We start from the raw sequence: 71475 nt of genomic DNA on the forward strand, positions 1-71475 counted from the left end.
AGTGTTTTCAACCCGCCGTTCACCCGAACAGTTCTGATTACGGGTCTGGTTTTCCTCAAACCCGGATTTTGACCAAAAACTGTTGATTTAGTCAAAAACCACCCAACCCAGGTGGTTCAACCGTTGAACCATTCAACCCAGTGACTGGGTCACAGGTTACACACTAGAACTTCCAGAGGCCATAACTTTGTTTTCAACTAGAGTAGGGGAAGACAAAAAGAAAATGGTTATTTGAAAAATCAGGATCTTTCTCTGTTAAATCATTTTACAGCATCTTGTTAGGTGAGGAATCTTCATCCTTTCCAAGTGACAGGGTTTGGGTAAGGTCTGTGCCTTCCAAACTGGCTTTTTTGTTTCGTCTGTGCCTCTGCGGTGCTGGACAAGATCCTATCTAAGGACAATTTAGTTAGGAGAGAAATGGAGGTGACAGATATGGCATGCACTCTGTGCAATGGGTGTGAAGAAACTTCTAGCCATCTGCTAATTCACTGCAAATTCACTCATTGGATTTGGACAAGTTTGATGAGCTTGTTTGGGATTCATACGTGCTTCCCAGCTGATGTGAAGAGATTCATGGGAGCTTGGTATTTAAGTGGTTTAAGCAGGGCTGGAAAATTAGCTTGGAACTTACTCCCTTCAGCAGTATTTTGGGCAGTGTGGTGTGAAAGAAACAGCAGAACTTTTGAAGATGGACAAAGTTCAAAAGAAGAGGTCTTTAAAAGGATTTCAGGAATTATACATTCATGGCTGGCAAACCACTCATTATTTAAAAATAAACAATCATGTTCTTTTTTTGAGCAAGATTTCCTTTTTGTTAGGAGTTCATAATTTTTGGGTGGGGCTGATTGTTGGGTATACTGGTTTTCTTTTTTCCCTCTTGTACGGATTCTCTTTGTACAGGAGTTTACATAGTTACATGGTTTTAAAGGTTATTAATGAAATACTTTTTTTATAGATATTATTAATGAAATACTTTACCTTACAGTTTTCAAAAAAATATTGATTTTGGGTAACTTTTTGAGATCTATGTGTCCTAGGGCACCTTGCCCCACCATTTTTCCAAAAAAGACCCCTTTGGCTTCAAATCCCAATTTTTAACATTTTTTACAAATAAAAAAATTAAAAACTGGAATAGAAACATAAAATAATACATACGTTACATGTAGTTATAATTATAAATTATTTATTGATAAATTACATATTTATACATATATAGTTAAATGTGTATATGCTGAGAATGTCATGGTGTGACCCATTTGACCTGGACAACTGAACCAGCGACCCACAACCCAAAGGCAAAAGTGGTCCATCCTCCAAGTTGGGTTTTAAAACATTGATCTAAAACTAAAAGTTCTATAAGGATTTAGTACAGTTTGGAAAGTAGTGAACTTATAATACCCATCAAAGAATATCAAAACCAATTGATCATGGCTTAGTTGATAGGGCCTCTAGATCGTTGTAGCGGATATTTGGGATTAATTCCCACTACCAAACAGGGTTGTGGGGGTTATGGGCTACCTCCACCTCCCCATCGATTGTGTAGCCCATGAGCCTCCACCTCTCAAGGGGAAACCTCCACAGCCAATTGCCTAGTAGAGCTGTATTTTTTTCAATCAAATTTCTGATATCCAAGCCTCCCTGAACCTTAGATCTACACACCTACTCCCACTTCACACAAATGGTCCTTCCTCTCATCCACCAGTTCCCAAAAGAAATCCCTCATATATTTTTCTAACTGCTTAGCCACTCTAATCGATAGATGAAAGATGGACAAGTAATAGATGGGTAAGTTGGCCAGTGTAGATTTAATTAGGATCATTCTCCCACCCATTGAAATGTAGTTCCTTTTCCAAAGAGCCAGCTTCTTAGCAAACCTCTCCACTACCAATTTCCAAAAGTTCTCTCCTCTTGGACTGAAACCCAAAGGTAGTCCAAGGTATTCTAAAGGCCAGTACTGAGCTTGTACCCTAGGATTCCCACCAACACATGAGCCTCATCCTCTCTCACATTAGCCCCCTCTGCCATTTTTCCACCAATTCACCTTCAAATTAGAAACCCTCTCAAAGTACTAACTTCTTTAGGTTCCTCAATCTACCTCAGTATTTTAAAGTGCAAGGGGCAATTTGCACCTAAGGCACAAGGTGAGGCACATGCCTTTTCGAAGCAAGGTGCAAAAATTCAAAAAAAAAAAAAGCCAAAAGTTCAGAAAATGCAAAAAATAAAAAAAGAAGTGCAAAAAAAAGTAAAAATAAAAACATTAAACATAATATTAATAAAAAATATAAACTAAAATTTTAAAATAAATGATTTAAAAAACATATTATCTAAGATTAAAACTCAAAAACATAACATGTAAAGCGTATTCAAATGAAAATTTAAAAATAAAATCAAACATATAAAACATATTCAAGCAAGTAAAACTCCCAGTTTCTTTTTCCCTCAATTGCATAATTTCAAAAATAGCTAATGTTATGCAAAACATCTTGCTTTCCTAATTTTATGAGCCACCTTTGTACCAAGCCCCTCAAGGCAAGCCCAAACAAGTCCATGTTAGGGTCTTCAATTCTTAATCCCTACACAAAAAAAAAATGATATTATAATTTTAATTGCCTTTTAAGAAAATATTTTATTAGGATGAATGAATGAATAACATTAGAAAATAGGGGGTTCTCGCTCACCGAAGCTCTAAGAACCCCCTATTTGCTAATATTGTTCATTCATTCATCCTAATAAAACATCTTCTAAAAAGTCAGTTCAAATTATAAAATCATTTTTAGTGTAGGGATTAAGAACTTAAGACCCTAACATGGACTTGTTTGGACTAGCCTCAAGGGGCTTGGCTGGGGGTCCGGGGGCGAAGGCCCCATCCCAGCCACTAGGTTAAAGAACAAAAGGTGCAAAAAATAAATAAAGGCACATGCCTCAGCTGAAGCAAAAGGTGCACGCCTAGGCACACCAGGTGTGTGCCCCTCGAAAATGTTGCACCTCGACCTAGGTGAGGCACATAACTTAAAAGGCACCTCAATTAAGCACCTAGGCTTGCCTGAGGCGCTCCTTTTTAAATCACTGATCTACCTTTTTTTTTTTTTTGATGAATGATCTACCTTCATCATACCTATCATAGAAAACAATTATATCATCTGCAAATTGAAGGTGGCTAACAACTAAATCATTCCTTCCGACCCTCCAACCCCTAAAGGAGTAATCCAAATCAGCCTTTATGATCAATCATCAATCTACTTAAAACTTCAGCAATCGGACAGAAGAGAAAGGGGGGAAATAGCAGTTCGGTAAAGTTTATCCACAGTATAACTTATTCTAGTAACAAATAGAGTTGGATTTTTTAGTAGTAGTGAATCAAATTTCAGTGGATAAAGTAGAGTAAAATGGTTTTATTATCTAAAACTAAGTAGAAAATCAATTTCATATTTCTATATTAAATTCACCCTAGCACAGTTTCTTATAATAGCCAAATAGGGTTGATTCAGTTGGCAGTATTGGACTGGACCAAATTCCTACTGATAAAGTGGAATCAGCTAGGCATAGAGCATCTGATTATTGAAGGGGATTCCCAGGTGATAGTGGGTTGGCTGAAGGATCTGGACACTGATTTGGGGTTTTAGAGATCTTCTCAAAAAGGTTAAATGGTTAACAAGGAACATGACAATCAGAGTTCAGTGGGTAGGCAGATCAGCAAAGTCAATGGCTGATCCACTTGCAAAACAAGGGGTTCTTCGGGATACTTTATTTTGGGCTTCTGTGTAATTTCTTTTGTACTTATAGTTCTGTAACTAGTTTTAAAGGAAATGTTGCATCTTGTGCCTTTCCATGGGTTGCATGTAACTCTTATTTCCTGGTTTAATGAAATCTTCTCATTTATCAAAAAAAAAAAAAAAAAAGTGGAATGAGAATGGCTTTATTATCTAAAACTAAAAGTAAAATATCTCCTGTCTCTTTTCAAAGGAAGAGCGATAATAATAATAGTAATCTTAAAGAGAGATTCTCGCCTCTTCCAGCTCCTATGTCTCTTCCTCTTTCTTTTCTGTATTCTCCTCCTGCTGCTCCTTGTTAATGTTACCTCCCCATTTTCTGTAATTAACTTTCACAAGTATTATTCATTAATGAAGATTTCTGTTATTGATCAAAAAAAAATGTTTTTGTGTCTTTGGGACTGAAAGGGGCAAAGAGTTTGAGGGTGAGGAAGGGGTGGAAGAAAATGAAATGGTAGGTAAATCTATAAATGTTCAATTCTAAAAGCGTGCAGCTACTGGTTTTTGCTTCACTTCATTCCTGGCAGGCCACATTTGCAGGAAGTTGTTTATTGGTTCTGTTTTGATTGTTTTAGAAGTTATCGATTGTGTTTCTTGGGGTTGGGCCTTTTGTAGTGTCTAAGGGGATTGTATAGCTTCCTTGCTGGTGGTTGTTTCCTTTTATTTTGTAATGATCTTTTTTTTGTTTTTTTTTTTTATAATAGCACACTACTTGGATACCTTTCTGTTGGCTAGGCAACTAGGCGTCCTTGGTTGAACACATCCCCCAAACGCCCTGGCTTATAGCAACTAGGGGTCCACCTAGGTGACTAGGCACCTACCTAGGTGACTAGGCACCTGCCTAGGCAACAAAAATGAGAAGATGGGCACCTTATTATAATATCATTTATATTGTTGTATCTTATTAATATGTGTGCTAATAATAGATACCATATATCATTTATACTTTGTTTTAATGTTTTACTATTGAAATTTAAAAGATCAACAGGTTTTGAGAAAAGAAAAAGAATGGATGAATGAAAACAAGTATAGAGAGAGAGATTTCTTTTCTATTTTGTCACCCTCTCACCAATTAAATAAAATAGCAACTCCGTCCTTGTTTTTGTCTATTTTACTTTCAATCTTGAATTTTTATTTATAAAGTTAATAACCTTATTTGGTTGCTAATTGATATGAAATTGCTCTATTAAATACTTATTATAGTAGTATTGTTTTTGAAAATAATGAAATTAATATATTTAATATAGATATGATGATTTTTTTATCAGCAACATGGAATTTTATTAAAAGGAGAAAACAGTACAAATCATAGGTAGCCTTAGCTACACCAAACAACTTAACAGAAAACAGCAAAAAGAAATAAAAAGAACATAAAAAATTCTCTTAGATATGATGGTTTGCCACATTTTTAGAGGAAATTTAATGTTTTTAATAAAGAAAATTGCTGTTTTTTTCAATTAAGATGCATGCTAAATGGTATATAAAACTAGGGACTTAACCAAAAGTTAGTTCTTTATATTATGAAATTTTTATCACCTAGGCGACTAGGCACCCCAATGTCACCCAGAATCGCCTAGACACCTTGACAACTATGCTTGTTCTAGTAGTCAAAATGAACTCAACTAGAGTTTTGCTCTCCCTTGTAACCACTTATTCCTAGCCTTTGTACCAATTGATGTTAAAATGCCTTCTTGAATTATGGCTTGAATGAAGTATATGTCTCTCCCACCTAAATTTTATGGCAATTCTAGTGTAGGGAAGGTGTGCTAGCTTAGGAAGTCATTATGTGGGTTGAAGCCATAAAGTGTGCTTTGGTCGGTTTAGAAGAGCTTTTTTTATCAATAACAGGACTTTTCCAATTAAGAAATAAGCTTTAGATACAAAGGAGAGGAGCTAAATTAACTATCTTAACTCCCCAAGGAAGCCAAAAGCCACCTAAAAGGAAAGTAAAAAACAGTTACAAATGATCCCAGAAAACAGAATCCCTGTTCACCCCTTGTCTAGCTAATCCATAGGCAAAGGAATTTGCACTTCTCTTCACCCAAGTACATTTTACATCAATGTCCTTTGTCAGCCACTTAAACTTTCTCTTTTCATTGCTGTAATTCCAAAGTCCACTCTTGTCTTCCTTTAACCAGCCCACTACTAGCTCAAAATCTCCTTCTATGATCAGCTTACTAATAATCAGGTCTTTAGCTCGTCAGTTTAGAACAGCATTATTGAAGGCAGATTACTATCAAGCATAGTCAGATCACACATTGTTTATGAAAAGAGAAAGTACATTCCTTACAGCTCTCATTTAGTATGTCGATGACACAATAGTGATTGGGAATAATATTCCAAAGATGGATGGAAAGGCTTAAACAGTTTCTAAATTGTGAATTTGACATTAAAGATTTGGAACTGCCTTAATACTTTCTTGCCATAAAGGTGACTAGATTGATGGTATATTTATCTTAGAAAGAAAATATGTCTTGGACTTGCTAAAAGAAACAAGGAAATTTGGAGTTAAGCCAACAAGCACACCAATTGATCCTAATCACAAGTTATCCTCTTCAATTAAGAAACCACTCAAAGAAAAAAGAAATGTTTCAGCATTTGGTTGGTAGCTCTTGTATCTATGCATGGCTCACAGCCTGATTCTTTTTTTGTTTTTTCGATGGGTTCAGTCACCATTGGAATGAGTTGGGATCAAGTAATCAAGTATGATAGTCTTATGATGCTTTATCATAATAATCAGGAGGCAATTAACATAGCACAAAAACAAATTCAGCATGACCAAGAGGGAGCATATTGAGGTGAATAGGCATACCTTCAGGGAGGAAGTGCTGTCTGCAAAAATGTGTCTTATGTAGCATCTAAAAATCAAATGGGAGGTATTATTTACAAAGTAGTCAAATCTAAGCTGAACCATAATGTAAGCAAAAATGGGTACGATTGATATCTATACTCAGCTTGGCAAGGAGTGTTGAAAGACTAGGAGACGAAATAGGTGGACCCACAGTTACGAAGTAATTAATTAGTTTTCTATGCCTGTTCCGTAGACAGGGGTATTTATGTCATTTGCATGTAATTTGTTGTATCAATTGGAGAGTCGTACAAGCATCAATGAAAGAAAAGCCAGGTAGACAAACAGTCTTCTCTTCTTTCTCCTTTCTCCAAATCAATCTTCTCCCTCTCTTCTGGCTTTATTCATAGAGTCACCTCACAAAAATATGCCATCAAATTATTGAATAGATAATGAAATAATTCGCAGCAAAACCAAGATAGAGAAATTCAACCAGTCAAATTAAGAACAAAATAAATCATCTAGGCATGTCTTTTTTCTGTGTATCAATGACAGAAAACATATCTTACTTTTCCAAAATGGAATTCAGCTAATGGAGTTCTTTTATGTTACCTGACTTTCTTGCTAAGAATGGCATAGAGTTTGCAAGAAAGCTCTTCAGAACGGATCTTTCGCTCCAGCAAGTTCTTCTGGGCAAAGATGCGTTCCTCAGAATTCTTGATGTGGTATCTTGACTGACGTTTTATCAGGTATTCCATCCCACTTGCCCTCATCCTACGTTGCATCACTGTCATTGCCTGCTCCAGATTCCCATTCCGTACCTGCACTCGAATCCCTCTCCACTGCTAAAGCTGCTGATGCACTGAACTTAATGGATTGTTGGAAAACTTGTCCCTCTCAAAAGGGTCAATGTCTGCTTCAATATGGAGTTCATCTTTCCAAGGTTTTTGATTAAGTTTTGTTTGGATTACAGGAGAATGTTTAAGAGAGTCTTGTCCAATCTGTAGAAAAAGAGTTTATCAGACAAAATTACAGAGAGAAAGAGACATGATCAAACAAAACTAGACCTACTAATGAAACTAAAATTACAGCCTAGAAAATTATTGAAATAATGACAATTGTTCAGCCTTTCCTATATAGATAACAGAAATCACTAATAAAAGATTAAAAAAAAAAACTTCAGTTGCAAAGAAGGCTGTAATAATTATCTACCTCAAAGAGACTAACAGAGGAAACTTCTCATTTCCAATACTATAAATGCTTATCAGGAAAACCAGAGTAGGCATGTTCATCATGCCTACTCTAAATCAGATGATCAAAAATCATTGAATCATGCCTACTCTTTGATTTGATAGGTGTTCCTTTGCTCTCTCTTCATACATCAGTTTTCATTTTATAGAATTTTCAATTTGTGTGAGGTGTTCTATGTGTTTGCAGATACGCACATCATCAGCCCAGGGATCAGTGCCACTTCTTTAGCCTTAGTATTCGCCCCAAGGATTTTGACGTATCAGTCTAGTGACTAGCATTTATAAAATCTTATCCAAGATTTTGCCTTTAAGGATTAAGGCAGTTCTCCCTTCTATTAATAGCCAATCTCAAGGGGATTTCATTAAGGAAGACAAATAGTAGATCAAATTCTCATTGCCAATGAGTATGTGAAGGAAATGATAAGGACAAAGAGCAAAGGTTTTGTGTGTAAGCTGGATCTGGACAAAGCTTATGATATAGTGGATTGGACCTTCCTAATAGAGGTCATACAAAATTGCAGGTTTGGGGAGAGATGGTGTAATTGGGAAAATGTGTGTTTACATCTTGCCATTATTTTGTCCTGGTGCATGGGGCGGTTAAAGACCTTTTCCCAACCTCTAAGGGTTAAGACAAGGAAACCCTCTATCACTCTTTCTTTTCACCCTTGTAGTTGATGTGTTCAGAAGATTAATATCAAAATTGATAGGGAAGAAGAATTTAGGGGTTGGAGAATAAGGAGGAGCAACATTGTAGTTACACAACTCCAGTTTGTAGATGACAATTATTTCCTATGAAGTCAATGATTTGAAGAAGATGAATAATTTGAAAGCTCTATGCTGATCAAAAAAACAATTTGAAAGCTCTGATTAAGAGGTTTGAAGTGGCTTCAAATTTAAAATTCAATTTGGAAAAGAATTGTATTGCAGGAATTAATTTGGAGAAAGGGGATTTGGCTTCTATAGTAAACTGCTTAAATTGCCCTACCACTAGTTGGCTTTTACCTACTTAGGTCTCCCTCTAGGTGCAAACCCTAAGGGAAGTAGCTTATATAGTAAACTGCTTAAATTGTCAAACAATTAGTAGGGTGGAAAATAACTTATATCTCAATGGGAGCAAGGCTACTCTAATAAAATCAACTCTAGCTAACCTATCAATTTTTAGAATACTGCAAATGGAAGCAAAGAAATTAGAGAAACTTATGAAAGACATCCTATGGGAGTTAAGAGAATAAAAGAAGGATCATCTAGTTAATTGGAAGACAGTATGTAGAAGTAAGAAAGAAGTAGTGATTAGTGGGAATGTGGTTAAAAAGAACATTGCTTTGTTAGGAAAATGGTTATGGAGGTGGCCTTCGGAGCAGGAGAGGTTATGGTATAAGGTAATTTCTAGTATTCAAGAATCTGGAGAGAGAATGGTAATTCCTGTTGGGAACATTTTCCAGGATTTGGAGGTAGTATACAAGAATCTGGACGGTTCCATTAGCATACATAGTGAAACTTCTGTCCGTTATGTTCCACTGACAAGTCAGGATTCCCAGTTACGAGGTTATTGAGAAGATTTCAAGTCCAAGTGCCCAACAACCAACAAAATGAAATCTAATGCATACGTTGGTTCATTTTCAATCAAATACAATACTTATCATCAATGTTAAAATCAAATCTCAAGGATTTTTCATCAACTTAGGATAAAAGAATCATAGCAGCAATAAAAATAAGAAATACCCTTGCCAAACGAAAACCGAGGAAAACTTACCTCACTGTGGTTTGATCTGGTCTGCAACAGAAAGACAGGAGAGGAATGAAAAGGAGTGTGAAAGAGAAAAGGAGAGGAATAAGAAGAAGAAGAATAGGAAAGGAGAGAGAACAATCGACTTTGACTTACCTCGCCGTCGCCGGAGTTACAGTCCAGAACCGTTCTTCAAATTTTAACAGCAATGGAGAGAGTGACGAGAAAGGAGGGAGAGAAGGTTAGAAAGTTGGAATCGTGTAGAGGGAAGGGCTTTTGAGGGGGTTTGTGTGCTTTTCTTTTTTTGGAAAATTTCTTTTTCCCTTTTTATTATTTTAAGAAGTAGGAATGGAATTCTAATTCATGGAGGTAGGCGGGGAATGGCAATTCCCTCGTATGGAGGATTGCAATTTGCCATTCCAATCAGATTTCAATTCCGACCAACCAAACGCTTGGACTGTTCTAATTCTGATTCCATACCCTATTTCTGCGAACCAAATGAGGCGGCTATTTGAGAGAATGATCCCGTACAAAGTACGGTCAAATTCTTTTTTATCTATATTTAATATATATATATATATTAATATATTTGTTTAGAATCCATGTTATATTGTTTTATTTGTTTTTATATATAAATTTGTTATTTAATTTATGATATTAAATTAAATTTTGTTCTTTTCTTCTTTTTAGTAGAGTTAATTATTCCTAACTTTTTTTATAGTGGAGATAACTACCATCTGAGAGGGTAGAAACACGTCTAAGGAAGTAAGCTTTTCTTTGAGAGTGAGAATAACGAGTAACTTCTAATTCTATCCTAAGGGCTCTGTTTTAGTGAACCCGATATCATGACAAAAGGGTTAAAGGAAAATTAAAACTTTATATCATTTGTCGTAGAGAAAAACTCAAAACAGATAAAATGTTCTCCATTAGAGCATATGTAATGGATAAGTGATTCAGTTAATTATTATTCTAGATTAAGTTAATTAATTAATTTATTAAATTAATAAGTGATTAAGTTAATAGAGTATTTATCTATTAAGTTAACTAATTTTAAATAACTTAATTAAAATAAGCGAAATAAGTTATATTAATTACTTTGTTTCAGTTTATTAGTTAAGTTAATTTATTCAATGAACATTCTTAATCATAGAACTCCTCAATAACCCACGTTTAGAGGTGTAAAGTGGGTCATGTCGGCTAGGGTTGATCGGTTTATATTGTAATTTTTAAAGAATTAATAATAATCTATATTTTATATAGCAATTTTAATATTTTTTTGCAATATAAAATTAATAATAATTAATTTCAGCTAGGGTTGTTCATCAAACCAGTGAAAAATGACGAACCCGATCCAACTCAACTCAAGCTGGTCAGTTTTCTAATACTCCCGGTTGGCTTTGGTTTAGTAATTTTCCAATTCGATTAGGTTGGATCAATTTTGGTTTGGCCATTTATAAACTGACCAATTATGTATACATATACATATATATACATACATATACATATATATATGCATATATATAATATTAATATGTTATATTTTAAATATAATTTTTCCAATATGGGAAAGTGGGAAATTCACATATTTTTTAGTCTAAAATATTTTATATCATAAATTTAAAATTTTTACTTATTTTCTTAATAGCACCACTATAATTATTTAAATTTAAATTTTTAAGCTTAAATCTTTTGAACCAACCAACCAAACCGAAAACCAACTCCTCAATCTGACCAAGTCAATTTGGTTGACCAAACAATATGTAACCGAACTGACATATGAACATTCATAATTTCAACTAAATTAATAGTTAAATCTCTAATAAATAACAATGCTTTAATCTCTGTTAATTATTGATAATTTATAGCAAAAATACGTAATTATTGAAAATAAATTCATAATAAAAATATTATAAATAAATAATAATACAAAAAATACAATAATTACAAAATAAATACAATAAAATATTTAAATTTTTTCATTGTTTAAATTTTATTTATTTGAAAGTTATTGCATAATATTAAATATTCTTATATAATTATTTAGCTATTTTAATATTTTTATTTAAAACATTTAGTTATTGAAATATTTTAATATTTTAATTTTTTATTATTCAAAGTGAAATTAAAATAATTTTGTTATTGATTTTTTTAAATATTATTTAATTATTACATAATATTAAATATTTTTTATATAATGATTTTCTATTCTTAATATTTTTATTTAAATATTTTAAATTTTTATTACTTGAAAAGATTTTAAATGATTTTGTTACTGAATTTTTTAATTCATAAAATTATAATTTATCTTGTTATTACATAATTTTTAATTCGTAAAATTACAATTTATATTGCTAATAATCTAAAAATGATTAAATCTATTATAATTATTTTTAATAAATATTTTAAAGTTATTACATAATTTTGTTATAATATTTAAATAATTACTAAACATTTTAATTCAAACTTTCTTTAAATAGACATAGATGAAAAGTGGGGGGGATAAATAGGAATTAGAGATAATAAGAGATAATTTAGGAGAAAATAGGGGATAGTAGTGCCACGTGAGTAGATTAGGTATGTAGGATAGGTTAAGAAGTATTTTAGGAGGAATTTTAGGTGGGAGAGATAGCTTAGGAGAAATTTTAGGAGGGATTTGCTAAGTGTTTAGGAACATGAGAGAGATGGAGTTGGAGTGGGACTCTAGTAAAGAAGAGAGGGTTGCCGCGTGGCTACATGGAAGGGTTGGGAAAGGGTAAGGGAGAAAGTAGAGAGGTTTTAGGAGAGAAGAGATGAGGGGGAATGGGAAAAGGAGAGGGATGCTGATGTGGGACTTAATCGCTTTATAATATAGTATAGATTATATTATATACTAGCGAGGACCCGTGCAATGCATAGATTTTGTTAAGTTAAAGATAAATAATAAAAACACATAAGATTAGACAATTGTTTTATATTTCAACTTTTTAAATAAGTAATAATTATTTATATTTTATATATTATTCCTAATATTTTTTTTTGTAATACAAAAATAACAATAATTAATTTCAGCTAGGTTTGTTCATCAAACTGATGAAATCGACCAACCTAACCCAACTTGATCCAAGTTGGTCTGCTTCAATTCAACAACTTTCCAACCCGATCAGGTTGGGTTAGTTTTTTATTAGTCATTTGTAAACTAACAAAAATTGAATCACGAGGCTATATATATATGCATACATACATGCATACAAAAAAGTGAAAAATTCTCATATTTCTTAGTCTAAAATATTTTATATTATAAATTTAAAATAATATTGATGTAATTTTTTAAAGTTTAAATTTAAATTTAAATTTTAAGTCTAAATATTTTAACCGACCAAAATGAGCCAAACCAATATCAGTGTTTTCAACCCTCATCGACTCAACCAGTTGAACCATTCAAACCGTCACCTAACCTTGATTCTGGGTTTGGTTCTATTGAAACCTGTCCTTCGATAAAAAATCGTTCAACCCAAATAGTCCAACCGTTAACTCATTTGACACGGTCATTGGTTTGCGGTTGCACACTTAATGCATGTGCAAACTTTCGGAGGCCATGACTTTGCACTCCAATGTCCGATTGAAGTGATCTTTTTTTTTTGGGTAACCTTCAAGATCTATGCATTCCAAGGTGCTATGGGCGCCTTGCCTCACTATTTTCATGAAAATCCCTGTTTTGGCCTTGAATCACAAGTTTTAATATTTTTTGCAAATAAAAAATTAAAAACTAAATTAAAAAGTTCAACCTAGATGGTCGAACTAGTGACCCACGACTTGGAGGCAAAAGTGGTCAACCATATATAATATGTGTCTGAATTAGAATTAGGGAAGTGAAGGTTAGTTAAGAATCTAACAAAAAAAACCTTAATTATTAGGAATATTTTAGGAATAAAGAGAGGTTTTAGGAATTAAGAGAGACATTTGTTAAGTAATTTTTAAAAGTTAAGTATAAAAGGAGGAGAGAGAAATAAGAGTGGGAAAATGAGAGTTTAAGAGGTTTAGGAATTTTGGGAGGTTTAGGGAGAGGATACTTAGACAGCCATGAGAACCTAATTGACAAAAAAAATCTAACGAATGTTTTTTAAGTGTAAATTACTAAAACCTCCACCAAAGTTTCTTATTGTTGTTGAAGCCTCCCCTAAACTTTGGTAATTGCATTCACCTCCCCTAAACTTTCTTACATAGTTGCAAGTAGACATCTTCTAGTAAAATCTTCTGAAAAGAGGCACAAAAATGCCCACAATACCCATGGAATTACTATTAAGGTTGGTTTCTATAGAAAAACAATACAAACTTTATAAATAAAAGGAAAATTTCCATATTAGTACCTTGTACTTTTGGTCTAGTGCCACTTTACTCCCCGAACTTTAAAACGCAACAATTTAGTACCCGAACTTTCAAAACGTGCCAATCAAGTACCTACCATTAACCATCCTATTAACCAATCGTTAAGTGCAATTTGAAAAGACACAAATACCCTTCGAGTGTCATCTAATTCTCTTTACCAACCATCCAAACATTGACAAAAAATGAACAATCCCAAATCCATGCCTCTTCTATTTAAGAAAGTTTGGGTCACCTGAATGCCCACTAAGACGTAACCCCAACTTTCTTGAATAGAAGAGGCATGGATTTGAGACTGTTCATTTTTTATCAACATGTGGATAGTTGATAAAGAAAATTAGATTACAGTCAAAGGGCATTTGTGACTTTTCAAATGTCACTTAACAGTTGGTTAACGACAGGTACTGGATTGACACATTTTGAAAGTTCAAATACTAAATTATCATGTTTTAAAGTTTGGGGACCAAAGTGGCACTAGGCTCAAAGTACAGGGTACTAATCAAGAATTTTCCCTAATAGAGAATTTAAAGTTGCAGCTTTACATTTGAGCAATTGATATGAAGGGAAAGTTTGGAAAATAAATCAATTTTCAAAAACAATAGATTAGAAGAGTTTGGGCTAGTGATTCATATGAAGAGAAAATTGGAAAATAAATATTTTGGTAAAAATTAGCTACATGGGTATTTTGGACATTTTCATGCCTCGTTTTAGAAGATTCTAACAAAAGGGGCCTACTTGCAACTATATCAAAAACTTTAGGGGAGGTGATTGCAATTACCAAACTTCAGCAGAGGTTTCAGCAACAACCAATTAGAGGAGGTTTTAGCAATTTACCTTTTTTTTAATAATTAAAAAACAACAATTAAATATATAAGAGAAAAAAGAAGCAATAAATGGGGGAGAGATTGCAAGGAATGCCAGGGTGAAATATATATATATATATATATATATAGAGAGAGAGAGAGAGAGAGAGAGAGAGAGAGAGAGAGAGAGAGAGAGATGTGGGGGTTATGAGAGCAATAGTTAAGGAGTGGGAGATATTTTAGGATGACTTTTAGGCTGTGTTTGGAAACGATGCAAATAAGTGTGAATGCAAATATGTAGTGTAAAATGGTCCATATAAATTTCAAAGTTGGGTTAGTTTTGCACTGACAAATTTACCCTCTTACCAAACAGACTTTTAGCTATAGTGGATGCAAACATGAATTCCAATAAAGCATATGCCTTTTTTTTATCAAAAGCACACGAATGCAAATTTACCTCTTTTTTATTGATGTACTTTTACATCTCATTATCAATGTAAATATGCATTGGAAAATGTATTTTCTATCATTTGTCAATGCATAAATGTAATGCTGCCAAACACAAGCAAAAGTGAAGTAGAGTGCAAATTTACCACGAACTGGGATTTACACCCATTTGCATCATTCCCAAACACAGCCTTAGGTAAAGAAAGAATAAAAATAGGAAAGAACAGAATTTTCTTTGATAAAAATGTAAAGGGGGTAGAGATAGAGGAAATAGGGGTGCTGATGTGGCATTATGGAGAGGGTGGGGAGGGGTGAGGGAGAAAGGAGAGAGATTTAAGGAGAAAAGAGAGAAGGGAGAATGAGAGAAGGAGAGGGCAAGTGGGACTTCGCTTTATAATATAGTATAGATGTATATTAATATATATATATATATATATATATATATATATATATATATATTGTACTTTTATTAATTTATTATATATAAAAATTCAAAATTAATTAATTTTTATTTCTTTTGTATTTAAAAAATTATAACGGAATTTGATTAAATCCAAATCCGCCTTCAAATCCTAACTCGATGCTGCAGATACAACACCGTTTTCTAAGAAAACAGTGCAGCTGATGGTGGGTTGGAAGCACAAACGGTGCCTTTTTTTGTTTGGAAACGTTGTTGCTAGGTAAGACATTTCCTGGAACAACATCAACATTTTTTGTTTGGTATCTATAGACACCCCATTTTTGTGCTCTTTAGTCTTTCTGTAGCATTTTGAGCTTTAAGCATGCTTCAGCTAACCTCCCGATCGACCTGGGGGTATTTTTGAAATTTCACAAAAGTTGGGGCCTCAAGGATCCAAGACCATAAGTACGTAGAGCCTAGAAATCGAAACCCAATGACACCAAGATCACCCAAATACAACATCGTTTACCCCTTCATCCTGAGAATCTGAAACCAATTCTTATCGTCCCATCAAAGTCATTTTAATCTTAATCCTCATTTCACATCAAATCCAAAATCCGAGACCATAGGTACGTAGAACCCAAAAATCCAAATCCAACGACACCAAGATCATGCAAGTCTGACACCGTTTACCCCTTCATCCAAAGACCTGAAGCCAGAACTGATTTTGCTTGTCCAATCGGAGTCATTTTGTCCCTGAACCTCATTTCACATCAAATCCAAAATCTGAGACCATAGATATATAGAGCTCAAAAATCCAAATCCAATGACACCAAGATCACCCAAATCTGACACCACTTACCCCTTCATCTTAAGACCCAAAGCCAGAACCAATTCCGATCGTCCGATCGGGATCATCTCTGACCCTTAATCGTAACCCCCAAAAAATCTGAAATCCAACCCTGTAGATGGATAGATCTTGAAATTCCATGTCCAATGGTACCAAGATCGTCCAATCCCGACACCGTTAGCCCCTCCATCTTGAGACCTGAAGCTAGACTTGATCTGGGCCCTTCGTTTAGAATCCTCTTCACAATAACTTCGAGCATAGGGCATTGCACGACCAAAACTTCCTCTCAGCCTCTAAAAACATCTTAAAAATCTAAGATTTGACCAGCTATTGCTTTCAATCAATCAAGTTAATCACTTAAACTTGGAATGTCCAATTTAGGTAAATTAGTGAAATCTTTCATTCTTTGTCTTGATTGACTGAGATAGTCTCTCACAAAGCTGTATTGACAGCCCATTCTCTCAATCAATCTCCCTCAAAAACCATTTAAACATCAGCCATTGATCTCCCTTGTCTCCTATCTCAGCCCATTCCCCTCTCAAAAAATCTATAAATACCACTCCTTTCTCACTCCATTCCCCATTCACATTTCCCACGTTCTTGTGTCCCTCCATATCAATTTAACTCCAAGTACCCCTAGGTCAAACCATACTGAAGAAGAAAGCTGAAACATTATTGAATTCTAAAATTATTGCAGAAATGTTGAAGACGTCCAACAACATTTATTATTCCTTGGGCCAAACATATCTGTTGCTAAATGCATTTCTCTTGCCTTTGGATCGATCGTATTCAAAGTGAGTTCACGATCTTGGGTTCATTTGTTTGATTTGCTCATTGTTGCTAGTAATTGTTAAGGATTTATTTTATCGGCTTGATCAAAGTTTTCTGCATGTTATTGGTTTCATCGATGATGGATTGTTTTCACTAGTAGCTATTTATTTTTTTAGTGATAATCAAATTTCTCAATAATCATTAGTTTACGCAACCAAGATTGCTTAGATTTCATCAATAATTGGTTAGCCTACGGTTGATTTTCAAGTCTCTAGCATAAGTTTTATCATTGTGATTATTATTATTCTCAAGTGTTAAAAATGGCTTAAGTTGCTTATGATACGGGCATGCATGCATTATGTTCAATTATTATAGTCCTCATAAGGTTAATCGATAGTTGGTTTTTATCTTTTCAGTCATTCCCATCATATGCATTAATTAGCCCTGGCCTCATTTAACATTGACTCCCTTTATTTATTTTTATTGCCATCAGCATTTTTAGTTTAATACACTTGTTAGTTTCTTCTATTTTAGGAAATCTCTTTAGGAATTTTCCATTAAGATTTGATCGATCACGTTCTTAAAAGGTTGTATTTAGAAATTTTTTATAAATAGGATATTTAGTAGCTAGGTTTGTGGTTCTAGTTTGCTTTTGATTCATGGATTGACTACATCTTTCACAATATCGTCAATCTTTTTGGTACTTCATTTTCCTATTTTGTTTACTAATAAATTCCTTTTCTTATAATACTAGATCTTTTTCTCTTGTTTGTGTTATGTTTGTTATTTTGAATTAGTCCTCTTTAGAAACTTTCTTTTTTTAATGCCCAAAAATTATAAAATTATCCTTGGAACATGGGTGAAGTAGAGGCCGGTCCAACCGGGCGTGTGTAGGGTGCTTAACACCTTCCCACACCGTACCTTGGTCCTTGTACCCTAAGAATCTCATCCCCATTGGGTAACGAGTCACCAAGAAAACAAAATATTTTTCTTGAAAAATATCAAATTTTCCTAAATTCCCAATTCCAAAAATTTAGGTAGTGATTCCAAACTCCATATCCAAATCCATCCCCCTCTTCGGGTCGGGTAACCAAAGTACTAATGTTCCAGGAAACATTTTTAGCAATGATACCTATTATCTAGTGCCACATAATGTCCCTGTTGGCAACAACAAGCTGTAGCTCCAGGAAACGCCAAATTGGGCGTTGCTCCAAGACACACCTTCCTGATTTCCAAGGTGTGGCTTGGAGCATCGTTTTTTTTTTTTTTTTGTGGACAAAGTAGTTACAAACAAACAGGTGTTTCCTAGAGCACCATTTTTTTTGACGTGGCACTGATATGTTGCCGTTTTCTGGAGCAACGACACCGATGCCAAACAGACAATTAGTAGCCATGTTACACATTTGTTGATTACAATATGTCGATTTGATTGTTAAGACGTATTTTGAAAAGGGAGAAATGACTGTTCAACACACCTTAAGAATTCTTAACCCCACCTTGTACTTAGAGTAGGTGCCATCTCGGAATTGATGCAAATAAATAAGAGACCAAATCAGCCCCCAACAAGACTGCCCCCACAACATTCCATAGCACATCCCCGCCATGTACTAAGAACATCCCGATGATGACATTCCTATTATTAGCATTAGGAAATGTTTCCAATATACGACGGGATGTGTTGGGCTGATTTGAACTCAATAAATAACTCCACTCCCAGGCCCTGCAAGTCGCGAAACCATTCCCTCTTTGCAAGTCGTGACGTCGTTCCCTATCTCTCTTTTGGGGTGGCTCTCTTGAGTTTCTCTTTTTGTTGTTTCTTTTTTTCCCTCCTCCCCTTCTTTCATTCTTCATTTTTCCTCCCATCCAATTCTCTCCATTCTTCCTACTATTCTTCCTCCCATCTATTTCCCTCACCTTTCCCATATAGTTCTCTCCATTATTTGCCTATTTTTGTGTTTTTTTCTTCTTTTTGCAGGCATTTTAACAAGGGGGTTACTTTCTCTTGGATCTTGCATTGGGCTTTCAATACTAGTGGATGTTTCTTGACGTTTTGTCGTCCATGGTTAAGTCCGTTCGTGGTTCTCCGGCAGATGCAATTCATGGTCAGTTCCATTTGCAGTTCTCTGGCGGATGCAGTTCTGAAATGCAATTACAATCTCTGGTAGTGGTAGTAATGTTTGGGCCTTTGCCGTTTTTTGAGGATCTACCCCAACCGGCTCTTTACAGTCTTTTGGGAACATCTCCTATCATTTCTTTCGCCGTTTGTGGTGGATTGGAGTCGTGCTTATCTACTTCTGTTGGTGATTTTAAATTCACCTTTGTTTGATTGCAAAAGTTCATTATGTTCTCCTTCATCCATTTATATATTTTGTTCTTCTTGAGAAATTGTATATGGGTTATGATTGGCCTTGTTGGCAATTCTCTGTAATTGTATCAATTCTTAAATGAATGAAATATACTTTAAGCCTAAAAAAAAACTCAATAAATAAGCGGGTATTAATATTTTAAGGTGAAAGGTATTTGCCATTTTGAATTGTATACATTGAGTCGAATTGAGCTTGAACTTCTGACCTCAAGCTCAACTTTCTAATTTGAATCGAGCTCGAGCTAGATGACACCTTGACCACTGAGGGAGGCCTCGGCTTGGCACCTCGATCAATGAGGGAGATCTCGGCTCAGCACCTCGACAATTAAGGGAGACCTCAGCTCGGCACCTATTCAACTAAGAAAGACCTTAACTCGACTCGGAATTTCAACTACTTGAGAGACCTACAATAAAAAATAACCGAACTTTAACTTCCAAACTTTTGACTCGAGGTGAGATCAAACTGAAGCTCGAACTCTAAATCTCTAATTCGAATCGAGTTAGAATATGATAATTTATAATTTATGAGCGAATCCATTGGAGTTGAAGGGCCCCTCCGCTATTTTGAATTGTATACGTTAAGTGGAATTCAGAATTCTGGTGCAGTGTACAATCGTAGAAGTGCCTTTTCGGCCATTTAACGGTACGTAACTACGTATGAAGTTTATGAAATGTATATATTCGAAAAACCTAAGGGGCACCTCAAATAATTTTAAAACTACAAGGTACACTATGTATCAAAAAGCCCGGGGGTCCCCGGGTCAGTTTAAGTAATTTTCCCGTATAGGCGTATAGAAAGACTGAAACCCTCGTCCAGTCAGTCGTCCTTGGTTCCCGGCCCCCTCCTCTCTCACTCTTTCTCTATAAGCCAGTAGCCAGGTACTACCGCCACTCTGCTAATAAAACTGAACTCATTTTCATAGCTCACGTTCTGACGTTCACGAGCGGGAAGGGAAAGAGAGGAGAATCCAAGCAATGGCGTCTAGGGTTTTCAGAGGTTGCAGAGTTCTCATGGCGGCGGCGAACAAGTCCTCTACTGGGGCTAAAGCATCAGCTGCGAGCACTTCTTCCTCCCGTACTACTGCTTCTGCTAAAGCTCAGACGGGCATTTTTAAGGTTGTGCCCGTATCCCCTGCCTTGCGCAAGTTCATCGGTGCCCCCGAAGTCTCCCGTGGCGATGCTGTCAAGAAGGTCTGGGAATATATCAAGGAAAACAACCTTCAGGTCTTCTTTCTTCTCTCTTTTCTCATTTCTTAAACCCTAGAGTTTTTTATTTTTTCGATTTTTTTTCTGTTTGTTGCTTCGAGAGATTTCACTATTCTCCTCTTCCATTGTTTATTAAAATACTGCGTTTCTTTTTGGGGCTACTGTTGTCTTCTTTCTCCTACGTATATCATCCAATGCAGCTGTATATTTCTTTCTTCCTTCGCTTGTTCTAATCCATTTGCGAATGGAACCAGAAACTCTATCATTTTCCATGAGTTATTTTTTCACTGTGGTGTTTGTTGCAACAACAATGCAGCACAAGTGCGTAACTGCAGAAGAAGATGAAATTTTCTTTGAGGGGTTGTACTTTACTTTGTCAATATTCATCTTCCACCTGCCTTGTCTTGTAAAGCATTCTCTCAAAACTAAGTGTTACACTTTTTTTGTGCTTGTATGCAGTTTCTGATTTTGGGGTAACATGACTGGAAGCCATCTTTTGCAGGACCTTCTGGTTACGCCTTTTTTGGGCGTTAATCATTTTTTTGTCACTCCATTGTTCCTCTCTGAATATGATAAATTGATAACCCGGTACAATATGATACTAGTATCACAGGATTTCAAAATATACTTTTTCTGCTCTTTTATGATTCTTCCATCATTGTGATTATATGATTAAGGAAACAAGTGGAGAAGCGTACACGTTTAGCCTTATATCTATTTTGTCTTGTTCTTCCTAGTTGAGCCACAACTGCTATTAGCTTGCAGAAAAGATGATCTGATCATGTAGTTAATTATTTTTTTGCTAAAGAAGGATGTGGACATTTTGCTTTATCTCTTCCCTGTTTTCCACATCTAAGGCGTCTGTTTTCTTCTGTGTAGTAGCATGGAACAGGTAAAGAGAAATCATTTAGGCATTTCTAATTTAGATATTTTTTGTTGGTCAAGACAGATCCCTGAACATAGTTGACAGGTGGTAAATTTAGCAAATATTGAGACTGGATGGTTGTTGGACAACCCACTTTTTTTGCACATTAGCAACTTCATCTAAATAACATTTTTTATGGTTCTCATCTAAGCAACATTAGATGATTAGAACCTAAAAAAATTCCTATGTATCTTTCTATTTATGTGCATGAAACTCTCTTTAGCCCTTTATTCAATGTGTAGTTTATGAACAACTCTAGTAAGACTGCCTCTCCCTGTATTTGCACCTTTGTCCATGCCTCTATTTGGAATCAGTGGCAATAGGGCAAACCTGTATATAATCCCTCTTTTAAAGCTTTCCTCAATTCCTCTGTTTTGAAGGGATATATGTTATGAACCATTTGTCCCATGTTGGTAGTATGGGATGCTAATGTGAGGTATCCCACATCGGTAGTATGGGATGCTGTTGTGGGGCATGTATGTGCTTGTTCCCTCCCTCTAACAGCTAGCTTTTAGGGGGGGTGAGTTCCCCCAAGGCACATAACAATATATGGATTGTCATGACCACAGGAGGCGAGGTCTTCATTTCATTTTCTTTTGTTTATGGGCAGAAGATAAAAGTTCTTTTTCTTGTAGTTCTCTTTTGTTCATCAATGCCATAAATAAAGTATAAATTCATTACTGATTAGAAGACATCATTTGTTTCTATCATATGATGATGATTTTATAGTTTGAGCCACATTCGTATTGTTATTGACTTATGGTCAATTTACACTGGTAAAAATTTGTACTGCTGATACTTGGTGCACGCTTGATTATTATAACCAAAGAACATGTAGCCGACCCCATATAGTGGGGATAAGGCTTGATGTTGATGATTGAAGAACATGGATCAATATATGTATGGTTAATGTGTTGGTTTATCTTTTAAAATTTGAATTGGATAATATGTACAAGCTTTGTGCTGATGCAGCCTTAGTAGGCCTGATTTTGATTTCATGATTTTCTGGTGTTGTGCCATGTGGATGTTTTGCAGAACCCAGCAAATAAGAAGGAAATCCGCTGTGATGATAAACTGAAGTCCATATTTGAAGGGAAAGACACTGTTGGGTTCCTGGAGATTGCAACTCTGCTTTCCCGTCATTTTGTGAAGACTAACTGACTGACATGGTGTTTTTGGATGTTGCCATCTCTTTTGAGCTTCTTTGATTCTTCTTAGCTGCTTTGGTCCTGTGGAGTGTCAGAAATCTGTGTATGAAAATAGACATCTGGTTTGGTGCATTTGGAACTTGTTGTTACTGCTCAGACCATACAAAATAGGTGAGAAAGACAGGCAAAAAGCATTTTGCAATTGTTCACTGTTTAGCTCAAAATAGATACCCATTTGTGGAATGTATTTCGGAATTACTTTCAGCAGGATACCCAAAGAGTTCTCGTTCAGAATCTTTGACTGGTGGTCATCTATATCTTTGATATTTCTTGTTGAGAGGGAAACATGGAATTTATTCCCCATAAACATGTTGCTATTGGCTGGCATGTAAAAGAGCAGAAAACTGCACAGGGAAGATCAGATCATGGTTATTTTCCAGAATCTGGGAAAGGGTTTTCCATGAGTTTGTGGCTTTCCCTTCAAAGATGGTCTCTGAAACATCTGATCTGACTTGTTAAGTTTTTGCTTTTCTATTTCAAGAATAGCAGAGCCTTGTGGGGCCATTTGATGATATGAGCTGAAATTGTTGAACTGAATGACTCGTTGGTTTGTCAGGTTGGGGAGCTTATCACTGTCTGAAACTGAATTTGGGTTGAATGTTATATTCTCAAATATTTTACAAAGCAACAAGTCATTCCTTTCAACAACTTCAGTCATATCAAACTACCAGTGGTATGTCTTGAATGATACCGTCTGTCCGATATACTGATGTCCGGGCTTTACTTGTTTGATTGTTTCCGACTTGGCTGTATGATTGTATCTTTATTTCTTTGGGGCAATCTAGTCATCTGGTCCATGGCGTTATTGGTAAAATTTTCACAAATCACCGACTCCAATGGATTATTGGATTGAATGGATTCTCAATTCATGCTCCATAGTTGTATTTTGCTCGAGATGGAGAATTTTTGCCATGCATGTGAAACACTAGTTTCAGAAATTTGTTTCCTGTCAAGAAACATAATGGCCTGGATTCTGCCTTAATTGTGGATGGAAAATATGAGTGAAATCATTTCATTGCAGGTGGAGGTGGTTTGCTTTTACAAACATTAATACATACAAATGCAATTAATGGGGGTGTCCATGTATCACCGTTTACTCAATAAACGTAAATAGAACCAAACAAATATTATGTTTGGCTCTAGGTATGGTGATTCCTCCAGCATCTGGATGGGGATGATATCATGGTGGTGCCATTGTTTTCTACTCAGTTGAATTCAGTTGGTTGAACGGGTAATCTGGATTCTAGTGTTTCAGCCACCTTCCAGCCACAATCCTAGTTTGGGCCAAACTGTAACCCACTATTTTACGAATATTCATTGACCCATTTCAAGGACCCTTCGTTCTGGTTGGTACGATAGATCTGTCTAACCCGTTTAGTAGATTATTGGGTTTACCCGTTTAATAGATTATTGGGTTTTCATATTTTCGTTTTAAATTTTTTGGATTTTTACAGTTCAGTCCACCGTCAGAATTGGTCAATTTTTTCCAATGTATTTATGCCTAGCTCCCCCTATGAACAGTTAAACACCATCCCCCATCAATTTGGCATTTTTTCCCCCATGACCCAAACCTTACAATTGTATTGTGAATTCTGAGGTGGAATAAACGATTCTAAATTTTTTATAGGTACCTTGTCTTTCCGGCATCATAGATTTTCCCCTCATCAAATGGATATTAACTCACCTTTTTTTTTTTATTATTTTTATTTATGCTTTTAACCCAAATCCATTTAAATGTGGGTTGGTAATGAGTAATATTAGCTTTATGGCCATAAGGTTACAATAATCTTTAATTTGGTTTCAGAAACAATATAATTTTTCTAAATCAAATTAAATGTTATCACTTTCTTTTAACAAAACACACTAAAAGAACATATTTTTTGTTTTTTTTTTGTTTTTGATGATGTGACATACTTTAAAAACAAGGAAAAGAAAAAAGACTCGGGTTGGAGAAAACCCCTATTCTAAGATAGCAACATCTGAAAACAGATGACAGACGGCAAGAACATGAATTATCTAAAAATGAAAGTTGAACCAGTGTCAATGAATTGATTGAAAAGTTCACTTAATTAACAGTAATTAGGAAAAAAGGTGGGATGGCAAGTAGATTATATAAAAGTGCAAGTCTTTCATGTTTTCCCTTTCTCAAGTCTTCCCCACCACCGACCTGACCCCCTCACCCAACCAAAAATAAAATAAAGTTATAAGACCAAGAAAGATGGAGATTGCCCTCAGCTCAATGTTTCTATAATATACAGTGAAAATAAAGGAGCACAAAAATATAGATAAATAAATAAATATAACATGATAACATGGTAACATTGAATTTCTGCTTTCCCCTTCAAGTAATAATGGTTAGCTGAGAAGGTGATGTATCCATGTCTCCACAATAGCAGGTGAGCCATACCAGGGTCTCAGTGTGTCATCTGAACCAACTGGTGAGTGGTAAATTCCATCCAAGGTAATATTCAATGCACCCTCTAGATGAGCTGATGACTCAGGAACCACCCCATCACCCCAAACATCTGCCTGACCACAAACCTGGCATAAAGTATTGCTTGTTGGTAAGTAAATGCTTTAAGAATTTCTTGGTGTCTTGACAATAGGCACCATTGATCGTTAGAAAGTATAGTGTCTTGAAGAGACATCATAGGGGCTAATAAATTTTGTAGCAATCATCTGCTCGTCTGTGTTGGCAGCATATGAATCATGATTAATGTGTCCAGGATTGGATAATAATTATAAGGAACCTTATTTGAGAAAGTAAGACTCTATGCATCTTATCTATCCAAGTGAATGGATTTGAATTTTTCAACTATCAGATACATAGCAAATGAGATGACTTTATCAATTAAAAAACATAGCGAGTAAAAAGAAAAAAGAAAGAAAGAAAGAAAAAATAATGAAAGAAAGAGGAAAATCCACATTGATTACAATTGATAACATGGATTTCTCGTATGACCAACTATTTTAATTTTTTATTATTTTCATTTTTTTGCAGGACTGGTCCTCTTTACAATGGGTTTTATAAGTCAAAGCAGATGAACTAGTAAGTGTATTTTAGTTGACAAAGATTTTGTGATTTACCTGCTTGTATCCCTGACCAATGAAGCGGGCACGCAAGGTCGGAGCAGTTGATGTTGACTCATTCGTGTTACTAACAACAGTCAATTCTGTCATGGATTCACTGTTGTCTAAGAGGACCATGGAATTAGAATCCAGATTGGAATCGGAAAATAAGCGAGCCCCTTGAATATACCTACATTATTTACCTTGATGACTTAGATTTTGAAGTTTGTGGGTTGTTGGAGCAAGAAGTGAAACTTAAGAACCTAACAAAATGGATGATAAGAATAAATCTTTATACTGCAGACCTGTTTCATTCCACAAAGACTTATCCACTTAAAAAAATGTATGTTAAGTAAATGTAATTATGCTTATTTCCCACTTTCTCAAAATGATTTTCCAAGTTTTTCTTCATCTACAAGTTTTCACATTTAATGCTTAGATTTTCCACTAACACAAAATTAGTGCGGAAATGGGTAAAATGCAAAAAAAAAAAAAACTCATGCATTAAATTATTAAAATGGAGCTAAAATAATTTGCTTAGGTAACTGCTAAATCCAAATAACTACACCTGTTAATTACCAAATCATGATACTAATAAAAAATTGCATTTTTTTGTTTTTAAGAAATCCAAAAAAATTTTATTGTTCTGAGAAAAATAGCAATAAATAATTCTGATTGCAGCGATTTCAAACTGAAACTTGCACAATTCTCTCTTTGACTCTTGCAGGATTCATCATGGGAAGTTCTGTTCTTTGTAAAAGACCTAGATGCAGTTGAAAGCTGCTTCTAATGATGTATTCCATGGCTATAGGAATCAAATGTTCATAATCCTACATCACATGGTCCTTATATGAGCATTTATGTGAACTTTTTTTTTGATGAATGAGCATTTATGTGAACTTAAATGGGATGCTCTTGACCGAGCAGCATCTTTGCACTGTACAGTACATGGCAAAATATTTTCTCCCTCTTATTTTTTCTGGTGGTACTGATACCCATATCTATTATTATAACTTGTATATATACGAAATGAATTGGTCCCATGATAATGTTTTCTTTCCATGTGATACCAGTGTCCCAGGAAAAGCCCTTCAGAGAGGTGTGAGATTCAGAAAAAAAAAAAGAAGAAAACCTTAGGTAACGGGGAGTCTTCTGAAGTTGGTTTTGTTTGTATGGGATGGAAATACAGTTTGGCCTATAGTAGTCCTATTGATGAGGGGCAAATACAGCCTTCTGGAAAGGAACTTGAAGAATCTAAAAATAGAACCATCTTTGTAAACTAGAAACCACCTCCTTCCAATCAAGTTAAGATCAATTTTGATGCCTGTCTTGAACAACGGAAAACAAGCATAGCTTGGGTGGCCTGGGATAATTTTGGAAATATTTTATTTCCAATTATCATCCTATTATAGGCTGCACCACAATCACGGTAACAGAAGCTTGGGCAGCGCGGGAGGCAGTTCAAGGCATGATGGAGATACAAAACAAGGAAATCGTCATCAAAGGGGACTCAGCTCTAATGATTTTCAGCAGCAATAATAAGTGCAAGCCAACATGGTCTTCAGCTAACATCATCTGAGACATACAGCTCCTTAAGGAAAGCTGTCAAAGAAGGATCAGGTTCAAGCACGTTCTCAGGGAGGCAAACATGTTCACTGATCTCTTGGCAAAGTTAGGTTACGAGGACAATTTCGGCTGTGTGATGGATCAAGCTCAAATTGATCTTTGGGGTTGCATTATCCCCCACTATTTTTGTAGTGCAAGTCCTTTCTGTACAAGAGAGAGAGAGAGAGAGAGAGAGAGAGATGAGGTGGATTCCACCAAGGCTGAGGTGATGGCTCTTCTTGAGCCTCAGGGGTGCTATCTTGCAAAGGCTCTCATCCTTGATGGTTGAAGGTGATTCTTTAAATGCAACCAGATGGGAAAAGGTTTTGGAAGATGATCATGGAGATTATCCTAGAAACTGAATCAAATTAGAGACAATGAGCTACTGTTGAACTCTTGGTATTACTAGCTTGAATTGGACTATTTAGGGAGATGAATGCCATTTCTGATGAATAAGTGAGTTTGGGAAGTTAATTGATGAGGAATGTATGCTGAATCTTCGATGGAAATGTCAGTCATCCAAATATAAGAAACATGTTGGAAATATTGTAAAAATTATAGATATGGTGGAAACATTATGAAATATGCAAAATGTAGAATGGTATTTTATGAGGCATAGACACACCTTTTTAAATTATTATCTTATTCCAAATCATTAAACAAAGCTAAGAAACTAAGGTTATAGACAAAAGAATACGTTCTGAAGTTGCCCTGTAAACCTTAAGATTCAGAGCTTCATGACAAAATGAGTTAAAGCAAAATTTAAATTCATAGAAAATGTAAATGGTTGTAATAAATCAACCAAATAATCTATTACACAAATAAAAACTAATATTTAACTTCACATTTGAAATGAATATTGAGTTAGCTCAAAGTGATAACCATATAAGTGAGGTGGACAATAACTTGTTACTTCACATACCTACAATATTGTCACCAGCTTATGTTATAATACTATCTCTTGTACTCCACATAGTATTAGTAGTATTCATTGGATAATATGTCAATTCTAGTAAAATTTCATGTTGGTACCCTTTGAAGTGGAAGTGGAAATATGTTGTGGAAACTATCTCTTGTACTCCACATAGTGTTGGTAGTGTTCATTGGGGAAATGTCAATTCCGGTAGAATTTCGTGTCTTTACCCATGGAAATGGAAATATGTCATGGAAATATTAGGGAAATCAAGGACATTTTAAACTATACTCTGTCTGCCTGTGTCCATCCTATACATTATCTTTCTGTAGTTTCTCCATACTATTAATTAAATCCTTTTAACAATTACTATTCCAATAAATGTCCAAAAGCATATATTCATTCAAAAAAGAGTTAATTGAACTTCTTTTTTGATAGAAAACAAGAGATCAATAAAAAGCTACACACAACGGGGGGTAGCACATCCCCAAATGTCAGCACAAGAAAGACACTTTAAAGAGAAAGGCAACGAAGAAACAGAAACAAGGTTTGAATGAGCACAATTAGCAAGCCAATCGGCAACCCCTTCCCGGAAAGTGTGACTGTACTCCACAGCGCTGTCCATCCTCTCGACCAAAGACTTGCAACCTTCAATGATCCTTCTCAGATCATTGATTCACTATCATAATTTGAAGTAGATTCCATAAATGAGTTTTTAGCTCTATCAATGATTATGGAAGGAGGAATTGCCTTGTTATCAAAGGTTTTGTTATTTTGATTCTTCCAAATTTGCCACAATAAAACAGCATTTTTTTTTCTTTTACAAATAGAACTTTAGGATAATGAGAATTATCATCCAGAGAAGCCCACCACTCAAGAAACTTTATTGTTGTTCCCCGGAGGAGCCAGAATAGTATCTCTCGTGATGAGCCATATTTGTTTAGTGAAATGGCATTTAAAAAAATATGAACAGAATCCTCCTCTTCACCACAAAAATCACAACAGCTGTCAATATCAAAACCTCTTCTCCTAAGGGCTATCTTGGAAGGGAGTTTATTGTTAAGCAAGAGAAATAAAAAGACCTTGATTTTGGGAGCAATTTTCAGATTCCAAATTTTACTGATTTCCTTTGTCACTCTAGTAGGGTTACCATGCATCCAGCAAGCCTCATTATAGGCCAATGTGATTGAGAAGTCTCCTTTTGGGTTAGGTCTCCAAATCTTACTATCCTCATGATCACCCGACGGAATGAAAATATTTCTAATTTTTTCCCACGCACTTAAAGGCACTAGGTCCTTAATCAAGTCCTTCCAAGTTTTGGTCTCGTGATTAATGACGTCACTAACCCGGAGGTCAGTATTATTAATTTCTGCTTTGTTAACCAAATTGATCAGGGGAACCTCATCTGACCACTTATCCAACCAAAATTTTGTCTCATTACCTTTGCTAATAATCATTCCTAGCCCTCTCTTAATCAAATCACGGGAATCAAGGATGCCTTTTCAAGCCTATAAGTGATTCTTTTTTGGCTTAGTCTCCCAAAAGTCTTCTCTCCGAACATATTTGTTACTTACAACTTGAACCCATAAGTTATCATTTCCATTTAGCACTTTCCATCCTAATTTTGCAAGGCAGGCTTCATTCATCCAGCCTGGATTCTTCAGGCCCAGACGACCCCAAATCTTAGAAGTGCATACTTGGTTCCAATTGATGAGGTGGAGGGATTTCCTATCTTTACTGTTAGTCCATAAGAAATCCCTTTGCTTCTTATCAAGGTCCTGAATAACACCTTTAGGGACTTTAAATGATCTCATAATATATTGAGGAATCATGTTACTAGAAGCCTTTATGAGAGTAATTTTACCAGCAAGGGAGAGGCAGTTTCTTTTCCATCCTTCCAGTTTACTCTCCATCTTTTCACCCAAAAATTTGAAGGTGTCCTTGTTATATTTGTTGCTAAATACAGGAGCACCCAAGTAGTTTTCATTTTTCGCCTGTAAAGGGATTATGAGAATTTTTGCCATGATTTTCTTAAGTTTTGGGTGAATATTCTTAGAAAAAAGTAAAGTTGACTTGGTGAAAACAATACAATCATTATCAAATTGAAGGATAGGAATGGATGGCCCTTGTCTGGACACCCAACAACCAATAGGACTCCTGGGGGCAGAAGCCTCCCTCAAAAGGTTAAGAGAGAGAGCCTACACACAGAGGACAAAGAGTTAATTGAACTTTGATTTATTGTTAGTTCTCTTGAATACAATCCAAAATATGGAAGTATAAGGTAGAGGTGTCTAGTAATGGCACATTATATTGCTTTTCAAGACCATGCATCCTAATTCATACTCTCCAATGAACAGATAACGAAAATGCTCAAGGAAATGTACTTATTTTAATAACTCATGCTCATAAAGCATAATATAATGTTGGACATTCTTCCAAGACAATATATAGCTCAAAACCCCTGACAGTCTACATGACATAACCAAGTATTATGCAAGGATCAGAATATTGCATGAATCAAAATGAAATATGCAAGCTACAGATAAAAGCTAGAAGAACTGTGTGGTGAAAGTGGCATGAATCATCCACTGCTGGATTTAAGGCAAAAACAAGTATGGGATATCAAGAAACAGAAGAATGTGATTCTTGAATTTACTGATAAAAAATGTGATTCTTGAATTTACCTCCCCGCAATACATACATATTTCAAGTCTGGTGTATATATAGCTTTTGCACAATATCTGTCAACATAATCCAAGAGGCCCCTTGTTTGATCAATTACTCCTGGCAATCCCTTTGGAGGTGGTCTGAAAGAAAACATACTTTCTGGTCAAGCTGTAATGATGAAATGCAAATAAGACCTCTTGAGGATAGAAAGTGAATTCACCATAAAAATCTCTTCAAACCACGTTCCCAAATACAACCAGTATAATGCCACAAGAATTTATTACGAAGAAAGTAACAGATTTCCATAAGTTATGAAAAGAAAACAGGGTACATGAGAAGATGTACCCTGTTTCATCAATTATGCCATAAGAACCTGTCATATGGGTACTCTATATTTGGAAAAATCCTGAAACAATATGCTTTTATGAGTTGAAGAATTCTGAAAAAGGAGACATTAAAGTAAAAACAGAACCAACATGTGAAGAGGGAATAACAGATTAGAAAATGGAAAACTAGTGAAAAACTCAACAGTAATATGAAAAAAAAGCCTAATTCGTTATCATTAATGCTTATTAAAGACTGCTAGATTTTTTTATCTTGCACGTTCTTCTTTAGATGAGAATGCATTTAAGAATATTTTGGGAAGCTGAAAAAGAGATGTTCTCCAAGTACTGAAAACTTGATAAGAAACATACAAATGAGGGGTTCCCAGAGTCAATAACAAGGAAATGTTTGACAGGCCAAATTCTTCCATGTAAAGACGTGCAAGCCATCCTCCAGCTGAGTGCCCAATTAAGGATAAACTCTGACCTGCAATGCAGCAGTTTCTTTTGTGGATTCAGATATCCAGGTAAGGGTTGTAGAGAGACTAAATGCTTAAAAAAGATAAGTAATAAGAATAGTTCAGAAAAGACAAAAACTGACTGTTGACATAATTATGCAATATCATATCAATCAATCAATCACTTAAAATGTCACAATGAAAAAAATAGAATGGCTTTTTGTTTGAGAGAGACCCTAGAAATTTAACTTTCATATAACTAAGTATTTTAGATGTTATGCATCAATAGCTACCCTCTGAGGAATAGATGAAAATCACAGAATACAGAGAAGATACACAAAGATGTTTAAAGAAAATGAATAATGAAAGAAGTTTGGCTCTACTTGGGATTCACATGAACTATTGTAACATGCAAGTCACCTAAGAATCAAAACAAGAATTTAACCCCTCTCTATTTGTCCCATATTAACAGTCATATTGCTTTCTCTTGTTTTCATATGTTTATACTCAACACATTTACAATAGGTGATAAAATGAGCAAAGTTAAACTAAGATGGTTTGGTCAGGTGCATAGAAGGCCATCAACAGCACTTGTAAGAAGAATTGATTTGTTACAAGTTGAAGGGGCTAGAAGGGCAAAGGGTAAAAGGACATGGGTAGAAGTAGTAAGAAATGATTTAAGCAACAATGATTTAACTATGGATATGGCATTAAACAGAATGGTTTGGTGAAACAGGATTCATGTAGCTGACCCTATATATTTGGGATAAGACTTGGATGATGATGATGATACTCAACACCTTTACAAGGATATAACTGACATAATGTAGGTTGTAGAGAAAAGATATACAAGTTTATCAAATAATATTTAATGCAAAGTTTTACTGTTTCTTTTTCTGGTTTGCTTTTCTGCAGTTTCTACATTCATTATTTGGTATGATGATTCAAAAAATTTAAGACTGTTCTCCTTTAGAATTTTCAAAATGTTGTTTCAGTTTTCATATATAGTGGTGATTATTTGCTTTCCTGTATTTCATCTAGAAAGATGTATAATTGTCAAAAACTCTATCTTAAGGTTACTTCCAATGATTAGGATACATCAAGAGACTTTATTGAAAGAAATAGCTTTCATGTGTTCTGTGGGAAATTCACATGTTCTAGTTAAAGGTAAAGAGAGCAAGATATACATTTGTTTTTCAGCCATTTGATAGAATAATCACAATTCAGCTGAAACAACAAGGTAAAATGAAACAGACCTTTGTCTTCAAATCATTATCATCATCATCATCATCATCATCATCTAAGCCTTATCCTAACTATATGGGGTTGGCCACATGAATCCTGTTTCACCATTCAATTCTGTTCATATCCATTGTTAAATTATGAGCCTTAAATCATTTCTTACTACTTGGATCCATGTCCATTTTGGTATGCCCCTAGCTGTTAACCATCTTAGTCTACTTTCTCTCATTTTATCACTTATTGGAGCTACTCTTGAGTTACTCCAAATGACTTCATTGATGACCCTATGCTTTCTAGCTTTTCCACTCATCCATCTCAGTGTATGCATTTCTGCCACCACTTCGATCTTCAAATGTGAGAGTTTATGTGAGCAATCGACTGTATTAGACACGAATAATATAGTAGAAAACGAGAAGAAAGACTTTATTTTAGAATACTACAGATAAGCATTAATATTTGGTATCTTTCCTTTTTTTTTAGATTATCTATTAAGAAAATAGGGTTGGGGGTGGGAGAAATAACAGACCTTCAGCTAATATCCTTGCTTCCTGAACTGCTTCATCGACCCTCTTCAGATACCTGTAATCCAGAACACTGAACCTAGTCAGAAAAACAGAAGATATTACAAAAAGATGATTTAAATGCAGAAAATATACCAATCAAGAACAGGCCGAGGACGAAGGGTTCCCCTCCAATAATTGGGATCCAACAAGCCAGCTGCATTCCTGAGCCAATCAACTCTAGAAACTTTAGCAACCACTGTGGGCACACCATATTCTTTCAACGTAACCTGAAGCTTCTGATAATCACTTGAATTGTTCCCTAAGCCCTGAACCATACAGAAGTAATCAACCGAATGTTTCTTATTATTCATCTGAAATGAAAAATCTAAAAATCCACACGAACAAGCAATGCCCATCTACCCAACACCTTAATTTTCTTCCTAAAGATAGCTGATTAACTTAACTACCTGATTTTTGAACTAAAAACTTGTGGGTAACAGAAGAAAACTTCTTAGACTTATAAGAACAGTATTAATGACTAACTGTATAAAAGAATAACTAACTTAACTGGAAGAATAACGGCCGGGCGACAGTTGACAGGCGTTGGTTGGGCTGGCTTTTCCTCTGTTCCTGCAGCGGCTAACGTGGCAATAAAATGGCGGTGTTTGATGGGTTGTGGTGGTGGTCGTCTTCTTGGACTCGGAAAGGTTGTTGGCATTGAAATCAACGTTGCCCAAGCCATTCCCTAGCTTGGGTTTCTGCTCTTCTCTGCAACTCTCCATTGGTTTGCAGGTATGCACTGTTATTTAGATGAAAAACCATTGGATTGGAATCCTTCCGAGGATTCTATCCTTTTATAGATTGAACCATTGGATTGGAACCTGGGAACTTTATCGTGGAGATCGATAACATAGAATCAGAATCTATTGGGACTACTGTACTCTTCATTCAGATGCGAGAGAGAAGATTCTCACTATTTATAGGCTAAAATTCTTCCACGTGGCAGGATTTTATTTCGCCACGTTGCACAATATCCTTCCCCTAGTATTTAGATCCTTGCTAACCGGCTTCCGTGGGTTAACCGGGCGGTCCAATTTTGCCGGGTTAATGTTGAGATTGTTTTCGTAGGATTGGAATCTTTTGTTTTAGACGTTGATAAAACAGACCAAAGCAGTTTCACTCGAGATTAAACCGTTGGATTGGAATCATAAGAGATATTTTTCAATCACAAAGGAAAATCCCACAATCTGACCCTCGAGAATCGAGATTCCTCACGCGATCATGGGCTTATCTCAGAAGGTCTGAAGGTGGCGTTGCCTTGGTCTTGGACTGGACGGTCGTGCTCATCTTGTCGCCGATGGTGGCGTCTACGGCTGAACCGACTACACCATTCGATTCGCAATTCCCGAAACTTTTGCTCTAGACTTCATTAGCACTTGGTTTCTACTTTTTACTGTTGTTGTGGCTTTCGCCATGACTGCATCAGACGATGAGAATGAATCCTTGGCTCACTTTCTCGAATCGGAGGTCCTCTCCGAGGTCTCTGACGAGGTTTGATACTTCTTCTTCCTTTCTTTTTTGAATCGACTGAATGTTTTGTTAGACCATATCAGATTGATGGGGGTTTTGGTTGAGGATGCCTGTTTATGGTTGTAATTACTACTAATTGCTGACTATGCTATGGTTTTGCTTCTTCCCTTATGCTGTATATCTGAGGTGGAACGAATTCTGAGTCCTTTAGATTGGCTATGCTTTGTTTTTTAGACGGCTGTTCGTTTTTTTTTTTTTTTGCAGGAAGAAAAGAAAACAGAACCCCTAGCGAAGAGATTGCGCCTTGACAATGAGGGAACTTCTCAAACTGGGAGAGGGAGCAGCCAAATCTCCAGACGGATTGAGACGGGGATTTTCAGCAAGATCCCTCCAGAGCTTTTCCACAACATCCTCAAGTTCCTTTCTTCAGAGGTTAGGGTTTCTGAGTTTGATTTGTAATTTATACTGAAAACGTTCAGGTTCCAGAAGAACCAAATGTCAGATTTTTTTAGGTCAATTCCATATGGTGGTTGTTGTTATTGTATTATTCTATTAACATTAAGGTAACCTAATTTTGTTGTATCATTGCAGGATCTCGTAGCATGTTCTCTGGTTTGTAGATTTCTGAACCATGCGGCATCTGATGAAAGTCTATGGCGTCGCTTGTGAGTACATCATCTTCTTCCTAAGTGCATCATGTCGTTTTTTTTTTCGAGTCAGATTTTTATTTGTCTATTTAAAGTAATAAATACTGTACAACTTGGTTTGATTTTGTGATTTGGAACAATGATTTAAAAGCGAGAAGGGGAAGGCATGATATACACCTTAAACAAACTGAGGCACCACTTTTTGAGAAACAAGTAAAAAAGCCTTAATATTCAAGAATATGCAAATCCAATTCAGAAAGAAACAAAATATTTTAAAGTCTATTAGTTTAATTGGTTAAAGCATAGTATTATTAAAATGAAGTGTGTGTCCTTGTATGTTTAAGTGGGGCTGTCAATGTATTCTGAAAGTCTGAAATTTGGATTCAGATCCTAGAACCTGTATCTGTTTAATAATTGAGTTGGATGCGGATTGACCCCATTTGATCTGATAAAGATTAAAAGATCCAGGTCCAATTAAAATTTATGTTATATATTTGGTCATGTGCATCGAAGACCATGCAAGCACCTATAAGAAAAAGCAATCAGTGACAAGCTAAAAGGACTAGGGGCAGACCAAATAGGACATCGGTTGAAGTAGCAAGATGATTTAAGTGCTCATAATTTAACAATAGATATGGCATTAAACAGAATGGAATGGTGAAACAGGATTCATGCAGCTGACTGCTGACCTCATATAGTTGGGATGAGGCTTAGATGATGGTGATTATATAATCATTATAAAATGCATAATTAGTAAATTCAATATTTATATTTAGATAAATTAAATCTGAAACAGACATATCAGATTCTGGACTGGACTCAGATATAAAGTTTCAATTATCAGAAATCAGATGTAGTTGGTTCCACTCTGAATCTGATCCAAGTAAGCTTGATATTTAAGTCCTTTATGGCCTACTCTCTTTAAAGTCCAAATATAGTAGGCACAATCTACAATATAATAATTCAACTATTCTACACAAAATTCAAGGTTAATTTATCAAAACACAGTGCCAAGTCAGGTTAGGTACACCACAAAAAATAAGCCTTGCCTGTGAGTTAAAACACTAGCGTGGAAAAGGATGTCCCTTTCATTTTGGCTGAGTTAATTCTTCTTAATAAATAGCATTTATATTTCTTCTGTGTTCTGCCTTTGATTTGCAATAATGTATGACAAGAGGGAATCTGATGGTGAGTGATAAGTCTATTGGAAGGAATATAAACTAATTTCAGTGGGTATGCATAAGTTGGAAATAATTTGACAAGTGATTTTGAAATTTGCAAGGAAACCATGCAACTGAATGTGGAACAGCTTTTTTATTTTTTGTTGCTAAGAAAATGTGGATGTGGTGGATCATCTAGTGCTTGCTTGCAGCCTGTCCTTTTGACGTAGGACCAATTTCTATTTTTTGAAGATAAATGAACAAGAAAATTTATTAAGATACAAATAGCTTAGAGAAGAATACAAAGAGGTGATAAGAAATCACCCAACAACTAAAAAAAGCAACAACCCGAGATACTCAAGCAACCTTGAAACTAAAATAAAACCCAAAAATCAACAAGAAAGATCAAGACCCTTAATTTAGCCCACCCCCACTAACCTCTCACTACCCTTAGATAGCAATCTAACAAAATCCCGCCCAAGAAACCTTTACAAAGCAAGTAAGGCCTATCCCACCCTTCTGAAATTGAACTAAAATTTCTCTCTCTCTTTCTTGACAAGCCTTATATTCTTCTTAACCCTCTTGTTTATTCCAATCACAAGTGAAACCCCTTCCAATCTATCAAACGCCTTTGAGACTAGCACGGATCTACAAACATCTGTTGTCTAAATCTTTTAACTGCATCGGGATGACCTTCACAGTTCTTCCTTTTTTCCATTAAGATCATTAATCCTTTCAAGCTCGAATACTGCATTCTTCTCAAATACCTGTTCCGCAACCAAATCATCTCCCTTCTGTTGCTTGGTCCTTGTTTCACTCTAGAATCTGTCACTTTTCTCCCCCTCTGCCTTTAGAGAGTCTTCAATGGGACTTAAAGCTTCCTTCTCGCTGTTTTTCAGGATCTCACTTGAATTTTCTTCCACTTAAATGCTTTCATTGCAAAATCCTCTCCACCCAAGAAAAACAGTCCCAGGCTCTTACTTACCTTGATTTCTTTGTAAATAACCTCTTCCAGATTGGCTTTCCTTCTAACTTCATGAGTCTCGTCCACTATAATCTCCTCATCCTCCTCTTCATTCTTTTTTTGATAAATAAATTCATTTCCATTAAAATAATGATTGGATACAAGAAAATCCCTTTAAATGCATGAGGTGCCGCCTCTCCTCTTCATTTTCCCTCTCTAAAACGCCCTCGAGGGGCTTCGTTCTATATTTTCTCCTTCTATGGAACATCTTTGCTCTATTAACCTTCTTTCTCTTGTTTCCTTCCATCTCCTTCTCTTCTTTACCATATCCATGCTCTTCTTCTTCTGCAAACAAACCTCACTGTCACCTACTCCCTTCCTCAAACTCCTCTCCTCTTCCCCTTCAACTTCTTCCAAACCCTTTGGAACTCCCCCCTCCCTTCCACCTACAGTGCGCAAGTTTGAGCCTCCCTGATCTTTCCAACGAACCGATGAAGCTCTTCTCCTTCCTGAACAGCCTGCGTCTCTCTGAAACCAGTAGCATTTTCCCCTCCATTCTCCTCTTTATCCTCTCCCAGAAAATCTCTGTTGAGCTGTTAATACCAGCCAAACCCAGACCTCGCAATGCCTTCTTATTAAGTGGGGAGATGAAAGGCTAGAAGTATCATCTAATATTCCCATTATTCTCGTTTGCCCACCCTTTTTAACCAGCCGAACAACTTTGGGCTGCACCGTAACAAACCCACCCAAGTTGCCCAGCTTCCCCCCCATGTGGTCCATTGCCTTTTTTGCCTTCGTAAGTTGTGCCTTTCTTAAGAGCTTCCATATCAAAGGCTTTCCTATTAAACACTTCCACTTGGTTCATTTCCAAATTATTTGAAGCTTTTTCCTTCGAATGCAGTGCCTTCCTCTTCTTTTCATCTCCCCCATTAAACTTCCTCGGAACTAGCTTCCCCTTGACTTCTCCTTCTCTTCCACTTGGCTCCCACCCTGCTATTTGTTTGCACCCACCCTACTACTAACTTTGAGTCTCCCTCCACTTCTAGTTGTTGCATACCCAATCGCTTAGCCAATCTGAGTCCCTGAAGGAGGGTCAACACTTCTTCTCTAAGTGAGTCCCCCCACACCTATTGGACCAGTGTACATAGCTAAGATTTTTCCTCTCTCATCTCTAAATACACCCCCAATTCCCAATGGTCCAGGATTCCCCCCAGACCTGCCGTCAAAGTTTAATTTCACAGTGCGCTGCAAAGGAGGGGCCCAAGCTACTTGTAAGGTAGAACAAGATACGTAGGACCCGGCTATTATACGCCATTCTCTAGTCAAGTCATCTGTAGAGTAGTCCTTGAACAAATCTAGAGTTTTCAGCCAATGTATAGCCTTGATGGTGGTCCCTTCATTAAGTTCAGGAGCTGATTTTTCTTTTCCTTGGAAGATCTTGTTGTTTATCTCTTCCCAAACTGCCCACAGCATGGTTGCCCTTGTTGTTCTCCACATCACCCTTCCCTTCTTCTTTGGTTGTTGGAAGAAGCTAAGGTCAAAGAGATCCTCTACACTTGAGGGAGAGTTCCACCTGCAATCAAAGAGAGAGGAGAGCCAATCCCATAAAAGAGTAACAAAGGGACAAGAAATTAATAGATGATTTACCGTCTCACCATTTCTCAAGCAAAGGCTACAAACATGTGGAGAAAGCACCAACTTGGTCTTTTTCTTTCAAGCACTTCTAAGGTATTAATTTTTTGGAGAACCACTTCCCAACAAAAAGCCCTTACCTTTGGAGGAATCGAAGCACTCCAGATTTCTTTAACAGGAAAGGGTGTAATCAGGTTTGTAGGGGGCAACAAAGCATTGAAGGAGGAACAAGAAAAACAGCCTGAAAAGGTTTCAGTCCAAATTCTACTATCAGGACAAGAAGGGTCCAAGAAGACTGAACTGAGAAGAGAAAACAGATCATCTGCCAATCCCACTTCTGAGTCCCTCAAGCCTCTCCTTAGCCCCAGATCCCAAGAATCCTCAGAGACACGAAAAGAAGAAATAACTTGAAATTTTTTCAAAGAAAGAGAATGAATGATTGGGAAACTATCTTTAAGGGGAGAGTCCCCAATCCAAGTGTCCTCCAAAAAAAGTACCTTATTACCCAAACAAGCAACATACCTTATGGAAGTTGAGAATGCAAGCAGTACACAAACAGTGTCTTTCTGGGTTTTACCTGTATGTTTGTTGTGGTCTTACTGGCATGGAGATAGAGGAGCAACTTACCTAATGTCTAACAGGAATAATGCCACTTTCATGCTGAATTTAAATGTTATCTATTGCAGTGTTAGTTGATGCAGTTTCTTTTTTTTTTTTTTTCATTCTAGATGAAGATCTTTAAAAGGAGTTCGACTTCAGTCAGGGCAAAGCCTGTTCGAGCAGCCTTTACTGCCTTGCATTGAGAATATCTCCGTACTTGTGTGCTTTATTTCATGGGGATATATTCCCAATGCATGGTTGCAAAAGGCTGTTAGAACGGTGTGGGCACAGGTTTGCCCTGATAGAAGCCGATCTCCTTTAAAAGTGCTTATTTTTTCTAGAAGATTTATACTGATTAGTATAATATGCTTATGTGCATGGTATCCAATTGTAAATTTTTATAGGTATTGCATGCGCTGGGGTCTGTCTCCTCCTACTAAAAAATTACGTCAATTTGCTTGGAAAAAGCTCTATATTCAGGTATAATTTAAGTTTTGGAATCATTTTATTTGTAGCCAACAATAAAATAGTGGAAAAGAAAAGTTATGCTTTGTAAATTGAAAAGAGTAGTTAATTGTGGAATGTAGTTATTATCATAATTTATTCTTTAGAATTCATTGATTTAAATGCCAGTAAAAGTAAGTGTCTGGGACCTTGGACTGGTCTAATGTATTATTTGTGATGCATTTGACATTTTTTACTAGCAGTTGCTAAGTTGAATATGCTAACATTTTTTTATCTTACAGCGTGATGAGGAGGACATGGTCGAATTTGTTAGGAATACTCCATCTGAGTTCAAAGAATATTATATCCAAATGCAGGCAGCCAAGAGAAGCCAAGCTCCTCTTCCCTCACAAGTAAGGGTAAAAAGATCTAGAAAGTGTTGTTTGACACTTCATTTCCCATGCATTAGCATGAAAAAAGTTCACATAATTGTCGGAGGTTGAGGAGTAGCTGCTTTGTTCCTCTGATGTACATGTGACACACATGGTAGGGGGTTTCCCTACCAAGTTGTTTCTACCGTGGAAGCTTGCACAAAACTGAGCCTCTCTCTCTCTGCACGTGGGTAATGATTTTCCAATTTGTATTTTCAATTCTTTTGAAAGTAAAATAAATTTTTTATATTAAAACAAAAAGAAGAATACAAGGAAAGTGACAAGAAGTCACCTGAGCAAAGAAGAAACCCAACACCCAAAACATAACAACACACCACTTCCAAAATTCAAACCAATCAGACTCTCCCAAGATTTCCCAAGATATCAAACAAAGATCCATAATACAAAATTAACTTTAAACAATACAATAAAATAAACCAACCCCAAAACAGACACCACCTCTACTCAATCTTTTTCAGTAGAACTTCCACCCATATCCATAAAAAATGAACACCCACACCCCTTCAACCTAAACATCACTTTTTATTACAGCACTACTAACTCTGACACCCGCAACAACTTTGATAACCACCACCCACCAACTGAAAATATACTAAATTATACAGATACTTCAGTGGCAAAAGTCAGAGCCTCATTAAGCCTCTTTGACACTTTTTAAACTTTCTTCATTTTTTTATTAGGCGCTATTCCAAACACACCTCCTTTCAACCTGGCAAACACTTTTGAAACAGGAATAGCTTGTTTTTGTTTATGCCTTTTATAATATTTCACTGCATTAAGATTCTTCTAACATTCTTGCACTTCTTCTTTAGAGCTTTTGTTAATCCTTTCCAACTCCAACACCACATTCTTTTGCAATTCTTAAACTCAACTCCCTTCCTCTCCCAAAACACTCCAACATTTTAAGCAGCCTTCAGTCCATCTTAGACTCCTCTTCCCTTGCATTGAGATCACCCTCATTGTGTACCAATTTCTCTATCTCCCTGTTCCTATCCTCCGACTCTTTAAATGTACTCCTTGCAAGTTCTTCACCCCGTAGAAAAAAAAAACCCCAACATCTTGCTCATCACTACCTCCCTATTCACTACCGTCTCCAAGTCAACTGTACTTTGAATTGTATTTGTTTCTTCCATCTCTATCTCCTCGTCCTGATCTTGTTATTCCTCTGCCCCCTCTTCCTGATCACCAAAATCCTCCAACTGTCTTGTTCTATACTGTCTTTTCCTTTTATAAATATCTTGCTTCTGTCCTCGATTTTTGCTTCCTCCTTTCTCCTTTCACTCCCATCTCCTGCAACACTACCTTCTCCCTCCCTCTCCCTTTTATGTTGTTCTCCATTCTGCCCTTCCTTTCTTCTACTCTAATTGACTTTCTATCAGCAATTTTTTTATTGGAAACCGTAAATCCATTCATTAAATTATAAAGGTAAACAATTACAAGCATCTCAATAAGGAAGTGCTAGAGTCCACAATTACAGTGCTGTCCAAAACAACTCAGCCGTGGTTGACCCTTGTTTAGCTAGGCCGTCAGCCAGGCCATTAGCAGATATTCTAACCCAATTAAAATCGACTTTCTACCAGAACATGCTACCTCACCTTCCTCCAAATTCCCGTTAACCACTGACACCTCTTGGACCACCTCCTCTACCTCCCAGTTTTCACTTCCTCTCCTGCACCTTTGTAACCAACCAACCTCTCCTGCACCTTTGTAACCAACCAACCTTTCATCCACCTTTGTAACCAACCAACCTCTCATCCACCTTTCCGATATCTTCCTTCTCCTCTTGTTCCCCTCCACTATGGTTCCCCCTTTCTTTTACAAAATCAAGATTGCTTAACTGTCTGTGATTGCTGACATCTGTTATCTTTATATTTACATCATCACTTCTTCCCACTGTAACCCTTGAAACACAGCCTTTGCCCCGTTCTTGTGCATCGGCAGCTGAAATAGACTTCTTGGCCAGACTGCCAATCTCATTTTCTTTGAACGTTGTCTTCTCCCCTTTCTCTGCTGTCATCCTTTGAAGTTTTTCTCCTCTCTTTTGATTTCTCATGCTGATCTCTTCTTCTTGGATTGGTGTTATAACTCCACTTCCACTCTTCTCCACTATCCATCTCCTATAATTGTTTCTCTTCCTTGTTAAAGGAAATTCTAGTTTGCAGATGACACAATTCTTTTTTGTGAAGGAGGGGATCTCAATAGGATCAGAAACTTGAAGCTCACTATACAACTTTTCGAGCAAATGTCAAATCTGAAAGTGAATTCTGAGAAAAGTTGTATAGTTGGATTCAATATGGGGGTAGAAGAGGTTGATGAGTGTGCAGACATTTTGGGGTGTGAAGTATCTAGTTGGCCTTTAAACTACCTTGGTTTGCCATTGGGAGATAATCCTCAGAGAGATGAATTTCGGGTTCCAGTTATGGAAAGGTTTGAAAAGAGACTTGCGAAATGGAAGAAAAGTTATGTCTCTTGGAGGGAGAATCACCTTAATTAGATCCACATTAGCTAACCTTCCTGTCTATATTTTGTCAGTCTTTAAGATTCCGGTAAGGGTGGCTAGCAGATTAGAAAAACTTATGAGAGATTTTCTTTGGGAGCCAGGGGAGGAGAAGAAGGACCATAGGGTTAGGTGGGAGATGGTGTGTAGGAGTAAGAAGGAGGGCGGTTTGGGAGTTGGGAACATAAGGAATAGAAACTTAGCATTATTAGGGAAGTGGCTATGGAGATTTTCTTTGGAGAAAGAAAAACTTTGGGTAAAGATAGTGGAAAGTATTCATGGGGTGGTAGACAATGGATGGGACTTTGGGATTCTAGCACTACAAGAGCATCCCCTTGGAAAGCTATTCAAGCTACTTTGCCCGTATTCTCTCCTTGGATCAGGTATGACTTGCACTTAGGTAACCTAATTAAATTTTGGGAACATGTTTGGGTTGGGGATTCCCCTTTGAAAGATCAGTTTCCAAATATTTTTGCTATCTCTACCCTTAAAAATGAATCGGTTTCCTCCTTCCTTGTACCTTCTAACTCACCTTTTGGATTCGGTTGGAACCTGGGGTTGAGAAGAGATATAAGGGACACAGAATTAGGTTGTATTTTAGCTTTGTTATCCATCCTTGAAGGGATCTTCTTAGAGCCAACAAAGGAAGACAATAGAATTTGGACACTCACTCCCTCGGGCTCCTACACCTGTGCCTCTTTCTTCAAAGCCTTGATACAACCTTCTTCTATTGGACAGTCATTCCCTGTTAAAGAAGTGGGGAGTCAACCTATACCTCCGAAGGTCGGGAGCTTTTGTTGGGAAGCCTTTCTGGAAAGAGTTAATACAGGAGATTTACTTCAAAGAAAAAGACCCAATAGTTGTTTGTCTCTTCATTGGTGTGTCCTCAGTAAATCCGATGGTGAGTTTGGATACCATTTACTAATTTCCTGTCAGTTTGTTAAAGCTATTTGGGAATGGTTTACTTCTTTGTTTGGGTGCAGGTGGACTCCCCCTTTGAATGTGCAAAGCTTATTCACTTCCATGCCCAACTGCTCAACAAAAAGGGCAAAGGTTATGTGGAGATGTGTAAGGGCTGCAGTTTGTTGGACTGTTTGGGAGGAGAGAAATTCGTGGATTTTTCTAGACAAAGAAAGAAACTTGGAAGTAATATTGGAGATTATTCACATAAGGGTAATACGTTGGTTAAAAACTTTGGAGCTGTTTGCTGAGTTCTCAATTGATGTGATGCTAAGAAATTGGAAGGAAATTGCAGAATCAACTTCAAGTAAGAAAGCTTCAAGTTCTTGTTGGACCCCTCCACCAAGCAAGTTTATCAAACTGAACTTTGATGGTAGTAGTTTGGGCAATCCAGGGCCCTCTGGAATAGGGGGAGTGATAAGAGATGAAAAAGGGAATATGTTAGCTATGTATTGTGGCCCAATTGGGGTGGGAGACTCCTTGAGGGCTGAGATATTAGGAGCTCTTGAAGGAGTACAAAGGGTCAAAGACATGCATTTCAAGAAATTGGTCATAGAAGGTCATTCTGAAATTGTAGTGAACTGGTTAAAAGAGGACAACTCCAAGCTCTGGAACTACAACAATGAAAAGAGGAAATTTAAGTGGCTGAGTAAGGACATGGAAGTTAGATGTAGAAGTGCAAACTCATTGGCAGATGGCTTAGCTAGGCAAGGGGTGAACAAAAACTCTATTTTTTGGGCTGTTTTGTAGTTGGTTTCAGTTGGGTGTACTTTAATGTACTTTTGATGTATTGGGGAGTTAAGTTTTTTTAGCTCCTTATTTCTGTACTTTCTCAATTTTTAATAAAATGCACTGTTATTGATAGAAAAAAGGAAATTCTAGTTTGATAGTCAAGTGTTCTTAAATTCTAAATGCTGATTTACAATTTTGGTTTTTAATTTTTAAACAATATAGGATCTATAGTTCCATACAGAATATGGATGGCATTTGAGATTGCCCAAATTTGAGACTGATATATTGAGAACCTTGATTTTTTTGATATCTGAAATATTTATTTGAACTATGTATTCTATAGGGTGCAATGGTTAAAGAGATGTGCTAACTCCTTTGTGGATGCTCTCGCTAAACAAGGGGTGGGAACTAGGAAGGGATCAAATGTTATGGGCTGTGTTATAATTCTGTTTTTTTTTTTTTGTTTCTCGGGGAGGGTTAAGAGAGTTTACCTCTCCCTTTGCTTCCTTTTTACTTTTCTATTAATTTTGTTAATAAAAGGTTCTGTTATTGACAAAAAAAAAACTTCTATAGGGACTGTTAAGTTGCACTTAGATGTTTAGGATCACTAAATTTGGGGTTGCATGTTTGGCTAAGGGATCTTTTTGGAGGAACCATTGAATGGTGAGGGCCCAATCCTGCATTTGTGCCATATTCATGGAAGATGCTATCAAGATGGCCTTTTCTGTCTTCCAATTTTCATATATATCCATAGTTGTCAACACATATGGGCAATGTTGGGAAACAGTGGAGTGCCTAGCCACCTAGGTAGTAGAATTTGACAAGGAAACTGAATTCTAGGTTCATTGGTTTTATATACCAATCATCATATGTTTAAGTTGAAAGACTAGCAACACTTCACTAATAGCATAAATTTTCCTCTCATAACACAGAGAATCATCATATCTAAAAAGGCCAACATTTTAATTCCATTAATTTCAATATTTCAATTTCTTTCTCCTCAAAACCTCTGTTCTTGTGTGTGTGTGTGTTGTGATTACAATAGGGTGTCATCTTGTGATTTCTGTTGCCTAGTCACCTAGATGGATGGCTTTTTTGATACAAGTCATGGCATTAAGGTCAGATGGGCCACATCAAAGATGCTTTGTTGCCCAAGTGATACCTTGACAACTATGTGTATATCTTCATGTTATTTCAGATTAGGCCATTCTGAATTGTTTGCATTTGAAGGTGAATGATGATCGCATAATTATGGACAAAACAGTGGCTGATCAAGTATCTATGTGGAGAAGCAGTAAAGGCATGACAGATGAAGTGGTTGTTGACCATGCTTGTTCTGGGGAAACATGTTCTTACTATCAAATTGGAGATGTTTTCATTTGTGAGAAAACTGGTCGTGTTCATGGTAGGAACTACTCTTATGAGATCATCACACTAGTTGGTCCTTTATTCATGAAATTTGGGCCTTACAAGTTTCATTTTGTTGATTGCTCCTGCAGTGTGTGATGATACATGCAGAGAAGTTGTTTTGGATGCCTCCAGTGGGCTTCTGGTTTGTACAATATCTGGGCACTGTTTTGATAGAATGCTCTCTCCTTCAGAAATGGAACCAGATGCTGTGAGTAATGTGTATCCTGGCCTAAATATGTTTCATACTGTTTCTTGTTTGCAATTCTGGTACTACCCACTTAACATTTTGTTTGTTGAATTATATGTGAAAATGACCTTTAGGTATTTTTCATATTTCCTTTCTTTTGACATCCCTTTGCAGTTCCCCTCTCCATTGTCTTACTTTTTCTTATGTGATAGTTGTTGGTGTGTTGAGAATAATGTTCTTAAAGGTGCTCTCCTAGGTGCATACTTCATAGTGGCCGGACACTTCTTGTATAGTGGGTGGTATGCACCTTTGTGACAAAACCTAGGGTGAAGGATTGAGAATATTTTTTAAGGTCTTACTCCTGGTTCTTGTGGAAATGTTTCCAATGGGTCCTTTTATAATTTTGAGTTCTTCATTGCCCTGTTTTCAGGATCACCTCTTAGATGGAGTTAGTGGTAGATAAGAAATAGTCGAATGATTATATTCCATCCATGCTGATTGATGGATTGTCATTGAATTTCTAGAGTCTGTAACAAACTGGTATACTTGTTCCCTTTTTTCCTATGTCAAGTAGTAAGCCCTTCCATGTTTAGCCTCTGGTAGAATGTATTATTTAGAGCTCTCCCTCTAGGTGGATTGGAATGCTATTTTAATGCTTTGTAAATATCCTTTCAATTGGATGCATAGTATTCATTCATTATTGCAAGAGGAAAGGATCTAGTTGAATTTCATAGGGATGAGAATTTTGAAGCAGAAAAAAGCAATACATGCCTTGCATCGTTTGGTTTAATTAATCTTATGGTCTTTTATTAAAAATTCAGGAACAACAGCAAGGTGGTGTAACAGATGAAGCAGAACCATTTATGGGATCTGGCCGATTTGGTAAGAGGATTAAGGCCCTTCATCATAATTGCATTGTTTTATTTATTTATAGAGCTTTGCTTTTATATGCCCTTTGGAGTGTAAACTTAATGAGGTTTTATGAATCTGGTATTATAAATGAATAAAAACATGCAACTTCAAGTATCCCTTAATAATAATTTTATTCAATTCAAATCCAAACTGGGAACACATTCGCTGCTGCCGGTTAATCTGTGACACGTCATCGTATGGATATATAATATAATAAATATGTTATATATATAATATGCATAATTACATAATATATACATAATAATATTATTTATACACATTCAAAATATATAATTATATTCTATATATTTTTTATTTTTTATACTAATAATTAAGATTTGAGGCCAAAATAAGCATTGTTTGTGAAAAAATATAGTGGCCCAAGGTGCTGAAGGTGAATGATGACCTCTGGAAATTCTCATATAAATTGTATTTGTAACCAGTGACTCAGTTACCCGGTCAAGTGTCATGGTTCAACCACCTGGGTCAAATGGGTTTTGATCGAATTCTAGGTGTAGGATTTATCTGGACTGGAGTTGACGCCAGGTGACGGCTTGAACTGTTCTACTGCCTGGCTGAACGGCAGGTTGAAAACATTGGTCCTAATTACTACTACATGTTAACATTCTAGCATTGCTTAGAAGGCCATGTATTCATAACTTGCTGACAGTCTGGTCTTTTGAGTGATTTTACCATGCCTCACCAAGATGAAACATCTGGATTTAACGTCTGCATGGATCCACTTGCAGAAACATTTCCAAGGAAAAAAAACTTGTTGTCTCTCAAATTTTTATGATGAGTGTTTTTTTTTTTTTAATTTTATTTCTCATCTTTTTTGTGTTTTTATGTGATAGCACGTGCATATCTCTTGGGGTATAACTGTGCTGATGAGAAGGAACTGGAAGCGGCATTGAGGTTTTGCTGATCTGGTATTTGTGCTTTTCTTCCATGTTCAGCGAATTTTGATGAAAATGATAGCATCTTCAAGCCACACAGTTTTCTAAGAATGAAAGATAGTTGATTTCAGTTCGATATAGGATACTTACTGTATGATTAGATTGTAAGTATTACTTAATGTAAAAGAAAGCTGGCTTCTTCAAGCCTAAAAGATGTGTAGCAGGTTGTATTTGTAGAAGTGTTTGTGATTAAAGCAAGGTTTAGAGGAGCAAGGTCTAGCTGAACGCCTTAACTGTTCAGCAGGCTGTGGAACCAATGATAAGGTTCCATGCTAGTATTTAAATACATGGGGCCTATATATTTTACAGTGGGGCCCATGAGTTTATTACTGGCGTGGAACTTTGTCATTGGGTCCACAGCCCACTGAACAGCTAAAGCGTTCAACTAATCCGTATTCGGTTTAATGTATTGATACGTATCAGCCGATGTGCTTTTTGGGCTTATTTACATGGCACAGGTGTAATGGTATTGGTCAAAACTCATGTCTTTCCACCCTTGTGTATTCAAGACATTTCTTTCTCCTACCTTATTTATAGGCCTATTAATGTGTCCATGGTTTTTGAAAATTGAAAGCCCCAAGGATGTTTTTTATTTTATTCAAGGGCAAGCTCATATATATATATATATATATTCTATGCTTTTATTTTAATTTTTTTAAGCACCACTTTTCAACTTTAGCTTTCTTTGTGGAAGCTGCTACCACCATCTCCTGAAACTGGGCTCTTCTTAGAAAGCTCCTGAAACTTCAACTAAAAATCTATTTCTTTGCATCATCTCATACTTACGGAAATGTCCTTCCATTGCAAAGGCATTTGTTCTAATCTCCAACTTTTTTGAGCCCCTATATTAGCAGGTCTGTAATTAGGTATCGTTAGGGAATGTTATCCAATCTACGAGAAAACAAACCTCTTCATGTCTCCTAGTTGCAGTGAAGAGCTGGTAGCATTGCTTCCTTGATTGTTCAGATCTAAGTGAACCTTGCGGCTTTCAGAGGATTAGATTTGAGTCGCTGTATCTGATTTTATGAAAGAGACTAATTTTAGAGTTCAGAGATTGGAGGAAAAAGTCATAACCAAGGTTTGATATTTCTAAGAGCAATAGAGAATGGATCCTTTGGAGTTTGATAATCTTGGCCACTGCTAATTTAGTGCAATCCATTTGAAGATCACAAATCAAAAGAAGTCTTTCTTTACTCAAATCTTTGCTTAAAATTTAGAAAAGGCCAAGAATTACATTACGTGCACAGTCTACATGTTTGTTTCCTTGATTTTTCTTTACAGAAGCATGCATTAAATATGTGATACGGAGAGAGATGATATTCCCTTTAGGGGGTGCTATTTTTTTGGATTTTGAGAAGGGGGAAGTTGATCAATGGGATTTTGGTTTTCATTGATCAAGAATCCCATGTTCATTTTTCAGATTTATGTGAGGGTTAGGGAATGCTTATTTTCTTGGATAAGTGATATCCATCTCCTATATGGGTAAATAACTTTTTCACGTAAGGGGGAAAGTTGCTAACATTTGACTGGGGCAAAAAATATCCCTTTTAATAATGGATTTTTATGGTTAAAATGGTCATTACCTTATTTACCTAAGAAATAAAAACATGGTTAATGCACTTACCCGTATAAATGTTTTCCAAGAAAAACTTATCTAGATAACTGCATTTACCCAGGTAATAACTTACAACGTAGCCTTAATTCTCACTGACCTCTTCCCAAACCCAATAAAATACTTGAATGACGCCGATTATGGTCAATCATTGTTGTTGCTACTATTATTGTGATGTAAATAACGGTCATCCATCATCCAATCCACGCCTGAATGATTTTGCTCCAGTTGACACAGATAACCAACATTAATCTCCAGACCAACGCTGACATTCTGTACAACCGTCATATGACGGAAGAGTTCATACTTGACGATTCCTTCTAAAATTTCATTGTGACTTGACTTCTATGCAATCTTATTTGTTTATTGATCAATCGTTGATCAAGAAATCTGCTGTAAAAAAAAAAAAAAAACGGAATTCCTCACGTGTGAACCGATTTCTTGATCAACCGATTAAAGTAAAGGATATTTCACAACAATCATGAAAGGATACGTGTATAACTTTATGAATTCTTCACAATCAAATGAGGATTCAGATTGATCCTCGAGAATGGCCTTAAGTTTGGCTTTCCCTTTCTCCATGTCTTTCCAACCCTTCTCCAAGTCAACAGTCTTTGAAGCCAACCTCTGGTTAAAAAACATAAGAATAAAAAGGAAAATAAATAATGAACTTTTGCAATAGAATCCTACTAGAATCATCTTCAACGAAGACAACCCAATTAACCGACAAGGATAATATTACAAATAGCCAGAAGATGGAAACCGTATAAGAAAATTTTGAGATAAAAAGCAAATGGGCAATGGAGATGGAAAGTATCTCAAACTGGATTGGAGGACATTTCGGTTTCTGCCAACCAGCACTCAGGAAAAAAAATCCATTAGAAATCATGAAAGAGATAAGTGTCTAGAGTATGAAAAATACTGCAGGTTATCAACTGTTATCGTTAGTTTGTTCAAATATAATGACGAGCTGAAGGACGAAGAAGGAGACACTGGTATCTATTCTCGTCGATGAGATCACTGGCCGTTGGGGAGAAGATTGCAACCGGTGGAGGGAGGGGGGCTACGGTTTCCTTGCCGAAGAGAAGAGTCAGGGGGTAGTGGGTTTGGGCAGGAATGGAGAAGAAAAATGAAAAGCACTGAATTTGGTATCGAGGGCCAACGGAATGGAGAGCTAACGTTGTAAGTCGTAACCTGGCCTCCACTTGTGCTTTTCATCTATGTTTTCTAATAAAGTGGTTTACAATGGCAAGATTTGATCCCTATTGTGTTGTTAGCAGAGAACTGATTCCATATTTAGGGTGTTCTCTTATTTGCATGTCTGTTAAATGCAAATAGGTGTTCAAACAGATCTGTTGCATGTTGGTGCTTGAAACAAATCTGAACAATAACCTATTCTATATCACAGATAAGAAAAAAAAAACATAGAAAAGATGAAATGAGCCGTGACCTCTCCTCAGAAGAAACAGAATAGATAAAATAGAAATTACCATACATATTATTGATCTTATACAAAGAAATATACAAATAAAAAGAAATAAAGAAACATAGACAGAGAAAAGGGTACCAGCAGCTGGCTGGAAAAGAGAGACACAGTCACCAAATGGGGTTTTGTTTGTTCTAGCTTTGGGAATAATACTGATCCCTAGCTAGAGAAGAACAAAACTAAAGAGAATAGAGATTCTAAATTTTCATTCAAAATAAATCCATGTAAAACTTATAGGATTTTGGTTCCCATAACTGAAACCAAAGTTTCGTAAAATTTCAGCAAAATACGAATAAGTGTACTTAGTGGTTGTAACTAGGACTATGATTCTTAAAATCTACATGATTAAGGTTGTTTCCCATCTTCAAATATATTTATTTTAATTTCATTACATTTGGGGAATGAACAATATGAATATTATAAACAAAGTGTTCAGCTATGATTTTACCTGGTCTATATTTTTCTTCTTTGTCTTTTGGTTTCCTTCCATGTCTCACTGAAGTGCTCCTATATTCTGCTTATAATTTGAGGGTCCGTTTGGTTCGTAGTAAGAATCGAAATCAGAATTGAAATTGGAATGGTCCATTCCCATAGTCTGTTTGGTTCATACAGCTGAAATGAGAATGAGAATTAAAATCAACAGGGATGGGATTTCATTCCCAAGGAAGGGATAGGGAATGACCATTCTCTCAAATGGGGGAATGCCCTTCCAGTAGGAATGGGAATGAGATTCCAATTCTGCCCAACCAAACAGTTGGAATCGGAATAGCCCATTCCGATTCCAATTTCAGACCCCTATTCCTGCAAACCAAACGGACCCTGAATTTGCAGAAACACAACACTCTCCCAGAAATATTGAACTGTAGCTTCAAATGTCGAAACCCTATGACATTATCTTGAATTAATAAAATGAAGATGAAGTCTCCCATTTCAGTAATTTCTATTTATACATGAAATAGCATTAGTTGAAGAATGTGAGCTGTTACATATTCTAACCGAACAAATATCACTGAACATGTGAATGCAGAATCATAACTTTATTGCCCAGCATAGGATATGTATGTGAACGGAGCAAAAAACAGGTAATGGACATGATCTTTTAGAAACTAGCTAGGGTTGTTAACCATATGCTTAATCGAATGGATTTGAATTCTGTTGAATCCAAAACTTCTCCATCAAGTTTGGATTGATTATTCATGGCTGCCCTAAAGGAATGAGGTCTTTCTTGCAAAACTTTGTAATTCCTCTCTTCCCAAATTCCCTAGCCGCTTGATTTTTGTGGCGCTTGTCAAGAATGACTGATGAACTCCATTGCTCCATCCGAACCTGATCCTCCAATACTTCCACCCAAACCCGATTTGACCTGAAAGCTTTAAATTATATATATATATATATATATATATATATATATATATATATATATATATATAATACATTTGAAAATATAACAGTCATTAATTTAAGTTTGGAATTTGATTGGATAGTCTTGCCACGCTATAACAGTGAATATGATCATGACTTGTACATTCAAAACAAGAACATAATCTTCAAAATGCTGACGACCATTTCATCTGATGGTTTGAAAAATCCCATTCAATTTATAAACTTGAGACTTGACTGAACTGAACCTTAGTGAACCATGTGGGGTCTCAACAAGAGTAGACCTGTCAATGGTCGGGCCAAGCTGATCATTGAACCAACCCACTTAACTGATTATATATATATATATATATATATATATATATATATATTGAAGCCTAAAAAAACGAATTCATTAAGAGCTCAACATAATATCATCAGCAATACAATCGTCCAGGATAGAAGGAATTGAGGACCAAGTATACATGGAGGGAATAACAAGAGCTCGACGTGCAATCTTGTGAGCCACCTTGTTTGCTGATCTAGGGGTATAAACACTAGAGCTCCAAGGAAGATTAGAACACATCGCTCTGCAATCTGCCAAAGTCTTGCGGACTTGCCATGGAGGAATGAAACTCTCCTCCGACAGAGCTTGAACAATACTTAAACAATCTCCCTCAAATACTACTTCAGAGAGCTGAAGCTCCAAGGAAAATTTGATGCTTTCCAGGAGAGCTGATGCTAATGTGTCAAGTGGAATGTGGACGTTAAGATTGGCATTAATTTGATTTTCTGACAGAAGATGTTGCAGCATAGACACCCTCGAGGACCTGGACCTGTTCTCTATATCAAGCACGCGAACATCACTGAATTGGTCAATTGGGGGATCCATGGATCATTAAACAGCTCAACATCCCAACCTGACCAAACCTGCTGCCATAGTAATCCAGGTCGAAGTAATTCATCCCTATACTTTAATAAATCAGCTCATCGACCAGAACTTTTGTCGTGATTGACGTTAACCTCCAGAATGAAGTTCCATTTGGTAAGTATTTGGAACGTACAAAGAACTTTTAGAAGACAAAATCTCCAGCATAATCACATAAGTTGAGATTTATTCCTCAACGCAACATCACAGATTGCTAATCCACTTTCTTCTTTCAATTTAGTCATTGTTGATCATCCTCTCAACTACATAGTTTTTTTTTTTTTTTTTTTGTTTTTAGCAACACCCCACCAGAAATCCCTTTTCCAAACCAGTGATAATTTTGCATACGTTAGAGGGAAAAATTCTTGTGGACATAAGGTGATTAGGAATAGATGAGATTGTGCTTTTGTTCTACCTGCATGAGAGAGAGAGAGAGAGATTGGCCCTTTCACCGTATGAGAGTGGATTGTAAATGAACAATTTCATCAAGATTACTTCGTCCAAATAATAGGAGATTTGCTTCAGTTCTGGGTCCATGTTGGAAAAATCGAGAACCGATTAGGTGACCAGCTCTGTTTTACCCCAAAACTGTTATTTCGCCAAAAACCGTTGATTTGATCAGTAAGCCACTGATTTGGGCGGTCGAACCGTTTGAACCATTTAATGATTTTGGCCATTTTTTATTTTTTAATTTTTTTTTGTTAGAACGAGCCATCTATTCAGTTCGAATGGTCATACCGTTCGACCTGAGAACCAGACCCCTGACTGGTCTGGTTCAGTTTTTAAAACCTTGATCTTTATACGCTCTCACTATATCATCAACTTTTTCTTGAAATGGACCATTGTGACCATCCAATGAGTTTTTTCTCTTCAGTCCAAGTGGCCTCAAAACGGAAAGGTCGCTTGTATCTTGCTCGACTTACTATTTCATCAATATATAAACAATTTACTATTTGCTGAGGTTATGCTATTAACCTCAACAAATTCTAAATTGTTATTATCTTGTATCTATACATGTCAAGTGTAATCGGGTCAGACTTAATTATTGGTTCAATTGGTTTAGGACTGGTCCACTCTGTCCCGAGCTAGAGCCGGCCCATTTACAGCTCTAAACAAGAATCATATTTTTTTTGAAAATTTCAGACTATGCTTTCTTTCATCTTCCCTTCATTTGTTCATATGTCTTCTATTTACAGAAATTTACTCCTCACTGACAGCAGCCATTAGTCGTCTATTTATACATACAAACTAGGTCCAACATGTCCATAACAATACGTGGGAATTATGGATATCATTCTTTTATAAATTAGTATTAAAATTTCTATAGAAGATTACGACTATTACACTTCTATTTGAATCCCTGAAAAAGTGAAAATACAATAGAGGGCATACAAAAGAATAAATTGAAAAAAAACAAACAAATATTGGGGTTGGCTACAGACCAAACTCTCCTTCATATGATATCTTCTATTTTTTTTTTTTTTAATTCTAAAATATATTTCTAATATATATATATATATATATATATATATGTATGTATATACATACACGTATTACATATGCATGTATACATACATTATATATTAATATGTATTTTGCCTATAAACAACTTGATGGTTGAACCAAACCGGAAGCTGTTCCACCCACATTAGCACAAGATGATTGGGCCTTTTGGTTTTCATTATAACTGAGCTTCACATCTTCTAATGTGATCCCAGTACACGGATTCTTGGTGCTACAGTCAAATTTCACAGCGACTTGTGTAGCTGATGTTCCTTGGATGTGTTTGTATCTCACATTGCTGATTTTTACTCCTGAAGCCTGTCAAGATTTGATAGAGAGAAATGTGAATAGTGAGAACCAGGCCCAAGCCCAGACTAGCTTTCAACTAACCATTAATTACTATGTTTAACATAGTGGAGTGGGTGCCAAAGAAATATTTGTTTGCCAAAAATACCCTTATTATGAGAACGTACCTGACCAGGACAATCTTTGTTGTGAGGGCAGTAATTTTGGTCAATTATGATGGGGTTTTCGACATTCTTCATGATGGCATTTTGATAAAGGACCCCTTTCACGAATCCTTTGCTGGGTCTTCCCCACGTCTTAATCCTCAGCCCATTTTGGGTACCCGTAAAAGTAACGGTTTTAACTGTCACGTTCTGCACTCCTGCTTCATTAAGAGACCAGCCAAGGCTTCCGATGCTGCACCAAGCACCGGATCCATAGAGAATCACTCAGTCAAAACTTGCATTCCATCTCTCTCAAAGTTGAACACATCAAAGCCTGAGGTGCAACTCACCTGATGCCGTGTCCAGGTCCACATGCAATGTTCTCTATCCATACGTTCCTTGTAGCAGGGCCGATTGAGATACAGTCGTCTCCTGTCCTCATGCTTGAGCTCACAATCGCCACCCGGCTCGATGATTCCACATGAATGCCGTCGGTGTTCGGGCTGTCGCCGGGCGCCGTGATCGTCACCCCTCGGACGTGGACATTGTGGCAACCTCCGATAGTAATGTGGAACAGTTGGCTGTTTATCGATGATAATCCACTGATCACAATGTTTCTTGAGTTCACAAAGGACAGTGACTGCATATATAGACACACAGAGGATGAACAAAATCGTCAGTATCTATATATTTGAATAATTGAACCCTATTTCCTTAACGATCTCCACTGGTTAATTTTCTGTTACAATGGAACGATCAGTTTTGATTTCCAAGGAAAAAAACTGTCATTAATTAACCCACCAGAGAAAAATTAATTCTGTGTTTTGTTTTTGATCAGATGATCTAAACGCAGAAAGAAATTTTCAAAACTCATACTTGACTTACCCTGGCTCCGACTGGGCAGCTCTTCCCTGCAGCCTTACAAGACCACAGAGAAGAGCCTTGGCCATCAAGGGTCCCTCCATAGATGAAAACTCCATTGACGCCCTGGAAGGTAATCCAGCGTTCAGAGCTACCGAGGACACGGTAGTCAGATGGGGCCAGGAGGGTCCCGTCGATACGTATCATGGTACGACTGTTGTTGCATTTGCCTCCAAAGCGGACTGCTTGGTTGAGTAAATATCTTCCCGGTGGCACATAGATCTCGGCCGGACCGACGGAGCCACAGGCCATAGCCCATGCCTTGAGGAATGCGCCGGAGGAGTCAGTTTTGCCATTGGCTTTGGCCCCATAACTGGCCACGTTATAGCTTGCAGCTGCTGCTGGGTAGAAGAAGAAGACGAAGAGAAGTGACAGTGGAAACGTTATGGGCTTCAACATATTAACTCAGAGAAAGAGATAGAGATGAGGAGGGTTGTACCAGAGAGAAATGGGAATTGATGGGATGGGAGAAGTTACAGCATTTTGGGATATTTATAGGATCTGAATAGGAAGTGGGTCCAAATGTCCATTCCAAAGCAGAGAAAACCGCTGAAAAGTGAAAACCAGATTTAATTTAATTTACTAATCTTGATAAACTGTTCAGTAAGGAACAAGGCCTTCATTTTATCCATCCGTTCCAGAACTCACAAATTGATAATATGTGGAAAGTAAAACGGGAGAGTGGGTTTGGCCACAATCCACCTTCCCCACATTGACAGTTTGACATTGCTACAAGAAATGGTTTGAACTTTGGAGAGATTTCAAAGTTTTGACTTTATTAGGTCAATTGGGTAGTGGCCATGTAACAGCCCAGTACTGTTTTTCTTTGAAGGGTCAGTTCCACAACAAAGAATGAAGAGGAGGAAGAGGAGAAGAGAGAATTTTTCTTGTTTTGCTCTATGCTAGTGTACCATGAGACATGATAATGAGGAAGATGGGAACTGTTTGATTTCTATGTTTATTTCAGCACTTAAGTTAGCTAGATCACTATTGGAGTAGACCAGTAACATGGTTGAGCTAATCAAAATGGCGGGGTTGCAGCCGTGAACAACTGATGACCCTCCATTAAAACTTTAAATTAAAGGTTGGTCTTACACCTAACACTTGGGCCAATCTAACTAATTCTTTCCCTTATTCTTAACCTTTATGGACTCTCTCTCAGGGCTGTACATTCTGAACTTTGTGATCCTTTAGGTTGGATCATATTTGGTATCAGAACTTGGTTTATGAGTTAGGTTGTTCTTCATGTAGGCTATGATATCTGGTGTGTTTCAGACTTCTGTGTATGACTTGTTATTCTTTCTTGGTCTTACCTTTTGGGTTGTAACTGACATGGGTGGGTCTTACCTTAAATTCTTATGGATGCATGTTAGGTCAATTTGTCACCATGGTTCAATAACTAATTAGTACATGATTTCTGACTTCTATTAAATTTTAGTATGTTTTGTATATGACTTTGACCCCCCTACCCGGCCCCACCAAAATTAATAAAAGAATAGGGAAAGTAACCACCTTAATGTTATGATTTCAGTTTATTGGTCAGTTATTTTTCTTATAGTCGAACCCAACAAAATAAGGTAGAAATATTAGTTATAAAACCACCAAGACGTGTTACTCACAGGAGTTAATGTAACTACCCAATTGCTTTGTTATTTGAATTGTTTTGGTCTTTATGTTAGTTAATATATTTAGTTGTAGAAAAAATCTATGCTGCCGTCGGAACAAAAAAAAAAAAAACCCACTTTTTGCTTACCACGGTTATGAACTTATGATATAGTTTCTTTTTAATCCAAAGAGTCAAAGTTTCATTTATAAAATGCATGGATTACAATTCCAAGGAGAACAAAGAGTAAGAAGAGTGCCTTCAGAAAAAAAAAAAATAAAAGCAAGAAGATAAATAAAACAATATTGTAAGACAAATTAAACTTGTTGTGAAAAGCAGTAATGAGTAGGGGTGTTAATGGATCGGTTTTGGATTGTACCCTGTCTAAACCAAAATTAATTTGGATGGATTGGACTGAACAATAAGACATATTAAATTGGACCAGTTCAGACTTAAGGGTCCAAAGTATTTATTGGATTGGATTGGACTGGACCTGGCCATAATGAATTTATATTGAATTGAGCCAATATCTGGTCTATTGATAGAAGATAAAAATAATATAGGTGTTAAAATAAATTTAAACACATTGGACAGTCCAAACATTGAATTGGACCGGTTCAAAATGGCCCAAAATATTAATTAGATTGGATCGGACCTAGTCCATTTGTAATGAACTCCCATTGGACTGGATCAAATTGGATCAAATTCAGTCCAATTGACACCCCTAACCACAAGCACAAGCAGTGAATTAGCTCAAGTAAATATCTACAAATGGCACAAAGTCAAGAATTTGGATATTTATCAAATCAAATCAGGTCATATCCGAATCCGACCGATTAAATATATAAATATATAAAATAAATATTATATTTATATAAAGTATATAATTTAAATATTTTATATAATATATAAGAATTAAATAATCGGTCAAATTTGGATATTTATCAAATCGAATCAAGTCATATCCGAGTTCGATTCGATTATGTTAAATCTTAAATTTAAAATCAGATTTTCAAATATCGTTGAAACCCCTAATTGCCATGTCCAGCTATTTATAGTGAAAAGAGGAGAATTGTGGTCTACCTGGAGTTTTAGCCCTATTGGGGGACGACTTTCCCGACCAGGCCAAGGAATCTGCACACAGGGCGCCCTTATCTAGTCCCCGACCTATGAAGGATGTGGGGTTGAGATTAACCCAATGGAGCAACCCACTGATGTGTGAAGCTGATTCCAAAGCTAGCTGGTCAAGCATAGGTTGTTGGTGAGTTTCCTAGAATGCCCTTTTGCCAAAGGCCACGTAGCGAGGGCTCTGGTTGGGCCATATTATTTAACCACATCGTTACCACTTTTATAATGCTAGTTGATTGATTAAAGTTTTTTTTTTTTCGGTATTATATAGGGTTCAACTATGATATGGAAAAGATATATAATATCTTAGCTAATCAGGTGTTATTTATGAAAATTCATGAGTAAGTTTTGACTGATTAAAACTTTTCCTGTACCATGTCTTTCGGGCATCATAGATTTCAAGAACACTAGATACAAAAACCATAAGTATCTGATTAATATAAACTAGGGCATCTAATTCGCATATGTGTCTAGTATTCCAGTGGTTGATTTATTATAGAATTTAACGGGATTGGAATACTTTATAGTATTATTAACCCTGCAATAATCAATAATTACCAGATCCCCTTAAAACTTAATTGGTAATAGCCCTTGCTCTTTCATTTTCTTGGGAAGAGTAAATTTGTAATACAAATATGTATTGTGGAAAACCTTTTATAAGGTATTTCTAAACCTTCAAGTCAAAATGTAACATGACACATCTAGGTAGGGATGTCAATTGGACTGGATTGATTTGGTCCAATCTGATCTGATCCAACATGAGTCCATTACAGAAGGATTAGGTCAAATTCAATCTAAAGAATACTTTGGACCATTTTGGATCGGTCCAATCTGTTCAAATTGGTTTCAACCGATACCTGATCCATTAACACCTGTATTCTTATTTTCTATCAATGGATCAAATACTGGTTCAATCCAATCTGATCTAATATAAATCCATTATGAATTTTCAATTAGATAGGAATTTGATGTATTTGCAGTCTACAGGTGGATTTTAATGCTTCAGGCCTTTGCAATCTCATATAATTTTTTGGGGTTTTTATTCCGGAGGTGGACTGAACTCTAAATTTCCCTTTTTTTTTTCTTCATAAACATTCTCACAGGTTCAATAAAATAACAACTTAGTATGAAAATTTGACAGAAAGCTCTTGCCAATGTCGAAGGTTTGAAAATAAGGCTTAGTTTGAAAAGAGTACAAATACAAAATATAAGGTTTTGCACTCTACATATTTACATTTGTACTCTTTAGGTTTTGCACTCTACAAAATGCTATTTAGGCTCAGTTTGGTTGCATACCTCTCCTCTGTTGGTCTTTCTTTTTGATGCTAACAGTACCTCATGACACGAGTATTAGAGATTGTATGGGTATGATGAAATGTATATTTGACTGTCTAATTGGCTTGGGGATATTATTTATTTGTTTTTTATTATTGCTGGAGTTTGATGTTAGTTGCATTATACTAATCATAGGGAGGCAAATGTGGTTTACCATTTCCTCTTTTTGTTTATGATTCAATATTTAGTTTCAAGGCTATTGGTTGGATCTTGGATCTAGGGCTATGACCGAATGTTAGTCTATTAACAGATGGTTCAGATCGGATCCAATCCAATCCGAAAAGTATTTGGGCTGCAGTGGCCCAATTCAGTGTCTTATTGTACCGTTCAATCTGTTTAAATTGGTTTTAATTCAGATTGCATTCAACTCAAACCTCCATTTTCATCCCTATTCTTATCTTTTGTTATTTTAACCCGACCCAGTCTAATATAAATCCATCACAGATGGACCGAATCCAGTAAAATCCAATAAATGTTTTGGACCATTATGTTTTATTGGATGGTCTAACCTTTTCACATTGGTTTTGATTCGAACGTGTCCAATCCAAATCCGATCCATTGATACCCTTCATTGGATCTAACTCTAAATAACCAACTGGTGTGATAGATTCACACAAAAAGATGATTTATTCTCCATCTAATTCCAATTCCAGTAGGCTGTTTCTTATGTGTTAGAAGTTTGAAGAAAGACGGTCCCCTGGATTGTGAATCCATGTTCAAGGTACGGTTGGAAGAACACCCATTTTAGCAGCTCAGACGCTCAGGCTCATGACAGAGGAAGTAGGTATATTATCACTTTTGGTTGTGGGGATATAACAACATTTCGTATATTGACTTGCGTGCAGCCCAGACGAGAAAAAGAGTCTAAAATGGACATTTGGAAACGGAAGTTTGGCTAAAATTTGTAGAAGAAACCTGTTAAGGACATCAAGGAAAGAAAACCCAACGCCTGAATTGACTTTTATTGGAGGGATTATTAGACATTAAAGCTCAGTTTGGAAGGAGTATAAATACAAATATATAGAGTGCTAAATCTTGTATTCTGTACATATTTGTATTTGTATACTCTTTCCAAATTGTGCCTAATGCATTTTAATCTGAATTACAATCTGAACGGTGGAGATTTAGAGGGAATTTTGACAGAAACTCCCTCTAAATCTTGTATTCTGTACACTTGTTCTGATTCAGGATTTTGGGCTGGGCCATTTAAATTTTGACAAAAACTCAATCTGAGCCCACCCAAGTTGCACCCTAGTTCAGGCTGATCCGGTCCATGTTGCAGCCCAAGTGAAGTAGGGTACGACGAGATAAAAGATAAATAAAATAATGAAAAAAAGATTAAAAAACTTGATTTCTCCGTGAGAAAGACTTATTATTCCTACAAGAGGTTTTATGTGCTTTGTTAACAAGCGAAACTATCAGAGTCCAAGTCCAAGTGCAATATGAAAGACTTCCTCGGTATTGCTTGTTATGTGGCCAGGTTGGCCATGTTTTACAAGGATGTCAACCCCGTCATCGACTCCACTCTGCCATTGCTGCCTGTACTTCAGAGGTTACTCGTTCTTGACAAGAGGAATTAAACGTTGAACGCATTTCCCTCTCAATATGGACACCATCCTCTCAACGGATGTTGCCATCTCGTCGAGTAAATTCTACGGATGACTATAGGAAAAGTTTTCTAGCCCAGAAGCGGTTGCAACGGAAGTTATCAATCAAATGATCACGTCTCATGTTCCAGTTGTGGAAGGTAGAACTACATCCGATACACATGGATGTGATTCCACCAAATCCGGTGAGTGTAATGAAGCATTTAATACAGTTACATCAGTTACTACAAAACTTAAAGACCTTGTTGTGATTTGGTGAAATCTTAAAGAATTTTATCCAAGTTGCTGCATTATGATGTTTTTGTCATTCAGTTCGGGGTTTATGGTTTGGCTGGACGAAGTCACTTGAGCTGTGTATTCTTCATTCTAATGAACATTTAATTCATGCTTCTATCAACAATCACCCTCCCTCAATGGTATGGGACTTAGTTGGTGTTTATGGTCATCCAAATCAGTCACAACGATAAGAGGTTTGGGATGAGGTTGTTTTTGTTGGTTCTAGTATTTCCAGACCTTGGGTCTTAATGGGAGACTTGAATGCCATTTTCAATGGTGATGAGAAAAACGACGGTTGTGTTGTGGACACACAACATGTTCAAATGTTTAATCAAATGGCTGAAGCTTGTGGTTTACTTGATTTGGGCTTTGTTCGTCCACCATTTACATGGTCTAACAGGCGCTCTGATGGATTAATTATGGAACGTCTGGATCCATCTTTTTGTACTCCTTGGATTGATCTTTGGTCTCACTCTCATCTCAAGCACCTTATAGCTGGCCGTAGAGATCATAGACCAATTATTCTTCTTACACAGCCTATAAGGCGTCCCCGTTGACAACATATTATGTTTGAATCTGTTTGGACGAAGGTGGATGGTTTCAAAACACAAGTTCAATAATTATGGAATTCCAGTCATGGTTCCTTTAAACAATGAGTTCTGACCTATAAAATTTCTCTTTCTTCTTGGGATTGCACTAATTTGGGGAACTTTAGTGCCCAAATTAAAGAAATTGAAAAACAATTAATTAATGTTGATGGCAATATTCCAGAGGAATATCGTCTTCATGTGGAGCAGGATAGATTGTTAAGTCTTGAGGAGATGCTTTGGAAACAAAGAGCCCATAATGACTGGTTGCGAGGAGATAAACATATTAAATTTTTTCATGTTACCATCTCAAATCGTCATCGACATAATGGTGTTCACTGGTTATGAGACAACAGTGGTACATGGTCCTCTGTTTCCACAATTATTCCTTCTCTGGTTAGAGACCATTTTGTTGATCTATTCCCGTCGTCTTTTCCAGTTGTTGATACTTTTGAAGATAGCATTGTTCCCCATCAGATTAAAGAGGCTATGAATGATATGCTCTATTATTACTCGTTTGCTCAAGCAGTTAAAGACACCTTATTCTCTATCTGGCCTCTTAAAGCACCTAATTCTGATGGCACTCGTGATCTTTTCTATCAACATTGTTGGGAAGAGGTGGGCCATGACTTAGTTACTTTTGTGCAAATTGTGTTCTATAATCCAAATCTCATTTCAGAAGTCAATGATACAACAATTGTCTTGATTCCAAAAAAAGAGTTGTTGAATTTGTGATTGATCTTCGTCCCATTGGACTCACTAATGTTCCATATAAAATTGTTTTGAAGATCCTTGCAACACAACTCAAAAGCATCATTGCACCCCTATTAGAATGCATTCTCCCCTGGGCGTCAAATCCAAGATAATCAAATCATTGTTTCTAAGATAATTCATTCAATGAGATGGATGCAAGGTAAGCAAGGCTACTTTATGTTAAAATTAGATTTGTCCAAGGTGTACGATAGGGTGGAATGGGAATTCTTACTTCATACCCTACACTTACCGGGTTTCTCTACTCAGTTTTGTTCCTTATTATAGGCTTGTCTTACCACTGCTTCTTATGTGGTATTACTCAATGGAGAAGTGGGATCCCAGTTCCATCCACAAAGGAAGGGGGCTACGACAAGGCTGCCCTCTCTCTATCTCTCTCTCTCCCCATATTTATTCACTTTATATATAGATGTGCTTTCCAGATTGCTTCAACAACATATGGTTTTGGGTGTTCTTGGTGGAGCCAAAATATGTAGAAATGGACCTCAGCTCAATCATTTACTTTTTGTTGTTTGGGAAGAATACTACACTAGAGCTATATAAAATCAAGGAAATCTTACATCATTTTGGTGCTTGCTCGGGTCAAGAAGTGAACTATTCCAAATCCTCTATCTTTTTCAGCAAAAAGTGTTCATCGACGAAAGCGGAGGGAGCTAGGTAGTCATATGGGAGTACCACTTATGCATTCAAAAGACAAATATCTTGGCATCCCATTCTTACGGAATAGTTTCAATGCAAACACATGGCAATTTGTGATTGATAAATGTGGTGATTGCCTGTCCTCTTGGAAGGCAAATTGCTTATCTCATGCTGGTTGGGAACTTTTAATCAAATCCACTCTTGCATCATCTATCCCAACTTATTTTATGTCCACACATCAACTACCTAAAAATGTTCTTTCTTCCTTTGATGCTATATCTCGTGATTTCTGGTGGGGTTACAAACCTGGCATACCTCATATCTATCTTCGATGATGGAATAAGTTCAATACAAAAAAAGAGGTGGGTGGTTTGGGATTTCAGAATGCTAGCATCAAGAATAGAGCCTTGCTTATGAAATTATCTTGGAGATTTTTAAGAGAACAATCTTGTTTATGGGCACAGATATTATCTAAATATTTGTAGATGGGTAAAACTTTTTGGAATTCCACAAAACATTCGTCAGCCTCTTCTACTTGTCAAGCTATGCTGACATCTAATGGTTGGGACACAACATTATTTGGGGATCATTGGGTGAGTGAACCATTGCCTATTCAATCTCTGGATTTAGCCCCTCAACTAAAGTTGCCGCACTCATCAATTTTGATACAATCATGATTTAGTGACAACACTATTCAATTCCATGGTGGTGGGTGAAATTTTATCAATGCCTCTACCAAAAGATCCTTATGCTGCATCTGATCGTTTAATTTGGTGTTTTACCCCACATGGACGGTATACTTGTCAATATGAAGTGTTTGCTGGTGAGATTTTTGAAAATTTGATGTATTATCTTTGCAAATCCATACCTTTATTTGGTGGTGTATTAATGATCTTCTTCCAGTCAAGGCTCCCCTTGCACGGTATTCAAAGAAAGTTGATTCCATCTATACTTTATGTTGCGGCTCATCTGGTTCGGTTCTTGTGTATCACTTTGCATTGACACTTATCCTTCTAGGTCCCTATTATAATAGTTGGAACTTTGGTGGTCATCAATCCCTAAATGTGCTACTTCATTATGGCATTGTTGGAAGGCCAGGTGTAAGTGGTTATGGATCATAAAAACCTGAACCCATCATCAGTTTTAGCAGTGGGTCACTCCCAAATTAATGAATTAACCTTGCTTAAATGTAGTAAAATGCAACTACAAAATGATCAAAGATTTAATCAGGTGACTTCTTGGATACCACCCCAAGAACCTTTCATCAAAGTCAATGTCGACGGGGCGGTGGGTCCTCTATGTTCTAGAATTGGTATTGTTGTTTGAACCCATTTAGGTCACTTGGTTTGTGGAAGGTCTGCTTGTGCTCCAAAAACTAATTCTAAGATAGTTGAAGCATTGGCTTTCAGAGATGGTTTACAATTGGCTCAAGATTTATCTCTCACACACATTGTTCTTGAAGGGGATGTACAGAAGATTACTAACATCCTATTAGATCCTCAGTCTGAGGTCCCATGGTGGCTTCATACAGTCATAGCAGATTGTAGGAATCTTTTTACGAGGATTTCAGCAAGTTCATATATCCTACATCTCTCGTATAGGCATTAATACTGCTCACACTTTGGCAAAATTTGGTTGTACCTTGTCTAGGACCCAAATTTGGTCCATCTCTCCAGATTTTCTTTTGCCTGTACTAATAGTTGATTCAATGTAATGAATGATATAGCCTATGGGCTTTTTACAAAAAAAGTTCAAAAATAAATATGTACGTTCTTGATTAGTGTTTTTTTTTTCTCTGAAACTAAAATAAAAAATGCATTTAAAGAACATATTTTCACTTTTCATTTGGTTATTATTTAGTACCATGCTTGTTGTATTATAATATTTATTTATGTTTTTGAAAACAATTGTTTTAAACATGTATTATATTGTTTTTCTAAACAAAACATATATTATATTTTAAACATGTATTTATTCTCTCTGTTGATGTGACAATTTCAAAAGGCAACCCAATACACGAGACTCCTGCTAATGTAGAGCTTGGGGAGGGACCTAATTGCTGTTGTATGTACAAAGACGTTCTTTCCAAGATTTGGATCCTAGTCATCCAAGTCACAATGGAACAAGCCAATCGTTGCACCAAGGCCCACCTAACAATTTAAAAAACAAAAACATTAAAACCCCCTATATAAGCACAACTTAAATGCTTTATTGCATGGCAATCTGAGATTGGCATACACCATAATACAAAACTATGATGCATTGACATTTCACAATCTAGTGGTATCTCTAATTCAAGGTTCAAACTACTGATACTCTAGTTCAAAAATTGCATATCAAGTGTTTCATTCCATCAAAACTCTTTTCTAATTTGTTTGGTAGAGTAGCTTGTTAGGGATACATCACATGACCTATTTACATTTAAAACAAGTGAAATCATTAAACTCTTTGTATTTAGAGTATTGGTGATTCTAAAAATTGATACAATATGTATAAATATTATTGTTATCAAATTTGGCAATAAGGGTAAATTGGAAATTTTGGAGTTGAGACTAGCTATTGGTCCCACCTACAAGCATAAAAAAAGATGTCAAAGGCTCCGAGGTGTGATCCCCTAGCTAGGACTCCAATGGTCAAGTCAATAATGCCAAAAGTAAAGAAGATGAGCCAAAGAGCTTGGTAAGATATGATATGAGGTAAGGAGAAATGAAGTGAGGTGTATTGGGGTGGGAGAGATGGCAAGTGTATGAGAGAATACTTACTACTTCTTATCCTATTTATAGGTGAAGTCCCCATTAAATGTTGCATTGAAGGGGTTTGTATTGTATCCTTGATGTGAGCTAGAGATGAGCATGTACCTCATTAAATTGGTGCCATGTTCTTGAGTGCTACTCGAGCATTGAATGAGATGGAATGCTTAGCCGAGGTTGTAATGGTATGGATTAGAGCTTTCCTTAGGCCTTTCCATTGCTCTCGTGTAGGATTCCTTGGAGAGTCCTAAAGATTCTTTGCGATTTGGATGGTGGCATGGCTCAATGCTCTTAATTTGTTCAAGTATTGGTTGGTCAAAGTGCCAAGTCCAAAGTTTGACACATTTGACAAGTGACAAGTCAACGTTTCAGTTTATGAGATGCATTACGTAGTATCACTGGAAGCGATAATATGAAGTAACGCAATCTTGACCATCCATATTAGTTTCATTCAAATTGTTAATTTTCTCATAAAAGGGAAGACCTAAGTGAGCAAGTCTTCAACCATTTGTTTCTTCATTTGTTGCACTTGGGTTGTCTTTCACGTCGCTGACTTGAGGTTGTCCTATTTCATTTTCTGCCTTGTAACTTCTCTTCTACTCCAATAGGTCTTTCCTATCCTAATGTTGTTTGATTCTTCCAATTATGAGGAATTTAACTACCAAATTGGGATATTGACACTTACTCCTTAGGCCTCAACCTCGAGGTCTTAGTTTGAAGCATCTAGTTTTGGGTGCTACACACTTGAGGTGGCCATTAGAACCCTTTAGGTCCATGGAATAAACCAAAGGGATGTTGAGGTGTCAAACTGAGGTGGTGAGGGGACATCAGCCCTCAATGTCTTCAAGGTCATTAGAGAGGCCAAGGATGAGAAAACTGGGGAGGTTGACGAGATTGAGATTGAGGTAGTTGATATAGAAGGTAGCCTTAGATCCAAAGATGTGGAGATTGCATTAGTAGTACTTTACCTCAGAGTTGTATGTGATTGGAACCCTTAAATCCAGGGAAAAGCCTTGGCATGCCTAAGAGGGAGAGTTGAGGTTCCCACTCCATCTTCTTATGGAGATTGTTAATTTCCATAGGATCACCTGAACCTAGTTAGCCCCCAGCACCATCCAAGTGATAGTAGGACTCATCTCGACTGCTCATCAAGTTAAGGCCAAGATAAATCTCACAGTCTTTCGAGCTTAGTATGCCTTGAGAGGCAGACCGGGGAGCAAGGGTTGCTGGTATTTTATGGCCCACTCAAGGATGAAGGTTTTGGATGGGTTTCCCTTGTCCATTCATGAATGGAAGAACAAGTTTTCTTCTGTGTCTTGGAGGTTGGTTCATGAGGACTACATAGGGTTGGCTTGTGCTTGAGAGAATTGGACCGATGTTGAGCAATGAAAAAAATATCATGGTGAACAAGTTTCATTGAGACAAGTTGAATGTTGGGTAGTTCTTTACTAAGAAAGCATTGGTGTCTGTTGGGTTGACCTCAACTTGGCTAGGTAGAGATTGTACTTAGTTTTCTATTATGTTTAATTAATCAACATGTTACTAGTATTGGGTTTGTTTAATGCATGTAGGGATGGACTCAAAATAAATGACATTGTTGGACACTTATTCTAGAAGGGATGTGGTTGTAGCGGTGCAAAGCAAGAAAGCTACACTACAATCTAGGAAGAATGCACCACTATCTCTTAGGAAGAGCATGCCAACTACAAAGAGTCGACACAAGGAAGGCCCTCAGGTATTAAAGCCTCTAAAGAGGGTGAGAGAGGAAAGGCCCGTGGAGTCGAGGTCATCCTAGTTTCCTAAATCGAGGTTTATCCTATTGTCATTGGGAGTGAGGGGTTGTCAACCAATTTTAGGTCTTAAAAATATATGTTGAGCAAACCCTCCAGTTTTAACCTAGATTTACTAGCCCAATAAGTTCTGCTTGCCTTGATGAAATCATTACCAGCAAGGTTGTGGTTCAACTGGCTCGAAGGTGTGCTATTCATGCCAATAGGGAGTTATTAGGCACCAAGACCACCCCAATTCTATTAAAGACTATTGAGGAAGGGTGTCAAAGTACCAAAAACTCTTGAATTTACCTTAGGTTAAAGCCCTATTTTTGTACTAACTTAGTTACCTTCAATGTCTTACAATGATAACCATCGTGTATGATTAGATGGATGTGTTAGGTCAAAGAGTCAAAGAGCTATGACCAAATGTACTGAGTTGAGGATTGAGTGACACTAGATTTGATAAGAGAAGAATGCGGTCACTACCCTCACCTCTAATCATGAAGAAAGAATCTTTAAGCTCAAGGTTTCTTCCATTATGGACATCAAATGAGCCAACCTAGTTAAGATTCAGGATAGAAAAGTTGAGACCATCTCACCACTCTCTAGAAGAATTTTCTCTGAATCAATAGGGAATGAGACGAGTTGAAGAAATTGCTAGGCTAGGCCAAAGCCTTGTGTGTGGTTGATTACATAGTCTCATATCAATACTAGGAAGATATAGCCAAGCGCAAGAGCATATCATACACAAACAACTTTGATGAGTGCAAGAGGCAATTGATCCAAAACATGCTCAAGATGGATTGTGGCTTCCTTAACCCTTTTGTGGTCATCAAGGACATTGAGTTAAGAGGTATGGATGACAAAAGCAAGGCCAATGTGGTGGGTCAGGATGTTAGGGAGACAGGAGGTGATAGTGGTGGTGATGGAAAGCATTTCTGATCTTTCTCTAGGCCTATGCACTCTTGAATTTTTCTAAGTGTTTCTAGGCTAAGGACCCCTTTTATTCTTGTGTTTTTCTCATTTTTTTGTATCTAAGGCCTAGGTGCCCCACTTTTTAACGTAAAAATGTTCAAGTAATGAGAATCACTTTTTCCTTTTTGTTCAGTTGTCTACTTTATCCTGTTACTTAAATAGTAATGAGTTTAGAGTAGGAGGCATTTAGACTTAACGATTCATAGGGTTTTTAGGTTTTCATTAGTCGAAGTGTTTTCTAATTTACAATGTCAATCCTCCAATTATGCCTAGGTTCTTGGCTCGAGGTGCCTGGAGTTGATTTAATAGGCCTAGGCGTGTGACCCTTTAGTTGTGAGGGAGTTACTAGTGTGGTGCTAATGCTTCTTGCCCTGAGGAACTAACTTATTTGGTGAGCAACTAGGTAAAGTTGTACACCATAGGCCTTGATTGCACCCGGCCTTTGCCAGGTTCTAATTAGCAAGTGGTCTAACTTTTTTAACATACATTGTCGCAATGAGAGTTAAGATATTACATTGAGAAATTTGTACATGTAACATGCCATAAGAGAAAAAAATAAACATTTCATTAATAAGTAGTTACGTCATTGATTACTAATAGAACATCCGTAGGTTTTTTAAGTTCCAAGTATAAAGTATAGGCTTCCCGTCAAGGTGTTCAAGTCAATGGATGCTTGGACATAGTGTCTTTACTACCCTTGACCGGTACTTGATGTCAAATTCTTTGAGCTCAATTATCTACTTCATCAACTAATTCGAGGTCTCAAGCTTCTACAAGGTTTTCCTTAAAGATTGGTTAGTGATGAGAACTATAGTATGCACTTAGAAATAAGGTCTCAACTTCCTAGATTGGTTGGTGAGGATAATTATCTTCTCCACATATGGGTACCTGGTCCTAGCATTGTAGAGGACCTTGTTGACATGGTAAAGTGGCTTTTGTCCCCTTGCATCTTCTTGGACTAAGACCAAACTAATGACTTCACCCCTTGCTAATAGGTAGAGGTAGAGTTCTTTGTTGAAATCCCTCTAAAACTCTTCCAT

General features: G+C 36.6%; 4 protein-coding genes and 1 long non-coding RNA gene across 9 annotated transcripts in view; 2 read left to right on the top strand and 3 right to left on the bottom strand.

Moving 5' to 3' along the window:
* The window catches only part of LOC104610289 (uncharacterized), an 11106-nt gene extending 1132 nt beyond the window's left edge, over nt 1–9974 (bottom strand). Inside the window, exons 1-4 of one of the 3 annotated variants that reach the window (XR_737421.3) lie at nt 9691–9974; nt 9562–9582; nt 7171–7559; nt 6583–6974 (exon numbers count right to left, since the gene is read on the bottom strand). This is a non-coding gene — a long non-coding RNA (uncharacterized LOC104610289). The remainder of the gene's footprint in view (nt 1–6582; nt 6975–7170; nt 7560–9561; nt 9583–9690) is intronic. The other 2 variants (XR_737420.3, XR_737422.3) reach the window with 2 other exon arrangements.
* Nucleotides 9975–20323: 10349 nt separating this feature from the next.
* Nucleotides 20324–23081, top strand: LOC104610290 (protein TRI1). The gene is made up of 2 exons (XM_010276837.3): nt 20324–20756; nt 22699–23081. The coding sequence occupies exons 1-2, from the start codon at nt 20508–20510 to the stop codon at nt 22822–22824; spliced, it is 375 nt and encodes a 124-aa protein (XP_010275139.1). The 5' UTR covers nt 20324–20507; the 3' UTR covers nt 22825–23081.
* Nucleotides 23082–24900: 1819 nt separating this feature from the next.
* On the bottom strand, nt 24901–34484 carry LOC104610291 (alpha/beta-Hydrolases superfamily protein). 2 transcript variants are annotated; one of them, XM_010276838.3, is made up of 7 exons: nt 34220–34453; nt 33805–33977; nt 33675–33727; nt 31821–31935; nt 31143–31265; nt 25959–26130; nt 24901–25412 (listed from the first exon to the last, which is right to left on the bottom strand). In XM_010276838.3, the coding sequence occupies exons 1-7, from the start codon at nt 34391–34393 to the stop codon at nt 25227–25229; spliced, it is 996 nt and encodes a 331-aa protein (XP_010275140.1). In that variant the 5' UTR covers nt 34394–34453; the 3' UTR covers nt 24901–25226. The 2 variants fall into 2 exon arrangements, with proteins under 2 accessions (XP_010275140.1, XP_010275141.1); XM_010276839.3 differs by lacking the exon at nt 25959–26130 and having other exon boundaries at nt 31160–31265; nt 34220–34484.
* A 419-nt stretch (nt 34485–34903) lies between these two features.
* On the top strand, nt 34904–49259 carry LOC104610293 (F-box protein SKIP31-like). 2 transcript variants are annotated; one of them, XM_010276840.3, is made up of 9 exons: nt 34906–35202; nt 35446–35613; nt 35773–35846; nt 40589–40664; nt 40931–41041; nt 46500–46674; nt 46769–46887; nt 47688–47748; nt 48633–49259. In XM_010276840.3, exons 1-9 carry the CDS (start codon nt 35125–35127, stop codon nt 48701–48703), a joined length of 933 nt encoding a protein of 310 aa, XP_010275142.1. In that variant the 5' UTR covers nt 34906–35124; the 3' UTR covers nt 48704–49259. The 2 variants fall into 2 exon arrangements, with proteins under 2 accessions (XP_010275143.1, XP_010275142.1); XM_010276841.3 differs by lacking the exon at nt 40931–41041 and having other exon boundaries at nt 34904–35202.
* Nucleotides 49260–55482: 6223 nt separating this feature from the next.
* LOC104610334 (polygalacturonase-like) lies at nt 55483–57439 on the bottom strand. The gene is made up of 4 exons (XM_010276896.3): nt 56957–57439; nt 56422–56711; nt 56096–56324; nt 55483–55940 (listed from the first exon to the last, which is right to left on the bottom strand). Exons 1-4 carry the CDS (start codon nt 57389–57391, stop codon nt 55719–55721), a joined length of 1176 nt encoding a protein of 391 aa, XP_010275198.1. The 5' UTR covers nt 57392–57439; the 3' UTR covers nt 55483–55718.
* Nucleotides 57440–71475: the final 14036 nt, after the last annotated feature.

The sequence above is a fragment of the Nelumbo nucifera genome, chromosome 1 (assembly GCF_055504915.1).
Source record: "Nelumbo nucifera cultivar China Antique chromosome 1, China Antique-T2T, whole genome shotgun sequence".
In the NCBI taxonomy this organism is placed as follows: Eukaryota; Viridiplantae; Streptophyta; class Magnoliopsida; order Proteales; family Nelumbonaceae; genus Nelumbo; species Nelumbo nucifera.

Bases quoted from the DNA above. Each gene is read 5' to 3' on its own strand.
- LOC104610290 (XM_010276837.3), top strand. From the start codon at position 20,508: ATGGCGTCTAGGGTTTTCAGAGGTTGCAGAGTTCTCATGGCGGCGGCG. The intron at 20,757-22,698 runs GTCTTCTTTCTT...GATGTTTTGCAG, and splicing joins TCAAGGAAAACAACCTTCAG to AACCCAGCAAATAAGAAGGA.
- LOC104610291 (XM_010276838.3), bottom strand. From the start codon at position 34,393: ATGGCTTGGGCAACGTTGATTTCAATGCCAACAACCTTTCCGAGTCCA. The intron at 33,728-33,804 runs GTATATTTTCTG...TCTGGATTACAG, and splicing joins CCTCGGCCTGTTCTTGATTG to GTATCTGAAGAGGGTCGATG. The intron at 26,131-31,142 runs GTAAATTCAAGA...TAAATAATGTAG, and splicing joins TATGTATGTATTGCGGGGAG to GTATATTCAAGGGGCTCGCT.
- LOC104610293 (XM_010276840.3), top strand. From the start codon at position 35,125: ATGACTGCATCAGACGATGAGAATGAATCCTTGGCTCACTTTCTCGAA. The intron at 46,675-46,768 runs GTAGGAACTACT...TTGCTCCTGCAG, and splicing joins GAAAACTGGTCGTGTTCATG to TGTGTGATGATACATGCAGA. The intron at 46,888-47,687 runs GTGAGTAATGTG...TTAAAAATTCAG, and splicing joins CAGAAATGGAACCAGATGCT to GAACAACAGCAAGGTGGTGT.
- LOC104610334 (XM_010276896.3), bottom strand. From the start codon at position 57,391: ATGTTGAAGCCCATAACGTTTCCACTGTCACTTCTCTTCGTCTTCTTC. The intron at 56,712-56,956 runs GTAAGTCAAGTA...CTATATATGCAG, and splicing joins GCTGCCCAGTCGGAGCCAGG to TCACTGTCCTTTGTGAACTC. The intron at 56,325-56,421 runs GTGAGTTGCACC...TGCTTGGTGCAG, and splicing joins GGACCTGGACACGGCATCAG to CATCGGAAGCCTTGGCTGGT.